The sequence below is a fragment of the Leopardus geoffroyi genome, chromosome B4 (assembly GCF_018350155.1).
Source record: "Leopardus geoffroyi isolate Oge1 chromosome B4, O.geoffroyi_Oge1_pat1.0, whole genome shotgun sequence".
Classification (NCBI taxonomy): Eukaryota; Metazoa; Chordata; class Mammalia; order Carnivora; family Felidae; genus Leopardus; species Leopardus geoffroyi.
The window spans coordinates 45,264,633-45,336,721 of NC_059341.1; the positions used below are offsets into that span (position 1 = coordinate 45,264,633).

Sequence of the window (72,089 nt, forward strand, 5' to 3'; positions counted from 1 at the left end):
CTCTTTCTTTTCTTTTCTAATTCTCTTTGCTTTGTCCTCAATTGATACGACACCTATTAGTCCTTTTTCCTAGCTATCTGTTTATCCCGATAAACAGATCCAGGAGTTTATTTACATTTACTTTTTTGTTGCTGTTGTTAAGTAAAACACACTTAATATATGTAACATGTTTCCTTTTCTAATCTGACCTGATTTAAACCACTGTCTCCTTTTAGTACAGGCAAAAGCCTTGGCATGTGTTAAAATCTCTTTGCCCGTGCCCCTTCTTCCAGGATGTGTTATGTAGGTTCTTTCCGTTTTGTTAACCAACTTTACTGAGTATAATTTATATAGAATAAAATTCTGCAATTTTGAGCATGCAGTTCATGTTATTTAGAATTTTAATACGAGCCTGCTTTAAACTATGGAATATTAATTTTGTTATAACTTATACACAGCCAATGTGTGCTTTTTTTTTCTCTTAACCTATTTTAGCCTTTTGTTTGCTCAGCTCTACTCCTTCCATCCCGGTTCTTCCTTTTTAACTTATTTTTTGTCTTTGCTTTAGTCTACTCAGGCTGCCATAACAAAATACCGGACTGGGTGCCTTCAATAACAGAAATTTGTTGTCTCACAGCTCAGGAGGCTGGAAGTCTAAGACCAAGAAACCATCATGGGGCACTTGTGTGGCTCAGTCAGTTAAGCATCCGCCTTCGGCTCAGGTCAAGGTCTCATGCTTTATGAGTAGGTCAAGGTATCATGGTTTATGAGTTCAAGCCCCCATGTCAGGCTCTGTGCTGACAGCTCAGAGCCTGGAGCCTGCCTCTGATTCTGTGTCTCCCTCTCACTCTTCTCCTCCCCCACTGGCACTCTGTCTCTCTCTCTCTCTCTCAAAAGTAAATAAACGTTAAGAAAGCATCAGGTTGGTTTCTGGAGAGAACTCTCTTCCTCGTTTGCAGACAGCCACCTCCCACTGTGTCTCCATATCGCCTTTCCTCCAAGACTCCTGCGTTTCTTCCTCCTCTTATAAGGACACCAACCCTATTAGACTAAGGCCCCACCCTCATGCATTCAACCTGAATTCATTTAACCTCCTTGAAGACCTCGTCTCCAAACACAGCCACATTAGAACCACATTAGGGATTAAGCCTTCAATACCTGGTTTTTGGAGGAACGTAATTCAGTCCATAGCAATCTTACTGAAGTAGATCCATTAGTAGGACATGTGTAGTTAACAGCCTGTCTTTTTTTTTTTTTTTAGCCCCAATATTTTTTACTTGGAAATATATTGATTTAATTAGATCCCCAGGACAAAGTTTTCACTATGAATTAGGGATTACAGTTACACTTTTCAACACTCTGACAATAGGAATCAGTTGCCTTCTGACATCTTATTTTTGGATGAGATTTTTCATGTTATTTAAATTGACTATTCTCCTTTGGAGATTACCTCTCATTACTTGGTAATTACTTTCTGAATTTTAATTTGCCCTTGATGGTTGCAATTTTTCTACAATACATATAAATGTGACAGCGTATGTGATGTTCTATTGAATTCAGAATAGACTAGAAGTCGTACCATTGTTTTGTGGACCACTATTCACATGTATTATTTTAACTGGTCCGACAAATCATCTTAAATAACCAAACGCACGTTTGATACTTCTCACATAGGTTTTATTTGAGTACCACACACAGAAAAATAGGAAGAGAAAGATTGTCTTTAGAGATGATTTTTAAAGTTTTTACCCCAAAGCTAAAGTCAGTGTAATGCTTTGGTGAAACAATAGAAAACTCATTTACACCCAAAGATGCCAGTTGTCACTGCAATTGTTTAACATTGTGAAGGTTTGAGGCATTTTATAACACAAACCAACACCAAAAAAAAAAATTATTATAAATAATTAAAAGGAAGAAGTGAAATAATCATTGCATGCAAAAGATATCATTTTTGATCTGCAAAAGACAAGAGAATAAGCATTAAAAGAGCGCATGTGACTGTTTAGTAAGGCAACTGGCTTCTAACACAATAAACAGGTAAATAAAAACAATGACCTTTTTATAGACATATTGAGCAAGTACTAAATATCACAGATAAAATTAAGCACATTAAATATAAGCACCAAGTGGTTAAGTCATGTAATGTGTCAGGACCTCAATTTCTTCACATGAAAAACAATATTATGCACATGGGAAATATTAAGTTATGAGGTATACAGATTAACTGAGACATGAATATTATAGCTTCTTCTTTTTAGTGGGTACCTGTTACATACACTCATTGTTTATTTTATTTTGTAGCTTATGTCTTTTATTAAAACGTCTCCAAAATGCATATAGAAAACACGTCCAGGGGCGCCTGGGTGGCTCAGTCGGTTAAGCAGCCAACTTCAGCTCAGGTCATGATCTCGCAGTCCGTGAGTTCAAGCCCTGCGTCGGACTCTGGGCTGATGGCTCACAGCCTGGAGCCTGTTTCAGATTCTGTGTCTCCCTCTCTCTGACCCTCCCCCGTTCATGCTCTGTCTCTGTCTCAAAAATAAATAAACGTAAAAAAAGAAAAAAAATTTTTTTTTAATTAAAAAAAAAAAGAAAACACGTCCAACACATACTTGTTCAACGAATAAGTGAATGACTGAATGATCCCACGCTCGGGGAACAAGACAATCTATTTCAAACACAAAGCCTGTACTTTGAAGAGATTTCGTTGTGAATGTAAGCCATGAGTCAAGAGTTTTTCATTTCTGTAAGTCAGAGAAAGACAAATACCATTACCATATGATTTCACTCATGTGGAATTTAAGAAACAAAACAAACAGGCAAAGGGAAAAAGAGAGAAGGAGGCAAACAAAGAAATAGACTCTTAGTTGTAGGGAGCAAACTGATGGTTACCAGAGGGGAGGTGTGGGGGGATAGATTAAATAGATGATGGGGATTAAGGAGGGCACTTGTGATGTGCACTGGGTGTTGTATGCAAGTGTTGAACCACTAAATTGTGCACCTGAAACTAATATTACACTACATGTTAACTATTGGAATTTAAAGAAAAACTTAAAAAAAGAATACATTTCTAAAAATATACAGTTCCTATCAAATTCAAGATTTAACAATATTCCACACAGAATGCATGACCATGATTCCTTCTCTTTACTCCACCCATTGAACTTAATTTATTCTAAAATTTTCACCTGTTTTATTTAGCTGTCATTGCTATCATCCAACCAATATTAACAACATAGACACATATTCAACGTTGATGCTGATTATGGGTTCGTTACTCAGAAAAGTTGCTCTGAATTTCTGTACTGTAATCTGGTTGCTTTCCAGTCACCAGCTAAATAGGAGTACTTGATAAAATAGATCAAAAACACCAACCTCCCAGAAAGTTACATACAGTTAAAAGATAATCATCACCCCCAAGATTTGGCAGTCTTATACATTAAAATTAAAGTGAATTGTGTTACATACTTAAAAACTATGCTGGCAAATACAATTTATTTCCAAATATAAATTATATATTCTTTTTTTAAAGTTTATTTATTTATTTTGAGAGAGAGACAGAGAGACAGAGAGAAGGAGGGAGAGAGACTGATGATCCCAAGCAGGATCCGCACTGTCAGCGCAGAACCCAACATGGGGCTCGAACTCACGAACCATCGGATCATGACCTGAGCCGAAACCAAGAGTCAGACGCTTAACTGACTGAGCCACCCAGGCACCCTTAAATTATATATATATTTTTAATGATGGTAAATGTAATCAAGAACTCTTGATTGTGAAATTAATAGTATGGAAAGGATCATTTGAATTGAGCAGCTTCATGATTCTGAAAATCTTCTAAAAAATTTTTTAATTTATCTGTTGGCAAAAAAAAAAAAAAATGGCAAGAGCACAGCATCACACAAGGCAGGGGGCCCCTCTCACCAGAAGCCCTGTGCCACTGCACAGGTCACATATTCAAAGAGCCGCCATGACTGAAGGGCATGAATACATGTGAGTGACACAGGGGTGGACTATATTGGACACAAATTTGTGTGCTTCCTCAGAGTCCCTTCGCTGTCTCCTATTCTTTTATTCAGCACAAAGTGTAAGCCAGATTATGCTTCCATTTTGGACTTGACAGCAACCCTACCCCATGGGGGGTGAGATTCCACTTTCCAAATGACCACTAAGGGGCTAGATGAGCAGAGGTATTAGTCCCACTTCGATAAACCCTGGCCAATGGGAACTAGAAGACAGATAAGAGGTAATTAGATACATCCCTCCTCCTCTCTCTCTTCCATGTTCTAATGCTACATGTGGTTTGTCATTGGAACCCTCCTGGAAAAGCTGTGTGCTGTGTACACACACAGGATGACTACTATATTGTCTCTCAACATATTGTGAGTTGGTAGCCAGCAGAGTAACACAGCACAACACCTCCTTCCACATCTTCTCTTGCCTCCTTTCTATATGTTCTCCCCATTGCTGCCCGAGACTTAACCTACCCACATAAATGTCATTACTTTTGTTAAGTGTATTTACCTATTTTTGAGAGAGAGAGAGAGAGAGAGACAGAGAGACAGAGAGACAGAAAGAAAGGGAGGAGAGGGGCAGAGAGGGAGAGAGAGAATCCCAAGCAGGCTCGGTGCTGTCAGCACAGAACCCCGGGCAGGGCTCAAACTCAGGTACCGTGAGATCATGACCTGAGCTGAAATCAAGAGTTGGTGCTTAACCACCCACCCCACCCCCCAAGCCACCCAGGTGCCCCTAAATGTCATCATTTTGAGCTCTGACTTTCATTCAGGTTTTAGAGGCCCCAGGATAAGATAGTCAGTGAGTTATACCATTATTATTTATTTACTTTATGTGAGTTTATAACAGTAAAACTTGTATCTGGAAAGGATGCATAAAATATTATATCAAAAATAACATTCTAGTAAGGCAGCTGAGTTAGTAAAGCAGTATGAACTCAGCTTTTTAATAAATCAAATATAATTTTTGTGTCTACAATACCCAGCTAGAAAAAAAAGTCACACGTAAAAAGATAACATTTACAATAAATAGAAAAAAAATATACATACAAATTAATAAAATCTTTTATATGCTTTTTAAAAACTTTTGTTATAAATGCCTTCTACCTTTGGTGTTACACCCGTTTCCACTTCACACATGTGAAAGGGCTGTGCCAAGGCTATATTCTAGTGATATTTGCCCTAGAATTAAGAAACAGCCAGACATTTGCTCTGAGAACTGCTTCTTGGATAAGCCTGTCGCCCCATCGTGAAACCAGAGCTGAGAAATTCATGGAATTTGCAGGTTTTGGGATACATTTTCTTTTCATTGGTTTTCCAGCTTTCAAAAAGTTCATTCACTCATTCATGCATTGACTTACTCATTAAAAGATTGTTTTTTATTAACTCTTCTATGGCTGCTTGTAGGTTTTGGGAGGCAGCAGTAAATATGATTCTCACTTCTTTGAAGTGTACTGGGAGAGATAGATGATAAACAAACAAATACAGCCGGTGTGGAGATGAATTGCCTTCAGATTTACAAAATTGTTAAATTGCCTAAAACCAAAATTAACAGTCGCGTAGAATTCAGTTGTTGAGCAAGATTATGCATTTCTTTCCTATAATAGAACTTGCTATCAATGAATATGCCAACACATATTATTCTATTTCATTCTTATCAAAAGATTATAATAAAATATATCTTTGAGAAATCCCCGATGATTATTGTGTAGACGTAATAGATGCCACTTAATGTATGCAGAAAGGTATATTGAGTTATATACCATAATTCCTTCACTATTCTAATAGTGAGCGTTTTTTTTAGATGCAAAAGATTTGAGTCTTACCTTATATTTTGAAAGAATTTTAAAAGTGGAAGATGTTTCGGATGTTTGGCGATTCGAGGCCCAGAGGTGGTTTAAGAGACAACTGACATATTTGAAATCAGGTCTCGATTTCAAAAATGGTCTATCTAAACTCAAAAACCAGAAGAAATGACGTTCCTAACTGCATGTGGAAACTTACAACAACATTCTAAAGAGTTCATGATCATGTTTCTTTCATCTTTTTCCCTGTTGTGGAACTCAGTGTTTGCTAAGCTTTCTGCCTACTTCTTTAAATCAAATATTCATCAGTAGAGTTTATTGTACACATATATAAAATTTACATGCAATATGTTGGTCATTTATGAATTGCATTGTGCACACCTTTATTCATCACAGCCCTGATTTCTCTCTATTAACCGTGAAGTAGGAATTTATGATGGAATAATTATCTACCCCAAACATTCATCCTCAGTACGTGATTTAGAATTGAATACCATTACCATGCAAAGACTAGAGATTCAAACAATGAAATCTAAGCACACTGTAATACCAATTACAATGGAAAATAACAATGATGTCCTGAGATTGCCTGTCAGTTCTGAAAAATGCATAAATATAGATCACAAATTTTTTAATTGGAAGATGATACATAGCATATGTGACATACACACAGCTTCATAATTCTCAGGAAATTCTTTCCATATTATGTATAATTAGATTGTTTAACCTGATTAAGAAAACCGGTGAGGGTAGATTATTTCCAGTCTTCCTTATATTTTTCATACATACATGTATATAGTTTTACGGGCTAGGCTTAGGTAAGACTTCTGTAAGTGAAACTGAAAATTATTCAGTTACACACCCTAGGGAAAAACCCGCAGGAGGTATATAATGTTACCGTCTACATTAGTTAACTTTCTGCCAAGAAAGACACAATGCTCTTATTTATCTATGGAGTTGAGTGTTTCTGGTCTTTCAGCCAGTACTTCTCCTGGTATAAAACAGACAGAAAGGCCTGTTTTAGCTTCTTGTTTCCCCAAATCAACATCAGCGAGTGGATCGAAGGATACACGAAGGCAAGTACCTGGCAAAACATGAACAGTTCCTTCTGCAGCCCGTTAAAACTCCAAACTGTAACAATTAGATTCAGAACGTAACCGGCAAAGAACAAGAGAAAGGAGACCACCGTCTGCATGGCTCTTATGTGGACCTTGGTGCTGGGATCTTGGGATCCCTTGCCACAGAGCTGCATCCGCTTGAGATGTCTCCAGAGGGAAAAGATCAACAGCACAAAAGACGTCAGGGACATGCCAAAGGGTATGAAGTTTGCCAGTGTGAATATAGTCATATTTGAGAGGTGTGCCATGTCCGTCCACTTGGTCCTCCAAGTGACATTCCCTTCATATGCCTCAGTCTGCACTTTCTCATATATGCTCACTGCCGCAACATGAGAAAACAATAAGAACAAAGACCCCAGCAGCATCACAAGCACGACGCTTTTAACTCTCCACTTGAGGTGAAGGAAAATAAGGCTGGAGAAGTTGGCTATTTTGAACAAATAAAATATGCTGAGGCTAGTAGCCAGCCAGATGCTAAAATGATTGCTTACTGTCCAGGCAATTTGAAAAATAATTCTTACTTCTAAGCTATAGAAATCTGGATTGAATGAAGTTGCATACCAATTTATTATCATTACCCAGAGCAAACCAATTCTGGAGACAGCCAGAGCAGCGAGAATGTGATCAACTGAGGAGATCTTTTGTCTCTTGGTCCAGTCAATGAAGTTCACCAGTGCTATGAAGCCATTGGCAAAATTTCCTAGGAGAAATTCTATTATTACCACGATGGAAAAAATGCTCGGTAGTGCGGTTACCATGTCTAGAAAGGAAAACAAACAAAAAATATCTAAGTCTAATGTCTGATGTCACTGGTTGTGCACCTGATCCCTAAGTGTGCAGTAAAGTTCTCGTTTCTTTTAAATTCTGTGACCAAGGTCAGGCAGGAAAGCACCAGGGTAGGCCAGTAGATGAGCTCAGTGCTGTCTTGATGAAAACCATTGTTATTCCTCAAACAGCTCAAATTAACTTCTATTCATTGACTTTATATCCTTGCTGTGGGCTAGAATACTCATCACACATGCTGAAATTGAAAGCTGAATTCTCATTTGCTAGCATGCAAATAAAACCGTATTGTCTTTCAGTGTTTTGTGATTTTTTCCTTGTTTGACCTCTACGTAATTTGTATTATCAACTTTATTTGTTGTACAGAAAATTGAAAAATCCAAAACACAACTGTAGAGTGTCTTAATTGTTAGGTAGAGCTTGGCTGGAAGTAAGATTACCATCATTATGGATTTTTTTTTAAGATTTGTTTTTGAGACAGCGCAAGTGGGGAAGGGGCAGAGAGAGGGGGGACCGAAGATCCAAAGCAGGCTCTGCTCTGACAGCAGTGAGCTCATTGCAGAGCTCGAACTCAAGACCCTTGTGGTCACGACCAGAGCTAAAGTCAGACACTCAACCCACTGAGCCACTCAGATATCCTGGATTTTTTTTTTTAATGTCGCAATTATGCAGAAAGAATTTAAGCTTTTCCAATCAAAAACATTCAGAGTATGGGGTGGGGCGGGGGGAGGTCATGTGCCAATACTCCCCAAAGGCTGGTTCTCGATGACTAACATTTATGCACACTTTTATTGTTTACAAGTGCATAAACACACACGCGTATGCACAAACACACATGCATCATAAATACAGGAATTATTGTCCTATAATTTTCTTTTGTTTTTAAGTGAGCTCTATGCCCAGCGTGGGACTCAAACTCACAACTCCCATATCAAGAGCGGCATGATCTACCAACTGAGCCAGTTAGGAACCCCGTGCATGTCTTATAATTTTCAAAATGAAAAAAATGAATCTCAAGGAGACCATCCAGCTTTTTTTTTAAGCAATTAAAAAAAAATTTTTTTTAATATGTATTTATTTTTAAGAGAGAGAGACAGAGTGTGAGTGGGGGAGGAGCAGAGAGAGAAAGGGAGACACAGAATCCGAAGCAGGCTCTGGGCTCCAAGCTGTCAGCACAAAGCCTGATGCGTGGCTTGAACTCATGGACCACGAGATCATGACGTGAGCCGAAGTCAGACACTTAACTGACTGAGACACCCAGGCGCCCCAAAACCATCCAGCTTTAAATCCATCTTTTCTCTCATTGAGGTTTTTCAGCCCATTTTAGTAGCTACTAAACATATCTCTCATGCTTAAGCCTTTAATAAAGTTTCTCTTTTGAGCCTACTTAATATTTAAATATTATTTAATTAAAACATTCAGAAACTTTCTAAACGTCCCTTGAAAACTTCAAAAGAACATGGTCTTCCATTGTAGAGTCTGTATTTCTCTATTCATACATATTGTTTCATTTTACGTTTAATTCATTTTGGGCTACTTAATATCTTAAGATTAATAGATATAAAAATTAGCCTCTACCCATGGATTTTTTTCGCTTTCAGTTTTTGTACTATAATTATTTCTAGCAGAGGATCTTAGAACCGGACTGCCAGGAAAGAAAAACCTAGATTCTTTGCATTACATGTTTCTAATCTATTTTAATATTACTCTCTGCCTCAGTAAAATCATCAACTAAAATGCAGATGATCGTATCCTCTTCGGGTGGTTTTTGTGAGGAGTTAGTACATTATTTGTGTAGAGTGTTTTCAGTTCTAACCTTTCTGGTACAGAATAGGTGTGGAGGACTGTGGTTCATTTGATCCTGTGTGATTAGATGCTTCAGAGTTTGCCGACAAGAACTTCCATTGATGAGCACAATGCAGCAGGTTGAAAAAGGCCAGATTTCCTCCTGTAACACCTGGGATTAGGGCAAACAATTGTCAAAATTATGTTTCCAACACATCACAGAGCTGTGCAAGGAAGGAGAACCAGCCGAACTAAAATCCATAAAGAGGAGAATCTTTTCAGGTGAAGAGATGATCTATGTATTCAAATGCAAGCCTTATCAACTCCTAGAAGATTTCTTGCAGGAAGTGAAAAACTATTCCTAAAATGTATACAGAAATGCAAAGCACCCAGAATAACCAAAAGAATTTGTTTTTTAAAAAAAGAACAAATTTGGAAAATTACAGTTCCTGATTTCAACGCTTGCTAGAAAGCTGCATTAATCAAGATAGTGTGGTACTCACAAAATTATGTATATGTATATATATATATACATATACATATACATATATATGTATATATATATATACATATATATATATATATCAGTGAAACACAACTGAAGTTCAGAAATCAGCACTAATATTTATGGTTAACTGATTTCAAAATTCAATGGGGGAAATTACGTCTCTTTTGTCTAACAAATGATGCTGGGTAAATTGGATATCCACATGAATAAAACTGAGTTTAGACCCTTATTTCATACCATATGCAAAAATGAACTTAAAATTGCTGAAAGACTTAAATGTGAGAACTAAGCCTATGAAAGTTTTAGAATAAAATATAGGGGAAAACTTTTGAAAGCTGAGCAGACCTTTTAGATGCAATACCAAAAGCATGATGCATAAAACTTAAATATTAACATATGGGACTATATCAAAATTGAAAATATTTGCTCTATAAAATACAAGTCTGATTTCATGATTGTAGAGCTACCGTAATTAAGTCAATGTGGTACTGTTGTTTGCTTATACAAGCAGATTAATGGATTAGAAAATAGTATCTAGTGATAGACCCACACATGCATGGTCAGTTCATTTTGACAAGGGAACCAAAACCATTTCATGAGAAATAAAATTCTCTTTAATAAATGATGCTGGAAAACTGAATAACAGTATAAAAAAATGAACTTCGATTTTTACCTCTCACCGTATAAAAAATTAATGTGAGGTGATCTTAGATTTAAATATAAAAGATAGGGGCGCCTGGCTGGCTCGGCCTGTTGAGCATCCGACTTCTGCTCAGGTCATGATCTCATGGTTCATGAGTTCAAGCCCTGCGTGGGGCTCCATGCTGACAGCTCAGCACCTGGAGCTTGCTTCAGATTCTGTGTCTCCCTCTCTTTCTGCCCTTCCCCCACTCGCTCTCTGTCTCTCTCTCTCTCTCTCTCTCAAAAATAAACATTAAAAAACTTTTTTAGGGGCGTCTAGGTGGCTCAGTTGGTTGAGCATCTGACTTCGGCTCAGGTCATGATCTCGCAGTTTGTGAGTTCGAGCCCTGCATCGGGCCCTGTGCTGACAGCTCAGGGCCTGGACCCTGCTTTGGATTCTCTGTCTCCCTCTCTCTGCCCCTTTCCTGCTCATGCTCTGTCCCTCTCTGTCTCTCAAAAAATGAATAAACGTTAAAAACAATTTTTTTTAACTCTTTAAAAATTTTTTTAAATCTTAAAAAAAATGAAAGATAATGATTCTAGAAGAAAATTGGATTCTATTTCTGTGGCTTTGGAATGTCTTAGCTAGAACATATACATGCACAATCATATGAACACACACACACGAAAAGCTAAACAAAAAAGAATAAAAGTGATGAATGAAAAGGCACTATCAAGAAAATCAAAATGTTGGCCATAGAACGGGAGAAATATATATAATATAGATGTAACCAAGGACTGTTTATTAAATATATGTGTATACACTAAACATTGTTGCAACTCAATACTAAGAAAACAAACATCTCAATTTAAGGAAAATAAGCAAAAGACTTCGAAAGACCCTTAACAAAAGAAGATGTGATAAACCACTAAAAACGTGTTCAACAACATTGCGCATAAGGGAAATGCAAAATAAAACTACTTCAAACCCTCTGGAATGCGACAGTTCAAGAAACTGACCACGCTAGATTGTGGCAATGATGTGAAGCAACTAGAACTCTCATATTTTTCTGCTGAAAAATAATACAGCCACTTTGGAACACTGATTGACAGTTTCTAACAAAGCCTCACATACGTATTGCCAACTATTCAGCTATTCCGCTAGTGTGTTTATTTACCTAAAATAAATAAAAACGTATGTTCACAAAACGACTTTCACGAGAATGTTAATACCAGCTTTACCCAATAGAGTCCATTACTGGAAACAGTTTAAATATCCATCATGGGGCGCCTGGGTGGCGCAGTCGGTTGAGCGTCTGACTTCAGCCAGGTCGCGATCTCGCGGTCCGTGAGTTCGAGCCCCGCGTCGGTCTCTGGGCTGATGGCTCGGAGCCTGGAGCCTGTTTCCGATTCTGTGTCTCCCTCTCTCTCTGCACCTCCCCCGTTCATGCTCTGTCTCTCTCTGTCCCAAAAATAAATAAACGTTGAAAAAAAAATTAAAAAAAAAAAAATATCCATCAACAGGGAGATGAATGAACAAATCGTGGCATATTCATAGAATAAAATACCATTTAGCAATAAAAGAAATAAACTACTCGTATACACAACGATATGTATCTCAAAAAACTATGATTGAAAAAAAGAGGTGGACAAAAAAGAGTGCATATAGTATGATTTCTAAAACAAGCAAAAAACTAAGGCAAAAACCACAAAAGTAGTTGTCTGGAATCTGATCCAAAAAAGGACACAAAATAACTTTGGGGGGGGTGGTAAAATTGTTCCATATTTTATCATGGTCATTGTTTCAAGGCGGTATATAATAGTTAAAGGTCATCAAATTACATATGTAAATTGAGTATAATATGCTATATGTAATTATACCTCACTAAGGTTAATGTTAAAAATAAAAAAAAAAATAGGGGTGCCTGGGTGGATCAGTCGTTTAAGCCTGTGATTCTTGATTTGGGCTCAGGTCATGATCTCATGGTTTGTGAGATCAAGCACACTCCCCACCCCAACTCCCACCCTTGGGCTCTTTAATTCTCTCTCCCTCTGTCTCTGCTCCCCCACCCAATCATGCCCACTCTTTCTCTCTCTTAAAACAAATAAATAAAGTAAACATGTGATAGATGATAGATAGATAGATAGATAGATAGATAGATAATAGATAGATAGATAGATGATAGATAAAAATAAGGGCAAAATAGATATTTTCAGAGAAACAAACCTCACCAGTGGAAACTCTAAAGAGTACTTTTCGACTCCACCATGAAACTTGCGGGACCTCTCGGCCTGTCCTAGCAGGGATTACCTGCACCCCCAGTTCCCGAGGGGGCTCTTGCGCCCCAGTCGTGGAGGTGCAGTGCTCACCGCGGGCCCCCGCCTGTGTTTGCAGCACCAGTAGAAGACTGATCTTTGAAAATACATATTTGGGAGATAGTCACGTTCTATTACATACTTTGTGCTGCCGTGAAAAAAATCTGGTTACGCTGAGGGTTGGCCTGCTGCCTCTGCAGGACAGCACCGCCTGGGCCCTGGGATGAGGGTCCGCCTGAGCAGACACACCATGAGTCAAGCAACTCGGGGATGCAACCTACCGTTCTGTCCCACTGGGAGGAAGCATTGAGTCCGGGGAGCTGATTGCTCAAATCGGACGCTTAACCAACTGAACCACCCAGGTGCCCCGAGCTGATTGCTTTTTAAAAAATGAAAAAATGGGGCTCCTGGGTGGCTCAGTCGGTTGAGCGTCCAACTTCGGCTCAGGTCATGATCTCACGGTTTGTGAGTTCGAGCCCCGCATTGGGCTCTGTGCTGACAGCTCGGAGCCTGGAGCCTGCTTCGGATTCTGTGCCTCCCTCTCTCTCTGCCCCAACCCACTCGCTTTCTGTCTCTGTCTCTCTCAAAAATAAATAAACATTTTTAAAAAAATGAAAAGAAAGTTTTATTCCTGGGAGGGAGGAATGCATGAACCTTTGGGAGGTTAAGTCTTCAAAGAAGCTCAACCATGCCAATGCAGTTAAATGAAAAGAAGTTATCAGGGAAAATGATCATCTTCATTTTATCTTCGAGGACATGAAGGAGTAGCTTTACCAGCTCATTAAAGAAAGAAATAAGTGGTTTCCTGAATCAGCTATAAGGAATATCATGTATCAGGTATTACAAGGACTTGTGTTTCTTCACGAACATGGCTTCTTCCAGCGGGACTTAAAGCTTGAGAACTTTCTCTGCACCAGCCCAGAACTTGTGAAAATACAGACTTCAGGTTGGCGGGAAAAGTCCGATCAAGACGTCCATACACAGACTATGTATCTACCAGAAGGTACAGGGCTCCAGAAGTGCTCCCGAGGTCTACCAGTTGTGCTCCTCCATTGACATCTGGGCTGTGGGCTGCATCATGGCAGAAGTGTGCACCCTCAGGCCTCTCTTCGCTGGGGCCAGTGAAATCGACACAATTTTCAAAACTTGCCAACTGTTGGGCACCCGGAAAAAGACCAACAGGCCCGAAGGCTACCAACTTTCAAGTGCGATGGACTTCCACTGGCCCCAGAAGGTACCCAGTAACTTAAAGACCTTGATTCCAAATGCTAGCAGCAAAGCCGTTCAACTCCTGAGAGACAAGCTGCAGAGGGATCCCAAGAAACAGCCAACAGCTAAGTCAGGCCCTTCAACAGCCTTACTTGCGGACCAGGCATTCACCGGGCTGCATCGCATAGAGCCTTCAGGATTCCGGGAAAACCACAGAAGGATGTCCTGGAAAAGGTAGGCCCACCTTCTCACATGAAGCCTGTCCACGCTACCCAGATCCCACCCAAGCCAAGTGCACAGATTGCTTCAAGGCAGCATCAAGCCCTCCAGCCTTCTCGGCATTTCATGTACCCCCCACAAAGCAGAGGCTCCCAGGCCAGATCACTGGAACCACCTTCTGGTGGACAAGCCAAGCCCGTTGCTCTTCCTGTCCCTCCATACCAAGAATCCCCAGTCGAAAATACGAGCTGGCCTGGAACACAAAAATGGTGAGCTCAAGCCAAAGAGTAGGAGAAGGTGGGTCTTGCCTCCTGGTCAACAAAGGAATCTGATGACTGGGTTGACTCGGTTGGATGACTTAGATTACAGTCTATCGCTCACCAGGATTGCCCTGAAAAACAGGAAGAGACAGAGTGAAGAGAGACCCTCTGCAGAACTGAGAGTGGTTTGGACCTGAAGCCCTCTGCGCCCCGGTACTGGAAGTGGCGCCCCCTACCCAGACCTCCTGTCAGAGATGAGACACAGCAGCCCTGAGATGCGACGCCAAGCAGCACTACTTGAAGCCGTCTGGATCCACGCCTGGGATAAATCTAAGAAGCGGCATACTTCCAAATCCAGGCAAGGGTTTTATTTCATTGAAGACGCGGTCTACTTCTGATTTGTACGGAAAATCTTCAGGAACAGTGTCCGTTATCAGCAAAATACATTCAGTTAGTTCTGGTTCTACTACTTCTAGTGGACTAACAAAACTACACGCCCTCCTTTCTGGAAAAAAAAAGAAGTTGGTTCTGCTACGCAGAGGGTACGCTTGGCACCTATTCCAGACCCTTCCCCTGGCTATTCTTCCCTGAAGGCCGAGCGGCCTCATCCCGGGTGACCTTGTTTCCACACCCAGCCTAGAAGCACATCTGGATTGATGCCATGGCCTCCGGCTGCCCAGCCAGTGCACAGCCCACCGGACTAGGCTTCTAAGTATGCGTCTCAGCGACGACTTTCACGAAGCTTCTGGGAGGGGGGGAAAGCGAGACACTGTCCATCTGCCAACTGGTGTTCGGCCGGCAAGACACTTGACGATGGTGTAAAAGCAAACACTTGATAGTTATTCTTCTGAACCAAGACATTTCAATATCCTTTAAAAAAAATTTTTTTTTAATAGTGATCTGAGTGCAATATCCTTTTTTGGTACCAAATTATTTTATTCTAGAACTCGATCCCGTTATTTTTTTTAATGTGTTTTTTGTTTGTTTGTTTATTTTTGAGAGAGAGGGAGACACAGAATCTGAACCAGGCTTCAGGTTCCAGCTCAGATCCTGAGGTGGGCTGGGGGGTGGGGGGCCGCGGGGGGTGGGGGGGCCTTAATCTCAGGAGCTATGAGATGGTGACCTGAGCCAAAGTTGGACACTTAACAGACTGAGCCACCCAGATGCCCCCCCCATTATTTTCTTAAACAGCAGCATTTTGTGTATATGCATTCTGTTTTGTATTTTATACAGTCAACTTGGTAATGAACTTTTTAAAAAATTAATTGGTGTATTGCATCAGGCGTGCAACTTAAGGCTACGTGAAAAAGGGTTATTTGCTCAGTGCGTGCAGATATTTGTGACATGGTTAAATTTTAAATGTGGCAGTGCTTCTGGCTCTCTTGGACTCACGTCAGCCCTAGAGAAAGGATCCTCTGTTTTTCTCCATTTCATGTTCCTGGTTTGATTTTTTGCTACCACTGTGCCATTCTAAAAATACTATTACGCCGCTCATTTCATTTTGTCATTGTCTCCCAAACGAAAGAACTCTCCGTAAATATTTTTGGAAATGTTAAAAAATAAATAAATAAATACATAAAGGGCTCTTCTCAAGCGGAAGGAATCTGACTCCAGACAAAAAGTCAGAGATAGGGAATCAAGCCTTACCATCTGCTGGTTTTTTCCATCCATGAGTTAAATAAGTCATTCCACCTTTATAGTTGTAGGTGCCTCGTGCTTTCAACTTTTTAAAAGTTAAATTTTGACTCATCACGGCCAGTGGGTGCCCAAGTGGACTCACGGGCTACAGCCAGTGAGCTATACCACGTGACCCAAGGAAAGTCTGCTTTAGGCTCTTCAAGCCCAGGCATGTCTTGTCCAGGCCCTAATTCCTGCGTGGCAATAGAATTGGATTTCCAACAACTCTATATTTCTCTTTTCTTCCTGAATCTGTGTTCTTATTTACGATTCTGAATGTTGGCCGAATTTGGTTCTGGTTCCAATTTGTGCTCTGCCAATATGTTACTCCTTATTTGTGGCAGCCATGGTGGGCAGATCCTTACATGGCCCCCATGATTTCTCTTCCCTGTTCGCATCCTGCATAATTCCCTCCTTTTGAGTGTGGCTTTAAGTGTGTGACTTATTTCTAGCTTGCAGAATACGGCAGGCATAAAGAGATGTTGTGGATCCTTAAGATTCCCAGATCAACTGATTTTGAGTTGATTGAAAAGGACACTATCCCTTATGGGCCTGGTGTCATCAGATTCAGCTTCAAAAGACTATCTGGGCCTCCCTTGAGTGAGACACTCTTGCTGGCCTCCAAGAAGTAAGCAGCCGTGTGATGAAGTGCTTACGGAAAGGGCCACAAGAAAAAGGTATTCTGCCAACAACATGAATGGACTTGGAACTGGATGCTTCTCCAGTCAAGCCTGGAGATGAGGACACAGTATCGTCAAAATGTTGATTTCACCTTGGTGAGATCTTGAAGCGGAGAACACAGCTACGCTTTGCCCAGACTCCTGACCCCAAAACACTGTGACATAATAAATGTGTGTACATGTGGTTTTTTAAATCCAAGCCACTAAGTTTCCGGTCATCTGTTGCACAGAACTCACAAGTGAATACAGTGACAGTGATTCAGAATTTGGTGTGTTGGTCTATTTGATACAGAAGATCTTTCTTCTCTCGGGTGAGACATGTTCCACAGTTTGGTTTGCTAGGTTTTTTTTTTTTTTAATCTATCTGTTTTGTCTGTTTATGCAAGAATGTATCTTGCATAAAGGAGAGGAGAATGTCTGTATTAGTGAATTTGAGATCTGTGCTAGTGAACTTGTGTCTTCTGTATCTATTCTGTCCTGGAGCTGATGTTGTACCAAGAAACAAACCCTCTGTCTCTGTTTGCAATTGACACAAGCTTCTGCTTGTTCGTATGGGTATGAAATGTTTACCTACCTCTAGGAATGTTAACAAAATAGATTATAAAGTCTCTTATATGAAGTGGCAGGGGAAGATAGAGATGCCATTTGGAGCCTTAGAAAGTCCCCTATAGGAGGAAATAGTGTAAGCCCTGAGAAACAATTCTGGGCCTGCCACTGGGCCTTAGTACAGAGTGAATGCTTAACCATGAGCAACCAAGTTACCATATGACCTGAGCTTCCCATCATGAATGGGTGTTATCTGACCCACTGGGCCACAAATTTGGCCATGGACAGTGACACTCATCATATTATGGAAGTGATATATATGTGATACAGGGCCTAAGCAGGTCCCAAAGGCACAAGTAAGTTACAGGAAAAAGTGGCCAATGCCCATGGTCCCCACGCTGCTACACTCCCTCTGTCTCCCAGCTTCCACCTCTGGCTTCGTAGGGAGTTCTCTCTGATCAGGTGCCAGAGGAAGAAAGGACTTGGGCTTGGCTTACCAATGATTCTATCTGATGTGCAGGTACCACCCAAAAGTGGACACCTGTGACACTACAACCCTTTTCTTGGATATCCCTAAAGGACTGCAGTGAAAGAAATCCTCCCAGTGAGAAGATTCCAAGCAATGTATCTGATTATGTATACCTTTGCTTGGAAGGAGAAATGGACAGATATTCAGTTATATACTCATTCACGGGCTATGCCCAATGGTTTGGCTCGGTGGTCAAGGGCTTGGAATGAACATGATTAGAAAATGATAGTAATCAAAATAGAATGATATTGACATGAAAACAGACACATAGATCAACAGAACAGAATAGTGAGCACAGAAAGGAACCCATGTATCTATGGAGAATTAATTGGGGACAACGGCACCAAGAATATACAATGTGGCAAGGAAAGTCTCTTCAACAAATGGCGTGGAAAAAACAGGATATTTCCACACAAAAGAATAAAATTAGACTCCAGTCTAACACCATACATAAAAACTAACCCAAAATGGCTTAAATATTGAACATAACTCTGAAACCATAAAACTCCTAGAGGGAAAAAAAAAAAAACTGTTGAGAATAAGCTCCTTGACAGTCGTCTTAGCAAAATGATTTTTTGGATTTGAGACCAAACAAAGGCAACAGAGACAAAAAGAAACAAGTGAGACTATTTAAAACTAAAACTCTTCTGCACAGCAGAGGAGTCCAACAAATGAAAAGACAACCTATGAAATGAGAGAAGTCACAGATCTGATGAGAAGTTAATATCAAAAATATCCAAGGCACTCATACAAATCAATAATCTGGTTTTAAAATGTGAAAAGCTCTTGAATAAACCTTTTTTTTTTTTTTTCCCAAAGAAGACATACACATGGCCAACAGGTCCATTTTAACAGGTTGAAAAGGTGCTCAACATCACTAATCAATAGGGAAATTCATATCAAAACCACAATGAGATATCACCTCACACCTGTTAGAAGTGTTATCAAAATCACAAGAGGGGTGCCCGAGTGGCTCAGTTGTTAAGCATCTGACTCACTTTTGGCTCAGGTTATGATCTCACAGTTTATGAGTTCAAGCCTCACATCAGCACGGAGCCTCCTTGGGATTCTCTCTCTCCCCCTCTCTCTCTGCTCCTTCCATGTGTGTGAGCACTCGAGTGCTCTCTCTCTCTCAAAATAAATAAACTTTAAAAAGTGACAATAGATAAGTTCTGGAAAGAATATAGAGAAAAAGGAATGCTTCTGTACTTGTTAGAAATGTAAACTGGTACAGCCACTATGGAAAACAGACCACTGTAAAACAGAATGGAGTTTCCTCAAGAAATTAAAAATAGGGGCACCTGGGTGGCTCAGTCGGTGAAGTGACCGACTTCGGCTCAGGTCACGATCTCACAGTTGGTGAGTTTGAGCCCCGCGTCGGGCTCTGTGCTGACAGCTCAGAGCCTGCAGCCTACTTCAGGTTCTGTGTCTCCCCCTCTCTCTACCCCTCCCCTGTTCATGCTCTGTGTCTCTCTGTCTCTCAGTAATAAATAAAAACGTTAAAAAAAATTTTTTTAAGAAATTAAAAATGGAACTACCATATTATTCAGCATTCTCATTTCTGGGTATATATCCAAAGGAAACAAAATCCTTATATTCACTGCAACATTATTCACAATAGCCAAGGTATGGAAATAACTTAAACATCTGTTAACACATCAGTGAATAAAGAAAATGTGGTAAGTATATATACAATGGAATATTATTCTACCTTTAAAAAGAAAGAAATCCTACCAATTGTCATAACATAGATGGACCTTGAGGGCATTATGCTAAGTGAAATAAGCCAGACAAAGGTAAATGATATATGCTATCACTTCTACAAGGAATCTAAAAAGAAAAGGCAAATCCTTTGAAACAGAAAGCAGAAAAGTGGTTGGCAGGGCCTGGGGGTGGGGGAAATGAGGACACGTTGCTAAAATGGTGCAAACTTTCAGTTATGAGATGAACAAGTTCTGAGGATATAAAATATAGCATGTATCAACTGTAGAATTGATAATACCGTATTGTGTAATTGATTTCGCTAATAAGATAGATCCTAAACTTTTTCATCAAAGAAAAGGTAACCATTTAAAATGAGAATCTATTAATTTACTTGATTGTGGGAATTCTTTTGTATATGAAAAGATCATGTTGTATACCTTGAACATATTACAATTTTATTTGTCAACTTGATCTCAATAAAGCTGGAAACAAATTTAAATCAATCAGTAAATTTTTTAAAAAGTAAAGGGTCATGAAAATATTTTCCACACATGACTTCAAAATTCCTAGGAGCCATAATTGCACTATGTTTTCTATTATTCCTCTATCTGAATGGGGCTGTTTGCCGTGCTTATCCTGTCATTTCAGCTCTCTGTGTTACATCTTTACCAGGTAAATAATTTGTCTCTTAAACTCTTTGATTACCAAATTAAGAAGAGACATAGCCAAACAGGATGTAGATTATAAGATCCTAGAATTCAAGAATAATGCTCTAACTGCATTGAACTGCATTGGACTTTGGAGGATGATCAGTTAGGAATGAGCCTGTTTGGTATATGGGAGGAGCCTGAATAATTTACCCAAGGTAAACCAGGGTGGCTTACCTCATTTTCCAGAAATTATTTAACCCTCACTGTAGCTATACCCTTTGGATAGTAATTTTGCAGTATCTTCTCCTATCAGTGAGGGAACCACCTTGCCCGTTGGCTTGGAGCTTGCTCATGGAAAATTGCTTTGATGAATTGAGAGTTAATAGATTGAGACAGTAAAGATTTGAAATGGCTCCTACACTGGGTCCAGCCCAGCCTTGCTCTTGTTCAAGCACCGCAAGAACATGAACAGGCTGGTGCACCGGTTCCGGGAGGAGACACTTCATGGAATCAAATTTTCCCAGCAATATCCAACCGAAACTGACAACCGGGCAGACTGTACCTGGTCCCCAGATATATACAGAGTTCACTTAAAAATCATCGAAATGGCTGTTTCTTTCAATATAATTTACTCTTTTCCTCTGGCTCTTTATGAGGTTTTCTCTTGATCTTTGGATTCTTGTGGTGTTTGTAAGTTAGACTGTTTTTGTTGTCTTGTCCGGGGTTCAGTGATTTCCTAATCAATGGATCGAAACATGTTACTCATTTTGGGGAAACTCAGCAATATTGTTTTCCACCCGTTTTCTCTCTCATATATTCCAGAACTCCAGACAGAACTACTGACTTTCTGACAGTAACCTTCCTGTGTCTTACCCACCCACTAGCCTGGATTTTCCATTTATTTGGCCCTTTATGCTCCATACTGGATATTATCTTCCCTTTCACTCATTCTCTATTCCACTGTGCTTAACTGGTTGTTAAATATGTGTGTTGAATTTTTTGTCTTGATTATTCATTTTGTCGGTCTTACGGTTTTAGTGATAAGAATTTCTTGCTCTGCTTCTAAAAGTATCTTCTATGGGGAAACTGAATAAAATACTCATAATACTATGATCTTAAAGAAAGTTTTCCTTTTCGGTAGTGGTGAGAGAAAAATGATAACAATTCCTTCTTATCCCAAACCTTGGTCACAAAATAGATAAAATCGTGGTCTAGTCGTTCTCCAAGTTGAAAGGAACTGGTAATGACTATCATGTGAGTAGCTTTCCTTGGATGGCAGCTTATCTACTTCTGGGTCATCACCAGAGGCGGTCCTTATGAGGAAAGTCAAGAAGCAGAACTTGGATCTCCAAATGCCACTCAAATAAGCAAAATATAATACATAGTCACAAGGACACCATCCTCTTACAAGGCTTCATTTTTCAGTAGTCCTTTTACTTCTAATGTTAGACATAGGTCTCTGTGCATTTACGCTGTGGTTTTCAAAGCAACTGTAAATAATTTGCTCAAGTAATACACCTAAACTAAAGAACACTCAATTTATGAAGGTATTCAGCTGAACTTCAACTTTGCCATTTACTAAGTTACCTGCAGGATCTTTAGGAAATTACCTAGACGTCATCCAACTTACGTATGTAAACATGTCAAATACAAGTCATTAAATGAGATCTATAACGATGGTGGTGGTGGTGGCTAAATGGGAGAACTCTAACTGATAGGTCCTTCTTCATCCAGTTTTCCAAGTGACAGAGTTCAGTGTGATGGGATAGTGCTACCAATATTCTCCATGGTCTTATGATACTTCTTGTATCGTTCTCAGAATCGAGACTTGTTTGAAAAAACATTTGACCTACTACTTAATCAAGAATAACTAAAAACTAAACATACTTATGGTGATTTGCTTGCTAGTTTTTCCTTTACTTCTTTCTAAAAATTATGGAAAAATGCCCTATGAAAAAATTATGGAAAAACAAACATGGTACTTTCCTATGGACACGTATATAGCCTCTATATAATAATACAACATACAATCTTTCCTTCATATTTTAATAGCATCATTAGCAAGCAAAATTCTACCACCTGCTTGTTTGCATGCTACTGTGATTAAATCTAGGTTCTTTTATTACAGCAGTCAAAGTAGCACTACATATATACAAACATAGCCAAACACTACACTGAATATGTATTATGCTTTACAAATTTACCTTTTCAGGACTGTCTTTTTTTGCTCTAAAAAACAGCTACAAAACATCATAGATCCAATTTGTTCATTTTCCCTGTTGTATAGTATCCTCTTGTATCAGTATGTCATAATTTATTTACCTATTTTGTCATAATGGACATTTGTATGACCTCTCAACTTCAGCTATTAAGAAAAATAGTAATATGTACATTTTTGCATATATATATACCCTGGTGCACAAGTACCAAAGATTATGGGGCTTTGAATAGAAGTGTGATTAATATGTCTTAGGGAACTTCTCTAAAGAAGACATCCGGATGGCCAACAGGCACATGAAAAGATGTTCAGCGTCGCTCCTTATCAGGGAAATACAAATCAAAACCACACTCAGGTATCACCTCACGCCAGTCAGAGTGGCCAAAATGAACAAATCAGGAGACTCTAGATGCTGGAGAGGATGTGGAGAAACGGGAACCCTCTTGCACTGTTGGTGGGAATGCAAATTGGTGCAGCCGCTCTGGAAAGCAGTGTGGAGGTTCCTCAGAAAATTAAAAATAGACCTACCCTATGACCCAGCAATAGCACTGCTAGGAATTTATCCAAGGGATACAGGAGTACTGATGCATAGGGGCACTTGTACCCCAATGTTCATAGCAGCACTCTCAACAATAGCCAAATTATGGAAAGAGCCTAAATGTCCATCAACTGATGAATGGATAAAGAAATTGTGGTTTATATACACAATGGAATACTACGTGGCAATGAGAAAAAATGAAATATGGCCTTTTGTAGCAACGTGGATGGAACTGGAGAGTGTGATGCTAAGTGAAATAAGCCATACAGAGAAAGACAGATACCAAATGGTTTCACTCTTATGTGGAGCCTGAGAAACTTAACAGGAACCCATGGCGGAGGGGGAGGAAAAAAGAAAAAAAAAAAAAAAAAGAGGTTAGAGTGGGAGAGAGCCAAAGCATAAGAGACTGTTAAAAACTGAGAACAAACTGAGGGTTGATGGGGGGTGGGAGGGAGGAGAGGGTGGGTGATGGGTATTGAGGAGGGCACCTTTTGGGATGAGCACTGGGTGTTGTATGGAAACCAATTTGACAATAAATTTCATATATTAAAAAAAAAATATGTCTTAGGAAATGCATCTTCACTTTGATTACATAATTCCTCCCTACTGCACAAAGTGGTTGTTTCCAGTTTATAATCCTATGAATACTGCGTGAAATATCCCATTGCTTCGGACCCTTTCCAAAATTAGTGACATCAGACTAATGTTTATACCTTTATATTTATATAAACTATAATTACGCTTACATTAACATTTTATATTTTATAATCCTTTTTCTATTCTAATTTTTAATTTATCTGAAGTTCAAAAAATGTTGTTATTCTTTTCCCTTCCTATGATTGTGATTACATATATCTCTTCATATTGCATTGTATATGGTATACATTTGTTAATATTCCATTATATAGTTTTATAACATTTCTTCCTTGTGTCTCAAAGATCTTTTGTTACCAGCACATGTTACTATGCAGAGATATTTCCTTTAATCAAACATTCTATCAGATCACTTTGAGAAAATAGGATTAGGTAACAGCATGGTGTAAGGGAAACTTCAGTGCTTTTTCACTTCTGAAGGGACCCGATCAAAGAAATGTTGAAATTCAGAATGAACCTACTAGGTCTTTCTGTTAAGGTATTTTCTCTTAGAATACAGAAACTGCTTTCAATCTTATCTATAAAGCTAAACGTATTAGTTTTCTCAGAGAGAATTTAAGATGCCACAGTAGTCTCAGGTATCTGTCTCAGCTTGCTGTTTCCCTGATTCAGAATGAGCGGCCTGAGTGAAAGATAGTTGAAATCACCACGACAAACATCTTGGCCTGATTGATATCTATGCACCTTAAGAAAGATCCAACTTGCTGTTCGAGTGGGAATAAGTAAATGATGAAGAGGAGGAAGAAGATTGTCACCATTTTCATGCCCCTTTGACAGACCTCTGCTGGAGTCCCTCAAGCCCATCAGGTTGAGCTGCAAATTCTCGGTGTCTCACCAAGAACGGAAATAAAAGGAGCAAGGAGGTCAGGGACAGGAGAAAGGGATAACTTAGGTCAAGTTAGGAAGCAGACGCCATTTAAGACAGAAAGTTTTCCTTATGTCTTAATGCCAAGTTCATGTACTTTAAAGGTATTCATCCACAACTCACCACAACTCACCACGACTCATCCTGCATTAAGAGGTTACCAGACTACAAGAACAAAGGCTCCAGGAAAAGCATGAGACCCATTCTGTTCTCTCTCCACTTCAGCCAGATGAAAAAGAAGTGGGACGAACTTGGCTACCTTAAGGAAGCAGGAAATGCTTAGGCAGGTGGCAAACCAGGTAGCTAAGTGATCAGTTCGTGCCCAAAGAATAGTAATCACTCTAGCTAGTTTACCAGTGACATATGGATGTGGAGACAGCCCCCTCATAAATGAATCAAACAGTGACCCACTGTTGAGTGATTCTGGTAGCTGGTAAGGATAGCCAAGCTAGAAAGGATGAAATCAGCTGGTAAGACTTTCCCATTTGTGACCCACTCAGTGCCGTTTGCCCATCCAATGAACCCATCTCCCTGCATTCCTGAGAGGACTTCTGCTGCCCCTATCAGAAAGGAGATCTGATTCCAACTGACATTTCCGTGAAAATATTTCTGATGTGGTGCCTCACTGTCAGCTTCTAGTTAGACAGTTGCAAGTTGACATCCATTTATAGCTATTTTCATTATTATTCCAGAAAGGACAGCCAAAATTCTGCTATGTGATATAGTTTCAGAGATCTTTGCAAAGGAATAGTTCACTCTATTGATACCATATCCCGGTGCTAGACCAAACAGTTCTAGGAAGAGATACAAAGCTTCCTAAATAACCCTCTTATTATTTATAGTCAGCTACTATCTAATTCCCAGAGTAAATGCTAATGAATGTCCACTTTTCGTTGGTACTGGCTGAAAATGCCCATTTGTGTTAATGACTACATGCAAGGTATGAAGTCAGGTTGCAAATAGAAGAGAGATTATTTGCCACTAATTTCTACTTTCATCTTCCCTGAGCCATTCATTTGAATGCAAATATTTTAGATTTTGAATAGAAATTGCTAGAAAAAATTTTTATATAACTCAGTCCTTATTCATCACTCATTGAATAAGATCCTTCTACCAATCAAGTATGTTTGCTGCTTCAATATCATTTACAGGAATAATTTAACAAAATTATTTATAGTTCAAAGAGCACACCCAAGTTCTAGAGCAAATAACTATAAATAATTAGTGCACAATATTGTTAAGAGCTAAATCGGAAGTTACAAGCAACGTGCACTGGGAATATACACGAGGAAGCTGCAAATGCTACAGTGCATGATCACTTATGGTGTTATGAGGATAGAAACATTTAGCTGAACTTGAACTCTTTAGGGTGTATGAAGAAATAGAAAAACAGAACGGATATTCGAGACTGATCTAAGAGCATGTATAAATTATCCAAGCGACATAAGCAAGCTACACCATGCTTCTAAAGGAGGAACCTGTTTGTTTTACGACAACTTATTGGCTATTTCGGTTGAAATGGTACTAAGTGCCCTGCGACATGTCTTAAATTCCATTTCGCCTGCCTTCTGGGCTATAGAGAGGCTATATTTCCCAGCCTCCCTTATAGACGGTTACGGCAATGTGACCGAAAACTGAACGATGTCGTAGGCGTGAAAATTTTCATTTACATAGGAGTGCATCATTTACAGGCCCGTCCCAACAAAATCTCCCCGTGAACCGTTCTCCATACACCTCTTTCATCCTGGCCGTCAGGAATGGGGATGACTCCAAGGCGATCCCAACCACATGTTAAAGATGGAATCCTTTTGATCAGTCTGATTCCCTGGATAACTGTATAGAGAGAGCTCCTCAAACACATCTGTACTGTGAAAAGAGCAATTTAAATCTGCATTATGTATGAGTCACTTTTATGTTTGGAGCCTATTTGTGGCAGCATTTTGTCTTCCCAGTCTAATACAGAAATTGGAACTGAAAGTGTGCAGTTTCATTTAGACGATCTGAATAGTGAAGAAACAGAACCAAGAAATCCGTGCATCCTGCAGATTTTTGTGGTGGATTTTGTTTTCATTGGTTTTCCAGCCATAGTATAGCTTTATTCACCCATTTCTTTGGTCATTCGCATATCATTTGGAGCAGCTATTCTATGGGCCAGCTTTATATCCTGAGGAGTCAGCAGGAAACATCATAGACATGATCTACACATTACATTGTTCATATTTTACTGGGGCAGACAGATTATTAAAAACAAATGAATAAATCAGATTAGAAGTAATTTATTGGAGTTTTGATAATGTTAAAATTTCATAATGCAAGAATTATTACAGACATGTAAATTCAGTTCCTGAACAAGGTTACACATTTCTTTCTTATAACAGAACTTGTTATTAATCTCCACACATTATTTCGTCAATTTCCACAAGATTCTAATAAAACAAATATTGAAGATATTCCTGATATTTATTACACACATATAATAAATACTATTTTAGTATATGCAGAAGGATAATTATGTATCATAATTTTTAAACATTTATTTAGTTTTGAGAAAGAGAGAGAGAGCAGGGGAGGGGCAGAGAGAGAGGGAGAGTCAGAATCCCAAGCAGGCTCCACACTGTCAGCGCAGGGCCTGATGCAGGGCTCGAATAATGAAACGATGAGATCATGACCTGAACCGAAACCGAGAGTCAGATGCTTAACTAACTGAGCCACCCAGGTGCCCCCATATTATTTTTTTTACTATTTTTATAATGAACATATTTTTAAGACAAGGAACAGCTGAGTCTTGTTATTTGAAGCTTAAGAGAAACTTTTAGGTGGCAAGATGGAAAAAATAATTGGCAGTTCAGAGATTCAAAGACGAAAACTGAACAATTTGAGATCAGACCTCAACTTCCAAAAAGGTCTTCTTAATTCACAAACCGTAAGAAATGACTTTCCTAGTGGCATATGGGAACATAGAAGCGTTGAAAGCAAGTCACGATCATTTTTTTCTTTCTCATCCCTACTGCAGAACTTGATTTTTTTTCTGAGATGTTACCTACTTGTATTAATCTAATATTCTTTAGCTTTGTTTCTTACACACATATGGGAAATTTATTCTAAATATAAGTGTCACTCTTGAATTTTATTGTGTGCATCTTTTTCTAATAATAGCTCTGATGGCTCCCTATTAACCATGACAAATTTATGATGGAATAATACCTACCCAAAACACTGATGCTCAGTCTGTGATTTACAATCCAATATCATTACCATCTAAAAGACCGAAGATCCAAACAATAGAATCTAAACACACCGTGGTACATATGCATGGATCTAATTACAATGGAAAAGAGCAATTATTTCCTGAGATTAAGTTGTCATTCTTAAAAATGCATAAATATAGATCATAAACTCTTAAACCAGAAGATAATAATGAGATTAAGTTGTCATTCTTAAAAATGCATAAATATAGATCATAAACTCTTAAACCAGAAGATAATAATGTAGAAGATGTATATGAAATACACATTGCTTCATAATCTTGAGGAATTTCTTACAATATTTCGTATAATTAGATTGCTTACCTGAAAAAATCAGCTAATGAAATGATAATCATATATTTTTCTTATATTTTTCACAAACACACCTGCATATACTTTTGTGATATGCTTAAGTAAAAGGCTTTCTAGGTAAATCTTTGGAAATTACTCCATGATATACTCATTAGAAAAAGAGGTAAGAAGTATACTTTTTCTTAATGTTTATTTATTTTGAGAGAGACAGAGCATGAGCAAGGGAGGGTCAGAGAGAGGGAGACACAGAATCCAAAGCAGGGTCCAGGCTCTGAGACATCAGCACAGAGCCCGATGCAGGGCTCAAACCTATGAACCGCAAGATCATGACCGGAGCCAAAGTCAGACGCCTAACCGGCTGAGCCACCCAGGTGCCCCAAAAGAAGTAAGAAGTATAAAATGTTATGGACTCCATCAACTGGTTTTCTCCTAGAAGACACACGATGCTCCTCTTTGTTTCTTTCAGTCAGCACTTCAGCTGCCACAGAAATGACAGAAAGGCCTGTCTTAGCTTCTTGTTTCCCCGAATCAGCAGCAACGAGTGGATTGAAGGATATAGGATTCCAATAACCTGGCAAAGGAGGAAGCCGAACTCGTTCTGCAGCCAATTAGAACTCCAAATTGTGATCGTCAGAGTAAAGAAGTAACCGGCAAAGAGCAAGAGAAAGGAGACCACGGTCTGCATGGCTCTTATGTGGACCTTGGTGCTGGGATCTTGGGATCCCTTATCACAGAGCTGCATCCGCTTGAGATGTTTCCAGAGGGAAAAGATCAACAGCACAAAAGACGTCAGGGACATGCCAAAGGGTATGAAGTTTGCCAGTGTGAATAGAGTCATATTTGAAAGCTGTAAAATGTCCCTCAATTCGGTCTTCCTTGTGCCGTTTCCTTCATATACCTCAGTCTGCACTTTCTCATATATGCTCACTGCCGCAACATGAGAAAACAATAAGAACAAAGACCCCAGCAGCATCACAAGCACGACGCTTTTAACTCTCCACTTGAGGCGAAGGAAAATAAGGCTGGAGAAGTTGGCTATTTTGAACAAATAAAATATGCTGAGGCTAGTAGCCAGCCAGATGCTAAAATGATTGCTTACTGCCCAGGCAATTTGAAAAATAATTCTTACTTCTAAGCTATAGAAATCCGGATTAAAAAAAGTTGCATACCAATTTATTAATATTACCCAGAGCAAACCAATTCTGGAGACAGCCAGAGCAGCAAGAATGTGATCAACTGAGGAGATCTTTTGTCTCTTGGTCCAGTCAATGAAGTTCACCAGTGCTATGAAGCCATTGGCAAAATTTCCTAGGAGAAATTCTATTATTACCACGATGGAAAAAATGCTCGGTAGTGCGGTTACCATGTCTAGAAAGGAAAACAAACAAAAAATCTAAGTCTAATGTCTGATGTCACTGGTTGTGCACCTGATCCCTAAGTGTGCAGTAAAGTTCTCGTTTCTTTTAAATTCTGTGACCAATGTCAAGCAGGAAAGTACCAGGGTATGCCAATAGATGAGCTCAGTGCTGTCCTGATGAAAACCATTGTTATTCCCAAATGGCTAAAGTGACTCCCACTCATACACTGTGTGTCCTTGCCATGGTTGGATTATTTCATAACTGGTGTTGAGGTGAAAGCTGGGTTCACATTTGTTAACATGCAAATAAGGACATATTATTTGCAACTTTTCCTTGTTTAACTTTTCCATAATTTGTGTTCACCAACTGTAGTTGTTAGATAGTAAAATTTAAAACTCCAGTATGTAGAACAAATAGTGAATGTCCACAAGCTGTTTCATGGAGCTGGGTCATAGCTACGGTCTACAGTGCTATGGACTTATTATTACTTTTTTAATGCCAGATGTACATAGGAAGAATTCAAGCTTTTCCTATCAAAAGCATCCAGAAAAGACAGACAATTCTCTCCAAAAGCTGGTTGCTGATAATTAATACTTATATATAACTTTATTTATGTAGAAGCTCATAAACACACACACACACACACACACACACACACACACACAAATACATATGCATCTCATGGACGGAATTACTGTTCTATAATTTCCAAAATGTAAAGTCAGTGTCCAGAGATCATACTGGTTCAAATCCCCTCTGTAGGCTTTTTCAACCCCTTATTAATAGCTATCAAATATATCTTTCATGCTTAGGTCTTTGAGAAAGTCTCTCTTTTGAGTCTATTTAATATGTATTAATATTTAGTTAAAACATTCAAAGGTTTTGTAAATAGTTTTGGGCATTTCGAAAGAACGCATGTTTTCCATTGCCAATTCCAGATTTTTTTCATATATGAATAGTCATTTTTATTTTGTTTCATTTGTCGTAACTTCTTTTTTAAGATTAACAGCTGTTAAAATCAACCTCTACCCTGGATTTCATTCAGTTTCAGTTTTTGTAGTAATTGTTTTTAATTTTTTTTAATGTTTATTTATTTTTGAGAGAGTGAGACAGACACAAAGTGTGAGTGAAGGAGGGACAGAGAGAGGGAGACACAGAATTGGAAGCAGGCTCCAGGCTCTGAGCTCTCAGCACAGAGCCCGACGTGGGGCTCAAACCCACGAACCACCAGATCATGACCTGCGCTGAAGTCAGACACTTAACCGACTGAGCCACCCAGGTGCCCCAATAGTAGTAATTGTTTTTAGCAGAAGATCTTGAGCTGGACTGCCAGGATGAGAAACCCAGATTGTCTGCTTCATGTATCTCTGATCTTGGACACTGCTTTAAAACCACTCTCTGCCTCCGTATGATCACCAGTAAGAAGTGGACAATAATGATACCCTCTCCCTGCAGTCTTTGTGAAGAGTTTATCTACTACCTGCGATCCTGCCTGTCTGGTACAGAAAGGGCAGGGAAGGTTGTTACTTAGTCCGCTGATCCCGTGTTATTTGATAGTTTAAAGCTAACCTGTGGTAACTTCCATTTAGGAGTAGAATGTAGCCGATTGGAAAAGGCAAGATGTCCTCCTCTAACAAGCAGGACAAGGAGAATAAATTGCCAAAATTATATTTTAAATTCATCCCAAATCTGTGCGAGAAGAGAAGACCACCCAAACTGAGATCTGGGATGCAGAGTCTTTTCAGGTGAAGAGATGATCTATATATTCAGTGAAATCCCTATCAAATCCTAGCAGGCTCTATTCCCAGAAAGCGAAAGACTATGTCTAAAATGTATATGGAAATGCAAAGTGCCCAGAATAGCTGAAAGGATTTTTTTAATGTTTTATTTATTTTTGAGAGAGAGAGAGACAGAGTATGAGCAGGGGAGGGGCAGAGAGAGAGGGAGACACAGAATCCGAAACAGGCTCCAGGCTCTGAGCTGTCAGCACAGAGCCCGATGCAGGGCTCGAATTTATGATCCACGAGTTTATGACCTGAGCCAAAGTCAGATGCTTAACTGACTGAACCACCCTGGCGTCCCTTAGCCAAAAGGATTTTTTTAAAAAGAACAAATCTGGAGGATTTCAGTTCCTGGTGTCGAAGCTTGCTACTAGCATGTATTAATCAAGATAGTGTAATATTCACACGCAGATAGACATATATATTAATGAAACACAACTGAGAGTCCGGACTAATATTGACATTCCTGGTCAATCTGTTACCAAACCCAAGTTCGGCTGCCGGTCGCTTGGAAGGCCATCACTCAGGAGGAGAGTTTTTGACGAGAAAGGAACATGGGCTTTAGTCAGAAGGCCGGCAACCTGGAGAGAAGGCAGACTCTTGTCCAAAAACCAACTCGGAGGTTTCCTGCCTGACCCAGGGGGGTTTTTAACAGGTTTAGGGTAGTTAACCAGCAAAAGGAGTGCAGTGGCCTACAACATTTCTTTTTTTTTTTTTTTTCAACGTTTATTTATTTTTGGGGGGACAGAGAGAGACAGAGCATGAATGGGGGAGGGGCAGAGAGAGAGGAAGACACAGAATCGGAAACAGGCTCCAGGCTCTGAGCCATCAGCCCAGAGCCCGACGCGGGGCTCGAACTCACGGACCGCGAGATCGTGACCTGGCTGAAGTCGGACGCTTAACCGACTGCGCCACCCAGGAGCCCCTAACATTTCTTGATTACATGCAGACTTGATGATGCCAGCTCCAAATGTTATCTCAGTGCTCAGGGGTTGTGCAAGGGGGTCCGGTTCCTGTTTGTTGATGTGCAGGAGTACTCTGTTCTTTCCTCAAAGGAGGGCAAGGTCTACAGATACACAAAGGGAGGTCAGTAAAATCATCAGCGTGATCTAAACGAAGAAAAGCATTTTGCTAAAACCTTGCTAAGCTAGTCAGAAAGCTGAAGCAGCTTTAAACAGACTTGCTGGCTGCTGTGGCCTGGGAAAGTTCGGGTCCTTCACTCCTCAAGGCCAGTGGTCTGCAAATCTCAAAAAAAGTAAATGAGTTCTTTTACAGATCAAGGGCCTTAAGTCAGTAAGTAAGAAGGGTGTTAACATGGAACAAGTTAACCCTTAAGACTGGCTGCGGGGCTGTTGCATTAATTTGCAATCAATGGAAGAAATTATCTTTCTTTCGTTTTCAACAAATGAAGTTGGGACAATTAGAGGCCCACATTGATAGAGATCAATTTGGGCCCTGATCTTCGTATCATAACAAAATTAATTCAAAATTGATCATAGAAGCTGAATGTAAGGGGAACCACTATAAACATTAGAAAAAAAAAAAAAAAACATAAAAGGTTGGTAAACTTGAATTAGGCAGACTTCTTAGACCCAACACCAAAAGCATGATTCATAAAATTAATAAACTAGTAAACTGAATTGCATCAAAATTGAAAACTTTTGCTCCCCACGAGGTTCACACCCTGTATAACTCTCTCCCCTTAAGAGTGGGCAGGAGCCGTGACTTACTTCTAGCTTGCAGAATAAGGCAAGCATGAAGAGGTGTTGCAGATACTTAAGCTCCCAAAGCAAATGATTTTGAGTTAATTAAAAGGGAGATGATCCATCATGGGCTTGGTGCTATCAGGTAAAGCTTTAAAAGAGTGGCTGGACCTCCCCTGAGTGAGAGACTCTTGCTGGCTTTAAAGACGTCAGCAGCCACGTGACAAAGTGCCTATGGAAAGGGCCACAAGGCAATGAACTCTGCCAATACCCTGAGTGCCCTTGGAAGTGGATTCTCCTCCGGTCAAGCCCGTAGATGAGGTTGCAATACCATCAAAATGATTTCAAGCTGGTGAGGTCCTGAAGCCAAGAACACAGCTAAGCCTCGCTCCAAAAATCTGTGACATAAGACATGTGGGGTTTGTTTGGTTTAAGCCACTAAATTGCTGGTCATCTGTTGCACAGCAATAACAAATGAATACAGTTGACAGTGACTCGGAATTTAGTGTTTTGGTCTATTTGATAGAGATCTCTCTTCTTTCAGGTGAGAAATGCTCCACAGTTTGGTTTGCTAGTTTTTTGTTTATCCATCCGTTTGTGCAAGAATATCTCTCTCTTCTTCTGGAAAGGAGAATGTCTGTATTAGTGAATTTTAGATCTGCACCGGTGAATTTTTGTGTTCTATATTTATTCTATCCTGGGTCCTGTTGTTTTGAGTATGAAATTTTTGCCTACCTCTGAATAAATGCTCTTACAAAAGGAGTACGGTTCTGAGTACTTTCCAGACCTTAAGTAACACTTATGGTTTTTTTTTAATTTTTTTATGTTTATTTATTCAACAAAAACTAATTCAGGAGCATTTTATTTTACATTTATTTATTTATTTTGAGAGAAACAGCACACATGCACAACCAAGTGGGGGGAGGGGCAGAAAGAGGGGGCGAGAGAACCCCAAGCAGGCTCCGTGCTGTCAGTGCTGACCTCTTCACGGGGCTCAATGCCACAAACTGTGAGATCATGACCTGAGCCAAGATCAAGAGTCAGTCGCTTAACCCACTGAACCGCCCAGGTTCCCCCAGGAGCATTTTTCTACAGGAAACCAGCTTTATATAATCCAAATGATTGTTTCATCAGATCAGACTGACTCAATACTTTTGATTTGAAGACAGGCATATGTTTTCACCTCACTTTGTCAGTGTGGGGTATGTTTTACTTTTTATAGAGATTTGGGATTGTCATTCTAAATTCCTATAATTCTTATACTGGTTTACTGACAACATAAGCTAAGATTATGTCCACATGTTAAAATACACACAAAAAAGTAAAAGGACATGTTCAAATAAATTGAGTAGAAATTATGAAATGTTTTGTGTATCAATGGTAATTGTTTTCTATAGTATATCAGCTTGAAAATCTTCTAAAATCCTTAGTTAAATTTTTTTTAATTTTTTTTTTTTACATTTATTTATTTTTGAGAGACAGAGACAGAGCATGAGCAGGGGAGGAGGGGCAGAGAGAGAGAGGGAGACACAGACTCTGAAGCAGGCCCCAGGCTCTGAGCTGTCAGCACAAAACCCAACACGGGGCTCGAACCCACAAACCGTGAGATCATGACCCGAGCCAAAGTCGGACGCTTAACTGACTGAGCCACCCAGGCGCCCATAAAACTCTTAGTTAAATTTAAGACTAATATTAAATAGGGTGATAATTGAAAATCTTTGGATTGTTTCTAGGTGAGATGGAATGCTAAAATGTGGTCACCCAACATAGTTGTTATATGTGTACACATATTCTTATACATAAATATTCTTAAACATAAATATCCCTATATATTCATTTAACAAATTTATATTTGATCCAGTATGTAGAAAATATCTGCGGAAGTGTTGTTCTATCAGAGCTATTTGGCCATTACTCTAAGTGAAACATCGCTGTGTACACATTTTTACCAGTTTTCAGGTTTTCCTCTTTTGTTCCCATTCCTTCACGTAAAGATAGACTAGTGATCATTTAGTTTTACAGTTTTGCCAATATTTTATAAATTATAGAGAAGAATCGTGATGGAAATAATGGAAGAATTGGCATGGTCTGGAGATCAGGGATTCGACTTGGATCAGGATGAAATAAGAAAATGAACACATGTGGGGATCTACAAGTTTGATGATTGGAAATACAACCAAATGCTTTGACACAGCTTACATAAACAGGTGGAGTATAATTCCCCTACCATGAAATGCAGGCCTTGGCGATTTGTTTCAGTGAAGAGCTTGTCACAGATAAGGCTTAAAAAACCAGTCATCTTGGGACATCAGCCTTTGAAGTCTTGAGACACGATGCTGGAGATCCCTTGTGGGGGAAACAAAACAAAACAAAACCAAAGAGAAGCAGATTTGAGATGCCTGAGCATTTCACGTCCTCAGCTGTCTGCGTCTTCCTGGTGCCTGCACCTGCATCAAGCCATCACGATGACTCCAGGCACTGTTTGCAACCTCGTAAGAGACTCAGAGCCAGAACCGTGCGGCTGAGTCACTCCTGAATTCCTGACTCTTGGTAACCAAGAGATGATCGTGATTATTGCTGTTTTAAGCTGCTAACTCTCAGGTGATCTGTAATGAAAAAACAGACACCCAATATAGTGAGAAATACTTTCTTTTGTTAGATGGGAGCAGGGATTTTTTTGTCAGTTTTCAGTGTGGGATGTGGGGTAAACAATGAATGTTGGAGAGCCGAGGAAGCCGACTACATCGAACAGGTGTCATTCTCTTTAGTCACCCAAAACTGAATCTTATTCCTGGAACCATGCCTTATTAGATCTATCTCTAATTTCAGAGAACTGCATTGAAATACTTTCCCAGCCTCCCTTGAGATTATGAAAGCCCCTGCAATGGCTTGTTGATGTGCCAATTAGGCATTTTCTAGAGTTTTCTTACTAGCATGTTTGTGCTTAGGGTGTTCTACAAGGAGGAGTCTCTCAGGAGAGCTAAAGGGCATATCAGATTAGGGCCCACTCTAATGAAATCATTTTAATTTAATTATCTTTATCAAAGCCCTATCTTCAAACACAGTCATGTTCTGAAGTACATGTGAATTTTGGGGGGACACAATTCAGCCCTTAACAAGCACCTAATACAGGTATGACACTATTATACCCTTCATATTTGCTGTATTTTGTTCATTAAAAGGGAGTTACTAAGTCTAGCTCATACTCAAGTTTACAGATTTTTACAAGGGCACAAACACTAGACAGCTGAATCACTGGAAGCCATTCAAGGCTGTCTACCACACTCATTTGAGAGGACAACAATAACAACAAAAAATAATTGAGGGATTTACTTTCCCACGCTTCCTTGAAATTATATGGGAGATTATGGCCAAGGATTTATCACATAGAAGCTAGTAGGCAAAGAAACAAGGACCATACAGAATCTAGCCTACAAGGTAGTGCCACCATATTGGTGAAACCAATTTCCATTGTCTATGTTGTTTGAGGCACAGCCTGTTGACCCTCTCTGCGATGGGCATCAGTGTAAACTTCACTCTATCAAATCTGCAGTGATTTGTGGTATTATAAGTGGCTGTGTAGCCTCCTGACCCCATACTTTGGCCAGACTATAGATTCTCCAAGCTATCCAATCTTTAAGATATTCTTTCTGTGTTTAAAAGCGACAGAGTTAGGGGCACCTGGGTGGCTCAGTCAGTTAAGCGTCATGATCTTTGGCTCAGGTCATGATCTTGTGGTTCATGAGTTCAAGCTCCATGTTGGGTTCTGCGCTGACAGCTCAGAGCCTGGACCCTGCTTCGGATTCTGTGTCTCCCTTTCTCTCTCTGCCCCTCCTCTGTTCCTGCTCTGTCTGTCTCTCTCTCTCTCTCAAAAATAAACATTAAAAAAAATTTAGTAAATAAAAATAAACAAAATAGAGTTGTTTTGTTTCCTCAAATAAGAGCTCCAGCTATAATACTGTGTTTACAACCATGTTTAGGCCATTTGGTCATGGTTAAACAATGCCCTTTGTGGGAGCATGTGTGAATAAACACATACGCTTGCCTGAACTTTGATCTCTTCAAGACTTTTTCTCTGAGTCTACTCCTCTCTATCCCTGTGCACACTATGCGGGAGTTCATCTACCACCTGCAATCGGCAGCCCAGTTGGGAGGCTGTTTGGATGGGTTGGGCCATTTCAGTCACAGAGATTTGAAACTTTGCACATGGCAACACTGGAAAGTTGTTCCTGCTGTAGCATCCACAGCGAGGCTCCTTCCTTACCTACCGTGTCTATCATTGCTGCTCTCCCCAGAGCAACGGTGATTTAGTCTTACCCTGTCTGTCTTCATAGTGCTACTCTTGGCACCTTAAATGATTCCCAAAAGCTCACCAGTGTGGATGTGGTCTGTAAGTGTCAACCATGCCAGCTCGTCGTATATGTACATGTCCTGTTTTAAAAGTATAAATATATTCTTTTTTGTAATGTTTATGTATTTATTTCGGGAGAGAGAGGGCATGAGTGGAGGAAGAGCAGAAAGAGAGGGAGGGAGAGAATCCCGAGGAGGCTCCATGCTGTCATTGCGGAACCTGGCGCAGGGTTCGATCTCACAAATCGCGAGATCGTGACCTGCGTCAAAATCAAGAGTCGTACTCAACCGACTGAACCACCAGGTGCCCCAAAGGTGTAAATATATTCTTAAAAATAAATTAAAATGTGTATACCTGCATTCAAAAAAATTCTCATTTTCGCTATGGTTTTCTGTTTGTTTTGTTTTGAATTCTCATTTGTGTTATCTCTTATAAAGATACGTTGCTTTTCATTTTGTTTGGTGTCATTCGTTTAGCTGTATTGTCTTTGCAGGTAAAACCGTGCTAGCCTGGCAGCTATTTTAACTTGGTCTGCCTCGAAATTTTCTATCAAGTAGAGACAAATAATAACTACGTTTGTTACAGGAGGGTGGGCGAGACACTGGTCCTCGCCTCACAGAGCCGAAGAATGAATCTCACAGACAACAACAGAGAGTGAGCAAAGCAATAGAGTTTATTGAGGGAAAGTATAAAGCTCGCAAGAATGAGAGGGGTCCCGACTGGGTAGCCGCTGAGGATTTCTGTCCCTGACTTCTTATTGGGACCTTATCGGAAAGTCTGTGGGACTCCACTCATGGGACCTTGCCCAGGCGGGTCTGGAATACGTTTTTCCTTTTTTTTTTGGCCCAAACCCTGCTGTTTCTTCAGCCTCCCACTTGCAGAGATAAGGTCCCTTATCTCTCTCTGCCTAATGTTTCCCTATTCACTTTGCTGTGTGTGTGGGGGGGGGGGGGGGGGGGGGAGGGGGGGTTGTTTTGAGAATTCATTCGTATAAAGCTTATCCTCAAATAGATGCCTTAGACATAATAAGCTCAAAAATGTTGCCAGCTCCTACCGTCATAATCATAATCATTACACCAACGGAGAATAAAGACACTGTTTCTTTTAATGCTGCCGGTTCATGACTCAGGGAAAAAATTCAACTCTCATTTGCCACACGAAGACCTAAAAAAAAAAAAAAAAAAAAAATTTAATTAATTAATTAAAATTAAAATTAAAAAAAAAATCACAGATGTCAGTTATAATTTGGTTTAGTTTGGTTAAAGAATCTGACTTTTCTGATCATGATGCTAGGTCAAGATGTATGCTAGAAAAATATTCAATATTGCATGCAAGAAGGATGTGTGTATTGGCAATGTATAATAGGCATCAGAAGCTTCACTGACCAAGTATGTATAATAGGCTATTTTTGTTTTGCCGTAAGCCCAGGGTAATTAACCAGACATAAAAAGTTACAAAACATTTTCTTGGAAGATGGGTTAAATTTATGGAAGAAAATGCCTCTAAATACTACCTTTACAGTGTTTTCTGGTACAATGGCCTGCAGAGTGGCCTTGATTTGAATCTTTGTCACATCTCTCATTCTTATTTTTCTCAGTAATGTTACTGCACCATTGTTACTATACCAAGGTTATACTATACTACGTGTTATACTATACTTACCGATGTTACCATATTCCCCTTTTATGATTCTCTGGATCAAAGAGAGAATGTTTCCATACAACCACCAAAGGGGAAATTAACAGAAATACCTCATTAACTCTCTGCAGGGGGAAACTTGAGAAATAAACACAGAACACAGCATAAGGACACAACCTACACATTGTAACTTTCAGATCCTGGAAGTCCTCCAGCGGAAGGAAAGAAAGAAGAGAGGGAGGGAGGGACATTGGTGAATTCTAACACCAAACAAAAAAAAATCTTGCAGCTCCGAAATTGTGCCTTTTGGTCCTCAGTCAGTTTTTTCTTCCTAGGATTACCCTACTTTTTAAGTTTTCTTCACTGAAGAGCAAAGTTTTCCCTAAATAACAGTAAGGAGAAAGGAGAGCTGATGGACAATTTTTGAAGAACGATACAGTTTGTCTACATCTTCAGGTGTCATTCAGCACATAAAAAAAAAAAGCATCTGATTTTACTATAAAATTGTGAAACTATAAACACGTTGTAAATTATATAATTATAAATATGCATCTATTTATTTTTAGACATATAGGAAAAATTTGATTCTAGGGCTATATTTTTTTTTTTTTCATTTTTTTTAACATTTATTTATTTTTGAGACAGACAGAGAGAGAGCATGAACAGGGAGGGTCAGAGGAAGAGGGAGACACAGAATCTGAAATAGGCTCCAGGCTCTGAGCTGTCAGCACAGAGCCTGACTTGGGGCTCGAACCCACAGACCGTGAGATCATGACCTGAGCCGAAGTCGGACACTTAACCGACTGAGCCACCCAGGCGCCCCACCTAGGGCTATATTTAGAGTACAAGAAAGTCCAAGGGGAAGACACAGGAATAGATTTTATAAACCCCCCAAACATTCTCAACATCTTTATTTTCCCATGTTTTCCCTTTGAAGAGTGTCATTTATTCCGGAGTTTAAGTTTTCCTTCCTGTTAGAGAGCACTTCAGCTGCCCCCAAATCCTAACACCATAAATGAATGGCCTACTTTTTTTTTAATTTTTTTTTTTTTTCAACGTTTATTTATTTTTGGGACAGAGAGAGACAGAGCATGAATGGGGGAGGGGCAGAGACAGAGGGAGACACAGAATCGGAAACAGGCTCCAGGCTCTGAGCCATCAGCCCAGAGCCTGACGATGAATGGCCTACTTTACCAGATGTCACTATCAGCTTGCTAGGCGACAATACATGGCTGTACACTATTACCAGTGCCCCTGCTTTTTGAAAGTTCTCGTTATGCCGCTTGACTTTTCCAGAAGACCTTCATTGGTTACCTGTTTTTGTGAGCTGAAAGAACTCCGAAGAGGATTTTTTTGCTTTTAGGAAAAGAGGTAAAAGGCAAGAATAGCATTCAGCGCTCACCCCAGCTGTGGGAGGGGCCCCACCCAGCGCCTTGCCTGGGAGCCGCCCTGGGCATCTCAGCCTCAAGCCGCCAGAGCCTTGGCCTGTGTCTGTGAGCACCTGTGCTTTACTTCGATTTACTTTGTGCATCCCTTAGCAAGATGTGTCCTGAGGTATCACAAAGGCCCAAGACAGGTTATTTGGGGGGGTCGGGAATGCTCAAAATTTTTTCTATGTAAGTCAATGGCAATTGCTTCTTTGCTTCATGCCATTTCAGCTTCCAGAAAGTTTCAGAGGAATGTTCTGCTTTCAGATGATGGGAAAAATGAACTCAAACACATGCTTTATTCATGTAAACCTTCAAGTAGGCGTTTCCTCCCTTGTAACCTCATGCGCTGCACAGGCACATTCCTCCACAGCCTTGCAAGAATTATTAACCTTGTTTTTCGTTCCTTTTCCTCCCCCACACTTGCTGCAGGAACCAGGGAGGGAGGCTACCTTATAATGTCTGTTTTGCAGACACAAGACCAACATGTAACGCACCAGAAACCCCGGATGGAGCCCTGATGTCCAAAGCAACTTGAAATCCCAAAAGTTTTGAGTCTCCCCTTGAGAAGTTCCAAGGCCCATCCAGTTCCTGCCCTAACTCCCACATACCCTGTTAGCCCCATAAAAATTGTCCCGAGGCTCAACAAAGGCAGGGCAAATTTGGGAGTGCTCCCCTGCCTTCCTTCTCCTTGAGCTGCCTTTCCAATAACAAAACTTTCTCTGCTTCAAACCCAGTGACTCAGAGATCGGCTTACTGCACACGGGACACGAATCTGATTTCAGGGTTTTGTTGGAGGCAGTTAGTTAGTTTTTAACAGGATGCCCGGAAGCCAGCAAAGAGAAGTCATGGCCAGCTATCAGGAGAGTCAGAGGCCTGTCCTGGCAACATCCCAAAGCAAAGCCACAAGAAGCTGGATCAAACCAGACAGGCCCAAGATGGCTGACAAAGTAGGCTGGAAACCCTTCACCAAGTCAGGAAGAAATAAATGGTGCTGAAACCCAGTTGCCAAGAAATCCCCAGCTCAAATAATGTATATTCCACCCCCTTATTAACAACTGTCAAGAAAAGATAGAAGCTCACAATGCACAGCTCGCTTGCTCTCTCACTCTCTCTCTCTCTCCCACTCTCACATCTCGGGAGTGTATTCTTTGCTTTAGTAAACTTTGCTGCTGGTACCACTCACCCACTGTGTTGTGTCTGTCCTTGAATTCTTTCTCGTGATGAAACCAAGAGCCTTCACTGGCATCTTTAGGATGGGTGCGGCGGAGGCCTCTGGGCCCGGAATCTCCCCCAGTCCACCCAGAAGTAGTTTGGCAACAGAAACCTGGGTAAGAATCAGCACGATAGAAGTCCAAAAGAGAAAGAAGAAAGAAGTCACCAGTGTCACGGCTTTTACACAAGCTTCAGCGTTAGGATCTTGGTACCCTTTGATATTAAACTCTATTGATATTAAACTTGCTATGTCTCCAAAGAGAAAAAAGTAACAGAAAAAAAAGATGCTGTGGGAATAGGTAAGGGGATGGTAATCTGAACATTGATGGGCACTAAGAAAATAATGGTTTGTGTTTCATTCATATTCATCTTTCATGATGTCTTGCTTGATTCTTATTTTAAAACAATAAGAAGTATATGGTCTATCACTGGGAACTAAAAAAGAAAAAAAGAACAAAGACCCCAGAAAAATAATAACGATCACCCTCTTGGTTTTCCACTTCAACCAGAGAAAAAGAGGATGGAAAAAAGTAGCTACCTTCAGGAAATAGAAGATGCTGAGGCAGGTGTCAAAGCAGACACTTAAGTGGTCGATCCTCAGGCAAAACAGAATAATAATTTAAAAAAAAATTTTTTTTTTACATTTATTTTTTTTGAGAGACAGAGAGATAGAGCACAAGTGGGGAGGGGTAGAGAGAGAGAGAAGGAGACAGAATCCGAAGCAGGCTCCAGGCTCTGAGCCCGATGCGGGGCTTGAACTCATGAACTGCAAGATCATGACCTGAGCCGAAGCTGGACTCTCAACCAACTGAGCCACCCAGGCGCCCCATAATTTTTTTTTTTTTTTAATTTGACCACTGCTGTGTGGATCTGCAGAGAGCACCAGTGGACGTGAAACGATCAGTATCATGATCAAGAAACGTATTCTGGTTATGGACAAGCTGATGAGGAGAAAACCAATGAAGTGAAGTTGATTTTCCTCTTTCTTACTCAGTTGATGCAGTTCATTATTCCAATCAGTCCGGTTCTACAAATACCTGTTATAAATTCCAGTTAAGACAACCAAAAAGGTGTTGCCCTGTGTGCTTGACATTTCTTCTGAGTGAAAAATGACCATCCCAAATACCACTGCTGATGAACTGATGAATTGAAAACGACTGAGTAGCTTTTGTTGTGCTGTTTGTTTGTTTGTTTGTTTTTATTGTGGCTTCCATTCCATTTCAGTAGACACCAGCTTCTATTATCATACTGGTTCTCAGCAAACACTGGGAAAGCCATTTACCATTTCGGTTCATTTAAAATGTTTTCGTTTAAGATTTCCTTGCCGACAGTTTAAGAGCAAATACACAGAGGTGCAGAGTAATCGTTTAGAATGATTGCTGATGCCTCGTTTTTTTGGAGAAGGACTATGATTGCATTATTTACATGTAAATATCTGTGAAGAGGATAGAAACCACAGCCATTAAATTTTGTGGTTCTTTCCCACTCTACCTTCCCACCCTCTGGTTCGCCTAGTTATAATTCCTGATAACTTCTATTATATTCTTTGCGTAAGACCAAAGGCCACATAGTTTTCCTCCCGCTTTCTTTTCCTAGTATCGGATATTTAATATGGCCCTATTATTAACATTTTCAGTATTTTTTTCCACACAATTTGGGTTAGTGTACTCAAAGGTAGAGTTTTCAAGGGCTGACAAGAGCAGAAAGCGGTGGGAAATGGACCTCCAAGTTGTAGAGTAATTTGAAGTTGGAAAGTTTTGTGTTGATTACTTCTGTGACCTGAAGGACCCAGTGCACTATTTTGTCTTCAGAAGGGATGGATAGTATCTGTATATTTGGAATTAAGTCATACCTGTGGGAAAACAACAACAACAACAACATTCAACCTAGTAAGTTTGGAGATTTAACTGGCTTTATTAAACAATTCGTGAATGGGACAACATTCCATCTAGCAAGTAGAGGGGTCTCCAAGGAGTTGTACAAAATGGAAGGTTTTTGTAGAAGGAGAGAGTGGGGGCAAGAAAGTTATTAGCAGAAGGAAAGGATTGTTCTAGAGGAGGCTGCTTTCTTGGGGGGGGAAGCAAGGTGTCTTATCATGCAGATTATCTCATCTTTCTTTGAGGGATGGAGTGGACCCAGGAGGCAGACCCACTGGTGCTGATGGAAAACTACTGACTGACCGGTTAAGACTCCATTTCTGGGGGAGGTTGAAACTGCAATCAGGTTGGGTATTAAGCCGAATTTGAGCACTCGGTCCAAGTGACACCATTTTAAGTGACACCACCATCTGGTTTTCTTTTTAACAGTTACCCCCTTTTGAGCAGACTCTCCATTTAACTGAGAGATAGGATCAAATTGTAAGGCATTGGCTCCACTCTCGGCTACTGCCCTGCAATTGATGCTTTTTTGTTGCTTCTTTGTGTGGTACCTGTAGGTCATGATGGTTTTTACTCAGCTTCTGTGTTATTCATGGGTCACGGTTTCTGATTCACATTCTTTGAGCTGGTTATTTTCCTCATTCCTTAGATGTTTCAGTTTTAGGGAGATCATTTGCTTGGTGGTTAATGGCTGAGAACATACGTTTAAAACTTCTGAGGGAACACAACACGGCGGGTAGATTATTATGCTTACTAAAAGCAGGGCAAGTCCCAGTGTTGGAAGTGTACTTCAAAGCCATGGTCTCCAAGACCTAAACTGGTTACAAATCAAAAAAGTTAAGGAATGACTCTGTGGGAAAAAATGACTTTTTTTTCTTAACATTTATTTATTTTTTGAGAGCATGAGTGGGGGAGGGGCAGAGAGAATGGGAGTCACAGAATCTAAAGCAGGCTCCAGGCTCTGAGCCGTCAGCACAGAGCCTGACATGGGGCTCAAACTCAGAACTGTGGCATCATGACCTGAGCCGAAGTCAAACACTTAGCCGACTGAGCCACCCAGGTGCCCCAAGGAGTCAACCTTTTAAGCCAAGCACCTTGCTCGGTGATCTTAAGTACCTGAGTTTCACCTTTCCCAAAAGTGTTAATCCAGATGCACACAGATGCCTCCTTGCTCAGCTAAAAGATAGTCAAGGGCTATCCTGTTATCAGGAATAACTTTGTCCTGAGAGTTGAAGGATTTTTGTTGGGCCGCTACTATCTTTACCAAAGGAATCTGCCATGTCTTCGAGAGTCAGGGAGAGGTTTCTGATCATATGTTCATTTACCCTTACCCCTAACCATGGAAGCATGGTCCTACTAAAAGGAGCAAGTCTTGAGTCATGAATGCTTCCAGCTGTGTCTTCTTTTTCAACTTGACAGAGTAAATTCAGGGGAGTCAACCAATGAGATGTCTTAGTTTCCTTGTAAAAAGTTAGGGGCGCCATGAGATAACCTAAGAGGCATTGCCTAGCTGTGTACCAGCTACCCAGGCATTCACGAGCCCAAGAAGAAAGATAACCACCACAGAAAAAAAACCAAACCCTGCTGGAGTGCAAACCATTCCCATTAGGGTGGTGCTGTTCACGAATTCACTCACGGGGATTGTTGCATTTATTCATTCAAGCCAAGGGCTATTAAGTTTTCAGCACACACAGCAAGAAAATCTCCTAGCCTAAAAGAATGAGTTGTTCTAAATATCCTGCAAAGATGGGTCCTGTTGGTGAAGGTCTCAGAGAGTGGGGGAGGGGGGAGGCAGAGGTGATTTAGATAATCATGGGAATGTGGGGGTCCACAGGTACCGAGATTCACATAAGCAGCTGCATCTAATTGGGTACGTACAGTTATAATTGAAGAAAGGTAAAGACAAGGCACAGGCTGTTCTGGCTGTGAAAGTTGAACTCAGAGACTTCGGGGGCGGGTTGATTGTAGTTTGCAGTGACACCAGGAAAAGAAGAAAAAATATTCACAGGGAGGACCAAGAAGTCTCTAGCATCATGGACAGATTGAAATCTTTGATGACAACTCCAGCAATCTGAAAGATTACCCCCCACACACACACCCCCGCCCTTAGTGAGAGCCTGGGAGATATGAACGAGGGCGTTATCTTTCCAAGCCAATGCCAGAGTGAAGGAAGGCAAGAAAAAGCATAAGAAAAGAGTTCATGTTTAAACTATGAAGTCTTGATCTGGTGTCCTGGGTGGAAATAGTCCACCTTGATATTAACTATTTCTCTTCTGTGCCAATTTGTTTCAGAGGGCTCCGACGTTTCCCTGGACCAGATGTCGGGTGGAGCCTTGTTCCGCTGTGAGATGTGAATCCAATACCTTTTAACTGGGCAGCAGTGTTTTTTGGTCAGGAGCACTTGGTAAGGTTCATTCCAGTGAGGTCTGAGGACTGTTTTTCTCCATTGACATTTCCAGAGTACCTCCTCCCCAGGTTCCAGTCTGTGACCACCAGGATCCTCTGAATTGGAATCTGGGAAGGCTTCTTTAACCTATTGATGATAGGCTTCAGCATAAGACATTAAAGACTTACAGTAGCTGGTTATCCAAGCAGATAATAAGAGATCAACAAAAGGATGTATACCCATGATGATCTCTGGCGGAGTGAGTTTGTCTTCCGAAGGGGGCACTGTGAACAATCAGTGAGACCGGAGGCAACACCTTAGGCCACAGGAGATTTTATGTTTGAGGACCCCATTCATTCTCTCAGCCTTGCTCGTTGATTGAGGGTGATAAGGACATAACAGGCAACAGCCATACAAGAGGTATGTATATTGCCATGGTTTTGCATGAGCATTCCCAAAGCTTGATTATCCTTTCATGTATAAATAAAAATGGAAGGCTCTAAGTAGCCCTAAGGTAGGCGGTAACTGCAGGGTTGTTTTAGCCTCATTAAAGCCTGTTCATATTTTTCTTCCCAAGGAAAGGGCTCAGCGACTGAAATTTTAGTAAGTTCATAGGGTGGGGGAGCCAGTAGAAACCAATGAGGAATCTACAGAATGCAATAGCCAGCCAGGCCTAAAATCCATGAAGCTATCCCTTAAATGAAGGAGGGCCGAGGAAATTCTTTCACTATCTTAATCCTTCTTGGAGACAGCTGAATTTCTACAGCACTTACATTATAACATAGGTAAAGAACAGTATCTAGAGAAAAACTTTCTTTAGATGCCTTATGTCCCTTTTCAGCTAACTGTTATAGCAGATAAATGGAATCTTTTAAGGATGGCTCTTTGGTAATTGAGCACAGCAAGAGATTGTCCACATATTGTAAAAGGGTTGATTTTCCAGAATACTGGGGGGTATTTAAATCCTGGTGAGGTCCTTGGGAGAAATAAGGGGCCTCTGTGAACCCCTGAGGCATGATGGTCCAGGTATCTTGATTGTTCCAAGTAAAGGCAAACAGATATTGGCTGTTGGGGTCTCCAGGGATGCTGATAAAAAGCTGAACCAAGATCTATGATAGAGAACCATTTGAGTCTGGTGGAACTTGTAACAGAAAGCCATGGGGGGGTTGAATAGCTAGGAAACTGGGAATAACCACCTTGTCAATAGCTGTCAAGTCCTGGACAAATCACCATCCCCGTCCATTAGGTTTTTGGACTGGCAAGATTGGCAAGCACCCCCTCACCCAGGCAATTAGGCCTTTTATCATTGCTGTGAGGCTTTATATGGCCTCAGGGTTTAATGGATATTAAGGCAATTTAGGAAGAATTTTAGTCACATCTACCTGAAGTTTTATAGTCTGCACTTTTTATTCTCGCAGTGTCAGAAACAGACCACAGTTTTTTTGGTTTTGTTTTTGGCACCTCAGCTATATAGGGGAGCTTTGTTAGGATTTGTCCTCTTCTAGATCAAGAACAGATTATAAAGAGCATAAAGGATCAGATTCAGGTTGATCAGGAAATTCTAAGGTAAAGTCTCCATTAGAAGCAAAGTGTATTGCCCTTTTACTTAGTTTTTTAAGTGAAAAAAAAAATTTATTTTTTTTTTTTTTTTATTTTAGGAGAGAGAGAGCATGCACACACACATGGGGAAGGGGCAGAGAGAGAATCCCAAGCCCCACACAGGACTCACTCTCAGCAACCATGAGATCATGACCTGAGCCGAAATCAAGTCAGATGCCCAGCTGACTGAACCACCCAGGCACCCCATATTAGCCCTTTTAATTTAGAAAGGAGATATCTACCTAATAAATTAACTGGAGCTGGATCACATAACAAAAAGGAATGGTTTTCAGTAACAGATCCCAGAGTCATTTGCACTGGTTGAGATAGAAACCCTCTGTGAACTTTATTAGATACGCTCGCTAAGGAAACCTTTTTACTCAAGAGGAATTTGTTGTCCTATGAGAGTGGGGTTTAAGGAGAAAGCGGAGCTCCAGTAGCTACTAAAATCTGGCAAGGTTTTCCATCAATGTTAATTGCAGTTTCCCCCGACTGCTTAAGGGAATTACTGGTAACAGTCCTATCAGCCCTGGGAGGGGCCCATAAAGGAGCCCACCCTTGGAGGCATTCAGGGAAGGGAAGACTTTGCATAGGACCTTTGAGGACAATTTTATTTCCAGTGCCCAAATGATTACAAACCTTTAGGCCATTGTTTTGTTGGCGGAGCCCTAGAACGTGCAGGGCCCAGGTGTCATTTTAGCTCCCTGGCCTCGGAGCTGTTGTAGCTGTAAAGCCAACTTGGCAGGTTTTTGTTTCCAGTCTTACTTGAAGTTCCTTTCAAAATGCCCAGCGCTAGTCCTAAGTTCAGTTGGGTTGGTGGCCTCCTATCCTGCTCTCTGCCCTTTTATTAGCCCACTGATCTCTGGAGGCAATCCATTTACTAATAGAGCAGCTAGGGCAAGTTGGGTGACCTCATTTAGTGTATGGAGTCCAGAATGCTGAAGGAAGAGTGCCTCCAAAAAAGGCTTTAAAGTCTGCCACAGGTTCATCTTTCTTTGTCTGCATGTTTGAAACACAGACCGATCAGTGTGGGTAGGGAAAACTCCAGGAAAGGCTTTTAAAAGATTAGCTGCTATTCTGGGAGCTTTCTCTGGTTTGTAAGAGCGCCACGCTAGAGACATGGTATCTCAAATATCACCTTCAGAATTATGCCCTTCTTCCCGCATCCGTTCTTGGGCTTCACCAGGTCCTACCAACAGTTGCACAAGCTGATAAAGACCTGGCAGCCTGGGGTCACAGGCTCTGATAAGGATTTAAAACTCTTAAAAAACTCAGGATCCTCCTCTTTATCTACGACCCTTAGTTGTCTTTGACCAAGAAGTGAGAGAGATCTGAGGAGGATGCCCTGCAACCTCGGGTGGTTTTATTTTTAAAGGTAACTGCTCAATTGTCTCTTCGGAGTGAAAAGGCAGTTCAGATAGAGAATTAGTAGACCACGAGAACCCAGGAAAAGAAGGGTAGAGGGGAGCAGTAGAAGTCATGTCAGTCCTGTCCTCTTATCTTAGGTACCTTTTGTGTTTTTCTCATTAGCTTTCTGTAATGAGCCTTTCAATAAGGCTATTTCAGAATCTTGAAGCCCTTTGGAAGCTTCTGCACACCAATTAATTAGGCATCCCTTTCTGTTTGCTTAATTTGGGAACCCTTACTTTCTTAAATGAACAATCTTGTCTAATTGGAATGCTTCCCGTAATGGCCATTGCGATTCTAGGTTATTTTTAGTAAAATTTTTCCATCTTGCTACCTACCTGCAACTTCTGGGACTGTAATTCTTAGATGTAAAATAAGCTGGTGTGCCGAAAGGTGGCATGCTTGACTCTTCAGGATTTAAAGATCTCATTAGCCAAGATGTTGGGTTTCTGGGAGACAAACTAATGCCTAAAAGGGATATGCCATGGCGTTGGGGATTGTGTGTGTTTTACAGTGTACCTCATTGCACAGATGTCTTCTTGAGGTTGGCAGGGTACCTCGAGTCAATCTAACCTGTTCAGCGACTAACTTATCCTATCTTGAAAGTCTTCTTGATGTGGCAAGCACTCTAACAACCTTTAAATGCCTGACCTGTGTCCACCAATTTTTGCAATTCTTTTGGCCTCCGAGATCCCTGCTAGCAATAGCCCTTATCTACACAAAACAAGACAGACAAACAAACAAGAAGGCCTGCACAGACTACCACCAATTCCCTGGGAAATTTGCTGAGGTTTTGTACTCCGGGACTTGCAATCTGAAAGGCTAAGGGTTTGGTTCTGGGCAGACCTTTCTGCCAGCTCAGTTGGGCTCTGGGCATAACTGTCTGCCAGCGTAAGCTGACCTGTCCTAGTTAGATTGGTGGCTCAAAAGCAACAACAACAACAACAACAACAAAGCCTCTCAGATCAAGAGGGGCTTACCCAAAGCCCTCAGAAATGGCGAGAAAGAGGAACCCAGTACTTCGAATTGCTGGTGAGGAAGTTATCATAAAGCACATCTTAAATAGGATTACAGATCATTAGGGGCGCCTGGGTGGCGCAGTCGGTTAAGCGTCCGACTTCAGCCAGGTCACGATCTCGCGGTCCGGGAGTTCGAGCCCCGCGATGGCTCAGAGCCTGGAGCCTGTTTCCGGTTCTGTGTCTCCCTCTCTCTCTGCCCCTCCCCCGTTCATGCTCTGTCTCTCTCTGTCCCAAAAATAAACAAACGTTGAAAAAAAAAAAAAAAGATTACAGATCATTACAATTCTTAAAACTTTATTTATTCAACCAACGCGGCAATAAAAGACCCTAAAGGCGAATGTATACCATTATATAGTTGTTATCGAAACTTAGCTCTTTTAACATTGAGAAGTTTTAACTAGGCAATTAAAGACCTGAGAAAGATCAAACCTAAAGCTTTGTTTTTTTGGCAAAGAGAAAAAACCCTTTGTTTACATTGTCTTATCAAGAGCAGAACAGTCCAAGAAAGCTTTGTCTTTTTGAACAGAGAAAAGCAGAATTTTAACCTTACACCAGTGTACTTTTAAAATTTCATTCATCTCAACCTTAGTGGAATAAAGTCATAATTTAAAAGACATGCCTATCTTAACAATATTTGATCTGTATCCCCTTAAAAGCTTACCATTGTTAATTTTCCCCGTGGAACCAGTGAGGAAATTTACAGTTAAAGGGGGTGTTTTTTGCCTTCTGACAGCTTGGGGAGTAGTGCTAAGGCACTGAAGAGTCAGATAAGCAGGCCGCACCCCCGGGGTGCAGACACGGGAAGGGGGGTGGGGGGAGAAGGCGGAAGAGGTGACAAACCGCCTAGGGGCTTGAGGGCCGGCAGTCCAGTCAGAGGCACCGAGGGCAGAGAAAAGAGTTCACATGATCCTAAAGTCTGTCAACTCAGATAGATGAGCAGATATCAATTTTTGTTTTGTCTTATATTATGCTTTGTTTTGTTTTGCTTTTTGTTTTTGTCTTCCACTAGTGGAATTACGCAGTCTAAGTCGGGCCAGAGAAGACAGGGAAGTTCCCCAAAACAAAAGGAGTTTCAGCAGCTGCTTGGGAATATTCCTTAAAATCTCCACCCCGAGGTAGGCTAGCCAGAAACAATTGGCTCTAATCATCATAGTTATTAATCCGGGAAATGAATGGAAGAGAAGCCTTCACATATAGTTCGAGTAACCAGAGTGTATAGGAAGAAAAAGTCAGAGAGAGTTAGAGTTCCCTACATTAGGGATGCCCTCTGTAAAATCCACCGCACTCTTTCAGTGCATTGCTTTGCTGACAATGACCGGAAGCCGGCTCGCTGCCTTGGTCGGGGAATGCCTTGTTAGTTGTTTCAAAGACCCCGGAATAGCAGCGGCAGAGTCCTGCGTCGCACTAGTCGCGCAAGCATCATGAAACTCTTGGGCACAGACAGCATACTGGGCTGGGGTCCGAATGATGTTCTTAAGAGAGCCCCAGTCACAGGCACACATGGAATGAGTGCCATGAATAGTTTCTAAAATACCTATTGTAAAAGGGCTGTGATGGACCTACTGCCGAACTGATTTTTGCAATTCTTTTACTATTGGAAAGAACAGGCCTTCACGGTCACATTGCCCATTTTGCCTGTCAATGGGAAACAGCTGGAATTTACGCCTTACGGGCTTTTTAAATGTACTTTTGCATGGGGGTGAGGACTTTATCAGAGCAGGTCAGTGAGGTTTTCAGAGGCTCCTTATTGTCCCACCCTTTTGGGGAGGAGGGAGTAGCTTCTGGCTGTAAAGGAGCCAGAGGCACAATCTGAGTATAGGGGGAGCAAGGCTTTTCCTCCTTTTTACTTTTTTTTAATTTTTTTTTTAAGTTTTATTTATTTTTGAGAGAGAGAGCATGAGTTGGGGAGAGGCAGAGAGAGAGGGAGACACAGAATCTGAAGAAGGCTCCAGGCTCCGAGCCGTCAGCACAGAGCCTGAAGCAGGGCTCGAACTCCCAAACCATGAGATCATGACCTGAGCTGAAGTCAGACGCTTAACCCACTGAGCCACCCAGGTGTCCCTTCCTCCTTTTTAAAAAAAAAATTTTTTTAACGTTTTATTTATTTTTGAGACAGAGAGAGACAGAGCATGAACGGGGGAGGGGCAGAGAGAGAGGGAGACACAGAATCGGAAGCAGGCTCCAGGCTCTGAGCCATCAGTCCAGAGCCTGACGCGGGGCTCGAACTCACGGACCATGAGATCGTGACCTGAGCTGAAGTCGGACGCTTAACCGACTGAGCCACCCAGGCGCCCCCCCTTCCTCCTTTTTAGATGCACTGTCCGGGCTCAAAGGGGGTAAGGGTAGCTCGGACAAAGGACCAGGTGAGGAGTACTTTAGGGGGTACTTTTAGCCCCTTTAGAAGGCCTGGCCTTCATTGTTTTTTCTATTCGTTCCAACACTTCAAGATAATAAGTTCCTTGTTCCGGGAACCAAGGGCAATTTTGTTGGATGGCCAATAATCTACGGAGAGCCTTGTAATTTAGAATAGTCCCCGCTGTCTCTCCTAGGAACTGAAGAATTCAAATATAGCGCTTTTGCAGGGAGTCGGGGGAGGGAGGGAGTTTCCTATGGGAGATTTCTCAAAAAGTTCTGCAGCAGCGAATCCTAATAGAGTTTCGCTTTATCCCTTACCTGGTCAGGTAGAGACTGTACCTGGTGCATTTTTTTTCTTGGAGCTCCTTTACCGTTCCGCGGTGTCCTGCAGCCCTTGTGTCGCACCACCTGGCCACGTCGGCTCCTTGTGCACATCGGCTCCTAGTCCCCCTTTCCTTCTGTCACGTCGGGGCCACCATCTGCCATAGACTCTAAGTCTAAAGTTCTCTCTTGTCTTTTCCCGGACACTAGCCATCTCTTGCTTCAATCCTGCGTCCGCTCTTTTGTTAGACAAGAGAGAACTTTAGACTTAGAGTCTATGGCAGTTAACATCATTGACAGGGAGTCCACCTGCATGTAAAGAATACTGGGGTCACAAGAGGGTGCAGGTGTGTCATTTTATTGTTGCTACAGAGACTGGAAATTGGCTGTTAATTTTCAAGACTTATCTTTGGGCTTGGCCACAGCTGTCATGTTCATCTAAATCTAACCATACAGAAAGCTGCTCTATTCCTGGAATTTTCAGTTGTATAAAAGTCTGTTTGTGTTACTTTTCTCTAACTTAAAACTTAAATATCTTTGACTACTATGAGAATATCCACACCCTGCAGTTCCATTTAAACATCGATGGTTATGTTATGAAATAGACTTTAGGTACCTTTAGCCCAGTTTGGTTCCTAATAAAGATTTACTTTTACATAAATTTAGAGCCAGTGCAGTGTAGTGAAAAGCACAAAGATTTTGGAACTAAGATAGTTCTGGACTTATATACTAGCCTAAATAGAAGATAAGCCTGAATCTCAATCTTGGCTCTGGCAGGTACAAATTCTGAGTTCTTATTGCTAAGATGACTACACAAAGCAGTAACAGAATATGGAGACATTTCTGGCATTAATTATTGAATTTCAAGATGTACCTGAATGTGGCTCAGAAGAATGGCATGTATTAGGTCTTTGCATCAAGATGCAAAGAAATATATGAAATTAGGACATTAAAAGAAAGTATATGGAAGGTGAGAAAGGGAGAGCCAGGCAAGATGACTATGGACTTGGAATGGAGGTTTGATGATGGAACACACCTTTGGATTATATTACCTATTCAATGACAAGAAAATGAGTTGAATTTAAATGATAGGTGCTTTCATAAAAAAATGAAACATATTTATACCATATGCTATAACAGGGTCTTCAAAAGGCAAAATTCAGAGAAGTGATGCTGGGGGTGGAGGGAATCTGAACAAGAAAACTACTGCCTGCCCAATATTTTCAATAAAGAGGAAGCAAGTTGACCAGTAAGACCCCAATGAAAAGATGAATGCATCCCAAGAAGGAACAGAATGGAGTTATTAATAAGCAGAAAGTTGTCAGAAGTTTACACATGGGACAGATGTGGGGATTTACAGGAAACTTACACACACACACACACACACACACACACACACACACACACAAAACAAAAACAAACAAACAGAATTAGCAGAATTCCAGAAAAGGCGGCAGTGGTAATCATCTCTGTAAGTCCAAATGGAGCTCTCTAGATCTTACTATAAGATGGAGAATTTCAGATAAGACTAGAAAACTGAGACTTGGGTATATGCAAGGACATAAATGTCGCTTAGAATTGCTTTAATGATGTATGGGATGCCGCGGTAGATTGCTTAAATTGGTCCCAATTCTTCAGCCTATCACATTGCTATCTTCTCTCACCATGAGAGGGATGATCTGTTCTATTCTTTCATTGTCCTCAGCCGTGTGATTTGCTTTGGCTAATTAGATGTTGGCATAAATTTTGCAAGCAGAGTCTTATATTGCTGGACTTACATTACTGGGGCTTGCATACTGAGTCTTGTTCACTCTTGTACTTCTACCATCACCATGAGAAGGTTATGTCTAGACTAGTGAACTGGTCCAGGGAGAAGGGTAAGAGATAGGAGGATCAAGTTCCCCTTACTAGCTTCCAGTTGGCCCCCAGGTACAGAACGAGAAATCTGAAAACAGTGGAGATATCTATGGCAACTCCAACGTAGATCACTGGTCTCTAGAGACATATAAGAAATAAACGTTTAGTGTTGTCTATCACTGAGTTTTGTGGTTGTTACACAATAAAAGCTGACTGGTACAAAAACTGGTATTAGAAGTGAGCTATAATGGCAACAATTCTTGAATATGTGGCTTTGATTTTGAGCCACATATGTGCTCAAGTTGCTGGCTGTATCACCCACTGCGTCCTTCCAGATCACTTTAACAATAAAACCAAATCTTCGGCTTCTCACGAGAAGCAGCATATCTACACATCCAACACCCCAACTATTATGGCTGCTGCCAGAGAGATTGGCTCTGGATCTGGCAGGACTCAGCATTCACAAGTCCCTAGGGACCACACACAAAATAAAGAGGTAGCTCTAGATGTGCACACAAAGACTCCCCGTACCTATTTGCTCTGCTTAGCACAAAGTAAGCAAAATCACCATTTCTCCATGATAGGGGTTCATCTCCGTATCTAATGTCCTGACTTCTCAGCTGTGGCATGAAGGTCAGGCCTGCATCTGGGGACTGAAGGGGAAAGTAATTAGTAGTTCTCCAGGAGCCTGAACAGGTTCCCAAGCTTTAGGCACACTGACAGGTCTTCACATACCATCATCTACTGGGAGCCACTAAGAACCAAGACAGTGGCACAGACAATCACAAAGGTTTGAGTGGCAACCATGAGCTTGGGCCAGGCCAATTGCAAGTTCTCAAATAAGCAACCTAACTTATACTGCAAGGAACTAGGGAAAAAACTAACAAGGAGCGTAAATGAAAAATAGAGACTTTATGGACAGTAGGGAAAAAAATCAGTGAAACTAAGACTGGTTTGTTCGTTTTTTAAGATAAACAAAATTGACAAATCTTTGGCCAGACTCAGAATAAGAGACAAGACCAAAGTGAATCAAATGATAAATGAAAGACGACATATTATACCCGTTAACTACAATAGTGAGAATTTACCAACAGAGTACTTTGCAGTCTTACTGGTGCTTAAATTTTTCCAAAGAATCATTAAACAGGCCATTAAAAAGTATTAGATTGGGAACATACTGTCAAAAAGAGGGGAATAAGAAAGATTAGGAAAGGTCGAGTTGGGAGTAAATGAAGTATCAATTAGAGAAATGGTTTGGAACATGTGTTACTATTGATAGCTTACATGTGCCTATTTGGCAAGAAATGTGAACCGGTCATTTCAAGTCTAAAGGGCAAAGGACATAAAAACCACAACCATGTAAAATATTGATCCTATTCACCTTCCAATGTCAGTTTCACCTGATGGAAATCCTTCAGCAGCTCTAGAGCATTAATGTGTAGGAGTCAGAGCTTCATGACTACTCTTATTTGGCTAGTCCTTTCCCATTGGAACAGGACATCTACCTAACCATGTTAGGAGTAGGTGGGGGCTATTTTCCCCATGGGCTCAGGATTTTGATGGAGTTAACCAATGCTGGGTATGGGGGGTAGGGCAGCAGAGAAAGGGTAGAGGAGAATAAGTCCACATAGTTTTACACAGTTGGAAATGGAAGATCCAGAAACTTAACGACCCCTAACGACCCCGATTCAGTGACCCCTAATACCTCTATTATTTTTTCAAGTTTCAGGAAGAGTATATTGTACTTATGTACTAAAATTACACATTTTTTCCTGGTTCTCAAGAGTTGTCATTTATCTTACACTACTTTTCAGAATATTTTAGGGGTGCCTGGGTGGCTCGGTCGGTTGAGTGTCCGATTTTGGCTCAGATCATGATCTCGCGGTTTGTGGGTTCAAGCCCTGTGTCAGGCTCTGTGCTGACAGCTCAGAGCCTGGAGCCTGCTTCGGAATCTGTCTCCCTCTCTCCCTCTGCCCCTCCCCTGCTCATGCTCTGTCTCTGTCTCTCAACAATAAATAAATGTTAAAAAAATTTTTTTTAATGAATATTTTATATTTTTAAATATTCTGTATTTTATAAGTCTTCTTAAATGACTTGTAATCAGTTTCTCTAAGGGCTGTGCACATAATGTTGCTGGGGTGGTATTAGTAGAGCAAAAGTAGACGAAATTCTTGCTGGGGACACACAATTACATTTTACAAATTTCATGCCACAGAATGTCCCTCTGGGACACATAAATTGCACTTGGAATGGTCACCACAGCTATTCACTGCAGGGGGAGATGCGGGATATTTGAACAATTTTCAGAACGACTGTAATATGGATGTTTTGATCAGAAGTTACACATCTGAATAATCCTTATATACAGAAGTTGTCTATGATGAAAAATGCAGTGCTTACTAGTTAAAATGGGAGAAGTTAGAGAAGTTAACGAAGTGTGCATCATTTAAACACCAGAAGAATATGTGGCTATGGGAGATACGCTATGTTACACTAGGGTTATTCATAGTTTTTAGTGCTATTCCAACCTTTGGGGCCTAGCCACACGTTACAGGTGCATCCCCAGGCAGAAATGGTAGAATCTTCCATACCTAATCAGGACTTTTTCCACCTGGGTGGGAATATGATATGGTATATACGTATCAAAAAAGAAAAGTATACATGCATATGTGTGTGCGTTTCGTTTTGTTTAAATAAGTGTTTCTGTCACTTGCAACTGGAAGAGTCTAATACATAAGACAACCCAGAGCCCACGACTGTGATCCTTTACACTTATAGTATGTTATGAACACGGAGACTTTGTGCCTGGAGTTCATCTGGCTCTAATATTAGGGTTAATTTTATGAAATCAAAGGGGGAGATTCCCAGCTAATAACCCAGATCACACAGCAGACAAACCTGAGTTTTAACCTAGAGTTTGACCCTTACAAACTGTGTTCTCTAGGGCAAATTATATGATTTTATTTACCTTTATTCATTTTAAAGAGAAAACCATATCTGTTTGGCTGTCCATATATAAGACATGTATGGCATATATATAAACAACCCCTTGCGCACCTACCGCCTGGTAAGCTTTAAGTGCTAAAAACCAGTAGGAGCATCAAACAGGAAGGGGCGGAGCTCCAACGGCGGCCGGGGCCGAGCGCCGTTGGGGAGGAAGCTGCGGCAGCGGGAGGCGCAGGTGTGAGTCCGGCGGTCCGTTAGCCGCCCGCACTGCGCCCCTCGCCGTCCCGGCCATTGGTCGGAGGTCTGCAAGAGCCGGGGCGACTCTCGGATCTATGCCCTGGGGGAGCGGCGACACCAGATTCATGGCCACCGCGGCGGCTCCGTCTTCCTTGGCCCTCAGCGCCTCCAGCACGGCCGGGGCCCCCAGCTCATATGGAGTCTTCTGCAAAGGGCTCTCCCGCACCCTGCTCGCCTTCTTCGAGCTGGCCTGGCAGCTGCGCATGAACTTCCCGTATTTCTACGTCGCGGGCTCGGTGATCCTCAACATCCGCTTGCAGGTACATATTTAGTGCCGTGATTACGCTGGCTACATCCCTGCCAGGACATGGCGGACTCCCAGGAGGCCTGGCGGCGGTGAAGAAAATTTGTAAGCACGGAGCTCTGGAATCTCGCGAGAGGTCGTGAGCGCTCTGTGCGGTTGCGCTCTCGGTTCCTACCGGAGCTTCCAGGGCCGGGGCGGAAAGCGGGTCGAGGCTAGAGAAAGGAAATACGCGATTTTCCGGGGACAGCAAAGAACCTCAGTTAAGGCCTACGACAATATTTAAGATGCTTTGCAGCCTTAAGAACAGGACGAACATGATGCCGGGTAAAGAAAAGGGCGGCCACTAAAGTTTTCAGGAAAAAAAATTTTTCATGTACAAGCTCACGGTCCAAATTAAAACAAATTTCGGGAAGATGGGATTGGACTGGAACCAAGACATTGAATGAATAAGAAGCTGAAGATCTTAAAGAGATACGTGGAAGGCAAATATATTTCTTCAACAAGAGAAAACAATGACAGTCTGAAATTCTCAGTGAAAATAACCACAAGTGTACAGGAAAAACATCCTTCTAATACCAAACAACGAAAAATGCTGCTGGATTTTGAACAGGGTTGGAGTTTTAGAAAGTGGACCCTCTTGCAGTGTCCGTGTAGTTCAAGACCTTGGAACCAAAGAAAAGGACGTCCAGTCATAGCACTAACCTTGGTTATTTTGTGAATAACACTTCAATAATCATAATAATTAATGTAAATGCTGGTTTTTATCTTTTGAGAGAATACTTAATTATGGTTACAAAGTAGAATGCAAATGTTAACAGCTTTGATAATGGAAAAGTACAGTTTTCAAGTAGGGTTGTTGAAGGGGGAGGGGAAAGTATATGGAATGGTAATGATGTCCTTATAAAGTGGGAAGTTCAGAGATACAGTCTGTTGTTGATGTGGAGAAGAAGCATTTGATTATTTAAAGGGTAAAGGGCACAAAGAGTATGCCATAAAGTTGCTAAAATCGTAATATAACTATATTTAAGAGGGAGGAGAGTAGGGGAGAACAGCTTGAATTCAGTAAGAAATGACTAAAGATAGGTAGAATGTCTCAAAAAGAAAAACTGAGAATACCGGATGTGTTTGAATATAAAGACAAGAGATACTTAGTTTTTCAGAGTCTGGGGATGGATTAGTGATCCGCAGAGTTTTTAAAAATTAAGGAAACAAACGTGCCTGGGTGGCTCAGTTGGTTGAGCATCTGACCTTGAGCTCAGGTCATAATCTCAAGGCTTGCAAGTTTGAGCCCTGCATTGGGCTCTGTGCTGACAGCTCAGAGCCTGGAGCCTGCTTCAGATTCTGTGTCTCTGTCTGTCTTTACCCTTCCCCTGTTTCTGCTCTGTCTCTTTCTCAAAAATAAACAATAAAAAAATTAAGGAAACAAATTTATTATGAAACAGAACAATTCAGTTTTTCAAGAACTACACTGCATACTTCCAAATTATGAATAATACTAGTCCTATAAAGTCAGTCATAATTATATAAATGCTGAATACTAATACAACAAGAAATGATTGTGTAACATTGTGGGGATTGGAGAGGAGACAGGTATGTGTCATGGGGAAGAATCAATCAAGATCTAATGTAGAGGGGGCGCCTGGGTGGCGCAGTCGGTTAAGCGTCCGACTTCAGCCAGGTCACGATCTCGCGGTCCGTGAGTTCGAGCCCCGCGTCAGGCTCTGGGCTGATGGCTCAGAGCCTGGAGCCTGTTTCCGATTCTGTGTCTCCCTCTCTCTCTGCCCCTCCCCCGTTCATGCTCTGTCTCTCTCTGTCCCCAAAATAAATAAACGTTGAAAAAAAAAAATTAAAAAAAAAAAAAGATCTAATGTAGAGAAGTCAATAAATCAGTATATAGACATTCAGAAAAAACAATAATAAACATAAGAAGTGGTTGTCTCGAGAAAAAAATCAGAGATGAGTAGAGAAAAGATAGAGGATTGCTGTCTTTCACTACCAGTGTAACAGTACTTTGGTTTTTCTTAACTGTATATATATTTCCTTGATTAAAAATTAATTTAGGGAGACCCAAGTGGCTCAGTCAGTTGAGCATTGGACTCTTGATTTCAGCTCAGGTCATGATCCCAAGGTTGTGAGATCAAGCTCCGAGTCAGGCTTCGCGCTGAGTATGGAGCCTGCTTAGAATTCTCTGTCTCTTTCTCTCTCTCTCTCAAAAAATAATTTAAGTTTTATTTTTAGAAGTTCCCCCCAGGCAATTGAAAAGTACAGCATTGGTTAAGAGCCACCGTAGTGAAATGGAATTGAGTTTTTAAATCAGGCCGATCATTGTTAAGATACAAACTTCATTTTGTGGTCTTAGGTGAGTCCATTAATCTGCCTAAAACCCAATTTCCTCAACTATAAATGAAGATAAAAATACCTACTTTAAAAAATCAGTCTGAGAATTGAAGATAAGCCTGCCTTAGTGCTCGATGCATACACAATAAACCGTATCTGTTCCAACAGAAGATCTCATTAACATGTGAATGAAACTTAAAACTCACAGAATACCGATTTTTTTCCAGTAGAGCTTTTCAAGCCTGAAGGAAATCCATAAGGGGTATGGGGCAGATCCTCCAGAAGGATTTTAGGTGAGATAAAAGCGGCCATTGTTTGCAGAGGTCAAGGTTTAAACTATTTGCTGTGTTTTGTGTTCCACTAATTGTGTCCCACCAACAAGTATAAAATAAGTGTCCCCTTAAGCACCAGGTCTGGCTTTGGGAAATTGTATTTCCTACCCTTTATTCCTTGTCTCTAAGCTGTTGGGTCATGTCCCCCTCTTACTACTTTACTTTTTTCTGCCTTCTCTATTTTTTTTCTTTTCTTTTTTTTTTTTTTGTCTTTTCTTGTCTTTTTTCTTTTCTTTTTGCCTGTTGTTACTCTAGCTGTGTTTCAAGGCTAAACTTAGATGTCACTGTTTTAATTTAGTTTTTCCCAGATTCCCCTGACTATATTAAGTTAATTTCTTTTACTCCATCCAAAGGCTGTGTTAACATCAACTTATGCCATTTTCATAGGCTGCCTCATTTTTGCCTAATTGTGCATTCGTTATCAGATGTGGGTTTTTGTTTTTAAATATCCAAGAGACCGGTTTCTACAATCTCTTCCCTTGGTTATTATATATTGCCCTGAGAGTGCAAGAACTAAAACATTTTAATCTAAAACATCAGAAATGTAATTTGACCAATGAAATCTGTCAAGGGACTTACCGATGGTGAGCGTCACTATTCCCTGGATGTACTCGTGTCTTCGTACCAAAGAATGGCTACCATTAGTCCTGGTACAGTGAGGTACGGGGATGCTCCATTCAGGTGGCTACATGAACATGTGCCTTCTTCAACCTTTCTTCTTCAGATCAGCCTTTTGTTACACTAAAGAAACCACGCCACTTAGCACTTACTATATCATAGCCTCCGGCTATACTGGAAACTGTGAGGGAAGATATTATATCCTATCCAGTTTTACAGCCTGTATAGTATCAGCAAATATAAAGTAGGAACCGAATGAAGGCTCCATGACTTACCCTTTATTCTTCACAATTGCTCTTACACCCAGTCCCTGTTTTTCTTCCAACATTTATAACTTACTGAAGTTTCCCAGGGGAGAAAACACGATTTTTGCCCTGACTAAACCACTTATGATTCTAATGTGCAAATAGTTTTATTCCTTTTAGCGTCCTTCTAGGCAACATCCATGAAGCCAAAAACATTCATTGCTCTGTCCCTTACCTAGAGCATGCCTAATGCAAAGTAGATCCAGGCATGGTTGAATAAATGCCAAATTAGTTGGGGTTTTTTTCCCACACATGGTCATCAATGAAGGAAATAAAGATATTTGCCCCTGATAATAAAGTGATTCACTTCATTGCCCATAAATTGAGCTCTTTCAGGCCACCATGAATATTGATTGGTCCAAGGATCCTGCAAGCATGGAGAAGCAAAGAGGTGGCATAGTTCTCACCAAAAAAGAAAAAACGTTTATGAAGTGTAAATGATAAAAATGCTGGGGGATGAGGACTGTGTTATATTTTAACTATAAAAGGGAAATGTGATCATAGAACATAATATAACTTAAAAGGGAACAAGAAGTTAATATAACTTTAGTTGAGAGCAAAAATACTTGTGATTGCTTGGCTAAAAGGGCATATTATTGCCAGCATTTTTAATTTGATTGAGTTTTTACTACCAGGAACTGTGCAGTTATTTACATACAAGATCTCCATAATTCTCATGTATACCCTATGAGGAAGACCTTTTTATCATCATTTTTCAGATAAGGAAACTGAGATTTAAAGAGGCTAAGTAATTTCCCAAGGTCATAGTAATTGGCCAAACCACAGTTGAACCCTAAGTTTATCTCTAAAGATACTTTTGATGAGAGATTCAATTTTTTATAATGTATAGGTAATTCTGAATAATCCTGTTTCTTAAATTTTCAAACAAAAGTAATTGCTGGGTAATAGTTGGCAATATCTTTTTTTTTTTTCTTTAGTGTAATTATTGAGGGCTTTATGTATGAGAATATAAGCATTCGATATAATTTGATATTAAGTCCAGTATTTTATACTGTCTGCTGCCTGAAGTCATTTGGCCTGTTTGTAGGGAAGAAGGGGATGAAGGGAGACAGAGAAAAAGACATTATCCCTAGAATGGAAACCCTTTCCCCTTAAGGTGTAGAGATCAGCTAATCATGAATTTTGAAACTGTCCATCACTGCTTTGAGGAGGCCTAACTAAATTTTCTGTTAAAAGTCTTACAATCCTATTTTAATGGGGACTTTTCCTGGTAGAGCATGAATAGATTTGATAGCGTCAAAAAGAAAATGGGACTTACACATGGAGATATGAAGGGGCAGGAATGGAAAGTTTAGGCATATAGGAACAAAAGGAGAGGAGGAGGAAAATGCCAGAAACTGAGCCTGCAAAGTAGTCTGAAGAATAGACTTGGAAGGTTTCAAGCAAGTGAACCAAGAAAGGAATCCCTGTAATAAATAGAATTTCAACAGGTTTCAGTTGAGTCACATAAGTCTGCTTGGATTACCACGAGTGTGGGAATTTCATTACAATTTTAATAAGAAATCTTTAATAACCTACTGCCCAGCAAGATTACCACCAGAACAAGTCATGAATCTTTACAGCTAAAGTCCACTTCTCCTCACCTCTCCTCCACACAAATACCAATCTCAGTCATGCTCTTGGAACAATCAAAAGGCCAAGGACATTACTGAGTGCCTACAACAAACGATAAGGAACTATGGGATTCTTAGTAGTTTTAGCTGCAGTATATCTGAGGCCAGGCAATCCTACCAGTTCCTATCCTAATTAGGGATCTGCCGCATACATTAGGAAATTTTGCCCATCTTTATGGCTTTCAAATACTGTGGATTTATTCACAGGAAGGTAGTGGAGGGCATCCATGAACAAAGAAGAATGAAAGTTGTTCATATACTGGGTGAAATAGATTCAGTATACCTTTTCCTAGGAACCAAAGTGAGGAAAAATAAATTATCACAACCAAAAGGTAAAAGTTGCTAATGAAATAGTGTGCTTCAAATGTGTGCTCTGAAATCATGGAGAGTGGGGCCAACAAATAAATAAAAAGAGGTTTAATTTGAAAAAGATTTTTTTTAAGAAACTATCTTAGTTTGCCAATTAATAAAAAGAAAACTTTGAAAGCATTTCAAACTGAAGTCAAAGAGGACTATAATTAATAGGAGGCCTTAGGAAAAAGAAGTTATTTTTTAAACTCATTTAAACATGGTGCCAAGGAATAGAGGTACCAGTGCCTTTGTGTTATAAAGCTGCATGGATGTTGGTGTTTCCCAAAAGTGCTAAAATTGAAAATAGCCCAAGGGTGCCTAGGTGGCTCAGTTGGTTAAACGTCCGACTTTGGCTCATGTCATGATCTCATGGTTTGTGGGTTCAAGCCCCACGTCGGGCTCTGTGCTGACAGCTTGGGGCCTGGAGCCTGCTTCGGATTCTGTGTCTCCCTCTCTTTCTGCCCCTTTCCTGCTTGTACTCTGCCTCTCTCTCTCAAAAATAAATAAACATTTAAAAAAAAGAAAGAAAATAGCCCATCTGTCACCTGTAATTTTTTCCTACAAATAACCTCCGTCAATAACTTTCTTTCTGAATTGTTCAAACCAATCATCTGATCAATTTTTTAAATGAAGATTTATCCTGAGAGCCGTCCAGCATATGGCATCGATTCCTACAAAAAACATTAACCAATGTCGCAGGTGAGTGGAGTGTGAAATTATGGGTTTTGCACATGGCCCCCTTGTTTCCATACCTCAGTTAAGGAAGTCCCTGGTTCAGAGCACATGAAGTTCAATCCAGAACAGCAGACAAAATACCTAAACCATCAGAAAGTCGACAAAGTCACCTTTGAAATCCGTATTGATCCATGCATATTTCCATTGGTACCTTTTCTTTTAGTAAATTTCAAGACCATATGGCTCGAAATTAAACTATCTTAGCTTGGGCAAGGGTCCAGGCCAAGCTCTACACCAAGGGCAAGGGCTCAGGTAAAAGCCTCTTTTGGCATTGAAAACAAGTTATTTGCAACTCTCCTGGTCTCAGATGTGGGCAAACTGAAAAAATAAATAAATAAAACTTAGTACATTAAGACTATAAAGAGTTTCTTTAAGGGGTACCTGGCTGGCTCAGTCAGTAGAGCATGCGACTCTTGATCTTGAGGCCATGAGTTCAAGTCCCATGTTGGGTGTAGAGATTACTTTTTTTTTTTAATTTTTTTTTAACGTTTATTTATTTTTGAGACAGAGAGAGACAGGGGCGCCTGGGTGGCGCAGTCGGTTAAGCGTCCGACTTCAGCCAGGTCACGATCTCGCGGTCCGGGAGTTCGAGCCCCGCGTCAGGCTCTGGGCTGATGGCTCAGAGCCTGGAGCCTGTTTCTGATTCTGTGTCTCCCTCTCTCTCTGCCCCTTCCCCGTTCATGCTCTGTCTCTCTCTGTCCCAAAAATAAATAAACGTTGAAAAAAAAAAATTAAAAAAAAAAAAAAAAAAAAAAGAGACAGAGCATGAATGGGGGAGGGTCAGAGAGAGAGGGAGACACAGAATCCGAAACAGACTCCAGGCTCTGAGAGGTCAGCACAGAGCCCAATGCAAGGCTCGAACTCACGGACCGCGAGATCATGACCTGAGCTGAAGTCGGATGCTTAACCGACTGAGTCACCCAGACGCCCCTGTAGAGATTACTTTAAAAAAATTCTTTAAAAAAAAGTTCCTTTTGGAGGGAAGTGATAACAAGAAAGCAATGGCAATCACTGGGAACAATAACTTGGTCCCAGAATAAGATACAATTCTCTCCTGATTGCATGGGACTAGCTATAGATGTGATAGGTGTAGTGTTTCTTGGATCATGACTAGAGTCTCTAACACAGGCTCTTGTTACAGGAAGGGGGAACCATAGGCCTCAATCTCAAATTATCTTTTTAACAGGGAAAATGCAATACATCAGTAGCCACTAACCAGTCTATAGCACAGGCCTCAAATTTTAATAGTCATTTTCTGTGCTTATTGTCAGGAATAAGTTCCTGCTTATAGCTTCATCCCCCCAACATTACTACATGAGAAGTGAAGACATAGTCCCTGTGAGACATTTACTGCTAAATCCCACTCGTAATGGTTGTTTAAATCATTTTCATCTTGGTCATTAAAGTTGACTGATACCAGAGTGTAAATCTAAAAATGAAAACTAAATATACTTGTTTTCTAATAAGCACAAAGTAATCTAACTTTCCTATTGAACAGGATGCATTCTAAAGCAAATTATCCTCAATATCTGAATCTAAATATAGCCAGTATTAGAATTTCACCTTTCCTCGAGCAAGATAATCCCAGGGACAATCATTAGGAAATGTCTTCTCTTTCCATTTTATAGAGATTTGGTTGACACACAGCACTGTATAATCTTAAACTGTGCGCTATAATAACTTGACTTACAATTAATGCAAAATAATTACCACAATAAGTTCAGTTAAAATCCACTATCTCACGTAGATACCCCCAAAAAAGTACTTTTCCTTGTGATGAGAACTTTTATGTTTTTTTTTGTTTTGTTTTGTTTTGTTTTTGAGAGAGAGAGAGAGAGACACAGTGAGGGTGGGGGAGGGGCAGAGAGAGATGGAGACAGAACCTGAAGCAGGCTCCAGGCTCTGAGCTGTCAGCGCAGAGCCTGACGTGGGGCTTGAACTCACAGACCGTGAGATCATGACCTGAGCCGAAGTTGGACGCCCAACCGACTGAGCCACCCAGGTGCCCCAATGATGAGAACTTTTAGGATCCACTCTCAACAACTTTCAAGAACTTTCAGGATCCACTGTGATAGCATACCATACAGCAGTGTTAATCATAGTTCCCATGTTATACATTACATCCCTAGTACGTATTTTTCTTATAACTGGAAGTTTGTACCTTTCGGTCACCATCTAATTCCCCCACCCCCCACCCAGGAAATTTCTTATATAGTGTCCAACATAATGAGTGAAGTTGAAAAATATAAATCTTTAGGTGGCCTGGCTGGCTCAGCCTGTAGAGCATGAGACCCTTGATCTCAGGGTTGTAAGTTTGAGCCCCATGTTGGGTGTAGAGATTACTTAATAAATCTTTTAAAACTATATTTTAAAAAAATCTAAATCTTTATGTGGGTCTTATGTGCATGGGTCCTAATCATCATGGTTACATCAGATGGTTCCTGGAGTAAGACACAAAACCCTTATGGTTTTTATATTCTTCCCAGCATCAGACCTGACCTACTGCTCCTTCAAAATTGACTTATAACCCACATGTGTTCAACATTGATCATCTAATTTGTTTTTGTTTTTTGTTTGCTTCTGCAATTGAAACAATGACAGCCATTTAAAACCCTACAAAGATCTCTTCATTGTTGATAGTTTTAAAACATGTTTAAAATTATAATCTCTAAAAAGTACTATGTATCAAACTTATATTCACAATTTCCATATCATTAGCAAGCACGATTTTGCCACCTGCTGACCTTAAGATTATATACATTTTCAGGTACTTTGATTTCATTTTAATTATTTTATGAGAAAAGTCAACCTAGCACTACACATATACACACACACATGTTTAAATTTTATACAAATACACAATATTCCCTTGTAAACTTTCCGTTCTTATCCCTGGCGAGTGAGTTGCTTGTGTTTGTCCTCTTTGACAAGATACACAAATGTTCATATAATCGATCCTTACACGCAGACACACACCCCACACAAACTCAGTGTCTAAGTGCGTAAAGTAGACATAAAAGCATTATTCTACACTTAGGGATAATTATTCAATGTCTTTTTATAGATTAAGTCAATTTTTTTGTCTTATTCAACAAATGTAGTGTCTATTCTAGCTTGGATTCATAGTGACAGTCTGTTCCTTTGTTTTAAAAGTTATGTCTGTTGTTACGGGACCGTGCTTCCGGCATTTTTATTCCTTTCTTTTTAACTTAGTATTGTACAAATATTCCACCTCGTTCAACTTGGAGAGGATTTTCTTTTCTAAATAATCATTTTTTCTCACATATGAATGTAATAAATATCTGCTAGCATGTGTAACATTAATACATGTTGCATTATAAATTTTATATTCATACTGACTCAAGTATGTTCTTGTTACCAGCAAGTTTTACAATGGCAATCATGTTTGCTTATTAAGTTTATAGGTCATTCTAGGGAAAGTCTGTGATGTTTAATAGTATCTAAAAAGCATCCAGCGAGAAAAACAAAAGTTAAAATGGATCTTCAGTGTTCATCATTAATTCTCTTGGGTTATAGAAAATTCTGGAAATCTATGAAGCTAAAGGTTTCACCATTTTCAGGTGGCAATTGAGATGCCACAGTAGTCCTAAAGCAGTTTGTCTCAGCTTGCTGTTTCCAAAAATGAGGATAAATGAGTGGCCTGAAGGAAAAAGAGCCGATGTCAACGTGACCGCCAAATTGGCATGCTGTTTCTTCAGTAAAAGGAAAATCCAACCTGTTAACTGGATGGAAAAAAAATGAACCGTGGAGAGGAGGAGGAAAGATATCACCATTTTCATGGCCCTTCTATGGGCCTCTGTGCTGAAGTCCCTCGAGCTGGAGTTCAGTTGCACGTTCCTGGTATGTCTCATCAAGGAGAGAAATAAAAGCAGCAGTGAGGTCAGGGACAGAAGGAAGGGGATTAAGTAGATGAAACTGAGAATAACCAAGCTGTTAAGATACACAGTTTTACTTACATCTAGGGGCCGAGTTGAGTTTCTTTCATATGAGTTGTGGTAGATGGTAGCCCAGAGATCAGAAAATCCATCTAATAATTTGAGGTTGAAAACCAGTAAGAATAAAGACCCCAGAGGAAGCACAAGGAGCACCCTGCTAATTCTCCGCCTCAGCCAGGTGAAACAGCGGTGGGAGAAATTGGCTATCCTAAAGAAATAGAAAACACTCAGGCAGGTGGCAAACCAGGTAGCTAGGTGATTGGTCAGTGTCCAACAGATACTAACAGCGGTAGCTAGTTTCTCCATGTTATATAGATGTGGCCAAAACACCATTACAAGCGAATCGAATAGTATCATCCAAAGAAGAATGATTCTGGAGACAGCCAGGCTGGTGAGGATGCAGTCAGCTGGCGAGAGCTTTCGATGCTTCACCCAGTCAATGCAGTTGACGAGTGCGATGAAACCATTCCCCAACATTCCAATCATGAATGCTCCTACTGCTGCTGTCAGAAAAGTATTTTCGATTCCAGATGGCATTTCTGTAGAAAGAATCCAGGAAGCTAGCCCTATGTTTCACTGATTTTTGTTGTTGTTGTTGTTGTTCTGTCAAAGGTTGGAGGGTAAAGTCCACTTTGATACTTTTCACTTTGATATTAAAAATGCTCAGATACCATCTCACTGATCTTCACGAAAGATCTTTCTCTTGGTTCCAGCTGTAAGTCCGAGCTTTACACAAGGAGATCCGGTCTCACAGACCTAAATGAAAAACTTTAATGTAACTTCTAATCAGCTACTGATTTCCAGATTAAACAGTCAATGTTCCCACTCATCACTGGCACTGACAGCAGTGTTCCGCTTGAGAGGACATCTGGAAGAAAAAAGTCAAATATGGGAACATGCAAATACGAGGCGATTTCTTTACACTGATTTGCACTTTCCTTTCCTTTCTTTTATTTTTTTAATGTTTATTTTTGAGAGAGAGAGAGAGAGAGAGAGAGAGAGCATGAGCAAAGGAGGGAGAGCAGGGAGAGAGGGAGGCACAGAATCCAAAACTGGCTCCAGGCATTGCCGCTATCGGCACAGAGCCTGACGCGGGGCTCGAACTCACAAACCATGAGATCATGACCAGAACCGAAGTCGGATGCTTAACTGACTGAGCCACCCAGCCGCCCCTGCGCTTTCCTTTTCAATTGAAAATACCATTTGGGTGGCACATGGGTGGCACGGTCAGCAAAGCGTTGGACTCTTGATCTTGGCCCAGATCATGATCTACGGTTTGTGAGATTGAGCCCAGCATGGGGCTCTGTGCTGACGGTGTGGAGGCTGCTTGGGATTCTCTAAATAAATAAATAAGAAAATACAATTTGGATTCAGGTTTCTTGATTTTAATAGAATTCTCAGGCACTATTCATTAAATCCATTTGATAAAATCCATCATATTTCAGATACTATTATAGATGTGGTAAGCGTAATAAAGAGAAGTAACGTCAAGGAGCTCACAGGGTATTAGGAAAAGCAACGTCAAATAAACTGTTACCATTGAATGTGACAGAAGTTTGACCAAAATGTAACTTGCCACACAGAGAAGTGTGCTACAAAATCTACAGCCGTCTTGAAACTTTTTAGGATTTCCTGAAGAAATAGACACAAAGGGAAATGATCTTCCAGAATGGTATAAAACCATGCAAAGGTACCAATATCAGACCTATTTGAGCTATTACTCTGAATTTTTTGAGCTTTGTTCTCAATCAGTTACTGCCTATTTGATTCTGAATAAGCTCTTGTCACCTGAGAGGGAAAAAATAGTAAGAGAAAAATAGAGTAGAAAAAAAATGGAGGAGTGGGGAGTGGGAAGGGGTTCTTTTCATTAATCTTGCTTTTGGTAAAATCTTTTGTCTCATAAAAAATTCAGTTACAGCAAAATTTATTTTAGTTTGGTTTTGGTTTCAACAAACAGGTAACTTTAATACAAATCGTCTTTCAACCTCGACCGCAAGGTTCTCTCTCCTATTGAGAGAACTTTAGGTGTACGTACGTGTGTTATATTAATAATAAATATAGGTTAATGTCTGTGAGCCAACCCCAGGGAATCTTACTTAATTGTCTAGGATATATTGTTGGCACCCATTGAGAACTCCTCCATACGTGGTTGAAAGTACCTTCTGAACCCAGGCAAAAATCTTTGTACCTGAAAGCTGCAAATCTATGAAGATTCTCCAGGAACGAGACAAGAATTTTGCCCCCTAGCCCTCAATGCATTCCCCATTCAGCCAATTTTGACTCTGGTTAAAACTACCTGTTTTGTGTTGGCCTCAGACTGTCAATAGTGATGCTTACATTACCAATGCCTGAACGCTCAAAGGCCACACCAGAAGTCACGGGGCCTGGTGTTCTGCTTTTATGCACATTGAGAGTGGGGGCCTAGGATTTTATAGGCACCAAAAACGTAATGTCAGGCATGTAGACTAGGTGACCTTAGCTACCAAGTACCTCTACGATCACATTAAGCTCCAGGACAGAAGGGACTATTTTGTTGTCCACTGATGTGGACGGGGAGGGGCTGGCAAACAGTAAACCTTCAATAGCTATTGGTTAAATGAATGAATACTAACTTAGTTGGTAATCTTATTGGGAGAAAAAGAGACCAATGAATGAGACTCAACTGTGCAAACAAGTATAAGAACAAGAAGCGAAAGCAACTCTTTAAAATTGGAGAAAGTTCTATGACATATGTATGAATTCATGCACAATGTCTGTACTAACCTGGAAATAACTGACACTGCTCTCCAGCCTTTCTGGTTGAAAGCCAGAAGTCATACAGAATCGTAAAAAGCTTGCAGGTGTAGCACCCAGGAGGTGGGGACTTTTTTACTTTTCTTCATGAAAAAGAAGTACTTCCAGGCAAGGGAGTTGGAGATGGTTAGAGAATTCTATATTTTGTTTTTTAATTTTAATTTTCTAATCTTTAATTTTTAGAGAGAGAGAAAGCATGCACGAGCTGGAGAGAGAGACAGGAAGAGAGAGAGAGAGAGAGAGAGAGAGAGAATCCCAAGCAGCCTCCATGCTGAGCAGACATAAGGCTCAGTCACATGACCCTGGGATCATGACCTGAGCTGAAATCAAGAGTCGGACACTCAACCAGCTCAGCCACCCAGGTGTCCCCAAAACTCTGTATTTTGTGTCAGGAAACCAAGAAGGCCCTAGAGATCACTGATATTTCCAGATCTATCTTAAAATAGAAGTTGTTATACTTGATAAAGAAAAAGTATTATTGCACGTATAAACATAAGATATATTATTACAAAATGCTTGGGCAGATAACAATTAATTAAACTTATGTGTATGATACAGTGACAATCCCAAATAGTCTGAACTTCCAGTGATGACTGATTTAAATCCGAAAACGTATGAACACTTATGTTATAGTCATCAGTTGAAAGAGAGACAATTCTTCTAAGGAATTGTGAGAAAATACATTCAGAAGTCTATGTTGGCCTATTTCAAACAAAATGCTGACTTCCTGAGTGATAAGGAGTAATACTTATATAGTGATGAACCAACGCTTATGTGAATTTAAATAAAGATGGTTCAACTGAATATTTTATGAGGTTCTATCATTAATACCACCTTTGGGGGGGCGGGGCTTGAGTTCTTCCTGTTTCTTTCCCGTGTCTATGACATCTCCAGTGAAAAAATATACCTGAGCTTTCTGTTGGATTCTTTCTGTTGCCTTTCCCTCCCCAAGCCCGCATGTTTAGATCTCCTGACAGTCTCAGAGAAGCGGGCAACAAATGTTGCCCTGTGATGCT

General features: G+C 40.5%; 4 protein-coding genes and 1 pseudogene across 4 annotated transcripts; 2 read left to right on the plus strand and 3 right to left on the minus strand.

Annotated features, from left to right (window-relative positions):
* Nucleotides 1–6,731: 6,731 nt before the first annotated feature.
* LOC123591445 (putative taste receptor type 2 member 33) lies at nucleotides 6,732–7,670 on the minus strand. Its single transcript, XM_045465767.1, has one exon. It carries the CDS (start codon nucleotides 7,668–7,670, stop codon nucleotides 6,744–6,746), a length of 927 nt encoding a protein of 308 aa, XP_045321723.1. The 3' UTR covers nucleotides 6,732–6,743.
* Nucleotides 7,671–11,606: 3,936 nt separating this feature from the next.
* LOC123591790 lies at nucleotides 11,607–15,457 on the plus strand (annotated as a pseudogene).
* A 13,201-nt stretch (nucleotides 15,458–28,658) lies between these two features.
* On the minus strand, nucleotides 28,659–29,597 carry LOC123591557 (taste receptor type 2 member 20-like). The gene has a single exon (XM_045466025.1). It carries the CDS (start codon nucleotides 29,595–29,597, stop codon nucleotides 28,698–28,700), a length of 900 nt encoding a protein of 299 aa, XP_045321981.1. The 3' UTR covers nucleotides 28,659–28,697.
* Nucleotides 29,598–57,633: 28,036 nt separating this feature from the next.
* SMIM10L1 (small integral membrane protein 10 like 1) lies at nucleotides 57,634–58,764 on the plus strand. Its single transcript, XM_045463000.1, has one exon. The coding sequence runs from the start codon at nucleotides 57,804–57,806 to the stop codon at nucleotides 58,038–58,040; it is 237 nt and encodes a 78-aa protein (XP_045318956.1). The 5' UTR covers nucleotides 57,634–57,803; the 3' UTR covers nucleotides 58,041–58,764.
* Nucleotides 58,765–67,875: 9,111 nt separating this feature from the next.
* Nucleotides 67,876–68,817, minus strand: LOC123590139 (taste receptor type 2 member 42-like). Its single transcript, XM_045463005.1, has one exon. The coding sequence runs from the start codon at nucleotides 68,815–68,817 to the stop codon at nucleotides 67,876–67,878; it is 942 nt and encodes a 313-aa protein (XP_045318961.1).
* Nucleotides 68,818–72,089: the final 3,272 nt, after the last annotated feature.

Coding starts and splice junctions, on each gene's coding strand:
- LOC123591445 (XM_045465767.1), bottom strand. CDS start 7,670: ATGGTAACCGCACTACCGAGCATTTTTTCCATCGTGGTAATAATAGAA.
- LOC123591557 (XM_045466025.1), bottom strand. CDS start 29,597: ATGGTAACCGCACTACCGAGCATTTTTTCCATCGTGGTAATAATAGAA.
- SMIM10L1 (XM_045463000.1), top strand. CDS start 57,804: ATGCCCTGGGGGAGCGGCGACACCAGATTCATGGCCACCGCGGCGGCT.
- LOC123590139 (XM_045463005.1), bottom strand. CDS start 68,817: ATGCCATCTGGAATCGAAAATACTTTTCTGACAGCAGCAGTAGGAGCA.